We start from the raw sequence: 72,089 nt of genomic DNA, 5'->3' as shown, positions 1-72,089 counted from the left end.
TTTCACTGAGTGCAACAATGTATACAATAACAATATAGGGACACTTTATATTTGGGCGAAAGGACAAGGAAAAAAGTAAAACGGTGTCTAAAAAACAAAACTTAAATTTGAATTCAACCGCAAGTAAATTCTTCTGAAGGATAAATAGTTCAACACGTACTATTTTATCATGTGTTTTTGGTGTTTCACCTCGTCAGGAAAACATCATGACACGAAGAAATCCATATCAGAACACTGATTAGTTCTGGAAGCCGAGGACAATAAAACTGAAAAGTGAAGAAGATTAGGACAGTTGTCAATTATTTTTTTAGAACGTCTCTGCCTGGTTGGATAACCTTAGTTGCTGAGGCCATTGAATCGAAAAGAAGAAGAAGGACGTCTATGCATTTCATGAAAATTACATGTGCTTTGTTTTTGAACCCTTCACGATTGGAGAGTTTTTTTATTTATAAAAATAAATATTTCCTGTATCTATCTTCGTCCTTTATTGATAGTGAGATAGAATGAAGATAGGAAATACGTCATCTCAATCGACAGAAAACTACTAAAGTAAAGTTCCTAAGGTTAGTTTATGCTCTAACAAACAGAAGTAACTCATTGAAATATGAGTTGAATAATTTTGTGTGTAACTCCTTTGGTGAGTGACCTAATTGTTGTACCATTCAACCAAAAGTTGTACAATTTTAAGGAACTATTAGAAATTCTAAGTCGTTTTAAGTTGTTAATAACAGGTCTGTGATGAAAAAATTGTAGGATATTTAACTAGTGATTTTATCAGTATTTTGTGTGCAGATTACGGAAAAAAATAGTAACAAAATTCTATCATATATAGATAAGACACAAATTTCACCTAAAATTTTCTTATTAAATGGGTTTTTAGGTTTGGTATAGGTTCGATGTTTCTGTATTATATAGCCTATATTAGCGGTAAATTGAGTCTGAATTATGGAGCTTTTGAACAAGTTACTACACAATATGAGTGTATATCTAAGATGAAATACGGTTTTAATCTGTTATAACTTGTTATAACAGGCTTTCTTGGAAACAAAAAAGACCCAAACTACAAAACTTTGGTTGCTGAATTGATACAAAACTACAAAATGTTGGACTGCAATATGAGTGTCAAAGTCCATTTCCTTCACTCACATCTGGACAAGGTGAGGAACAAGGAGAACGGTTCCATCAAGACATAAAAGAAATGGAACGCAGATACCAAGGTCGGTGGAATGTTAACATGATGGCAGACTACTGTTGGATGTTAAAAAGGGAAAATTCACAAGAACACAGCAGAAAAAGTACCAAAAGAAGCTTTGACGGAAATAGAAAACATTTTTACAGACTTACAATCACTTTGCAAACACTTGTGTATCACTATTATACTTAGTTTAGCTATGTAGCATTTTTTTTTGCTTTTACTTCATGTTAAAATAATTAAAATAAATCCACAATTCTTCGTTTTTTTTTTCAATCATTTCTTCCTTATTTTGTATGCAAACCTTACGTGATGTATAAAAGCAAATGTCATTTTTGAAATCAAAACTACATAAATATCAGTTAACGAAGTCAAAACAATTTTTTAAAAATTTTCTTTTGCAGACCTGTGTAATCAGGCCTACACAAGTTTTAACTTACTGAGTTATTACCACGAGACAATGTCTCATGAAAATGTCTCACAGAAAATTAAACGAATTGAGCGTCAAAGTTCTGCCTGACCCACTAAACTCCCCAGACCTACCGCTAATCGACTACCATCTTTTCAAGCACTTCGTCAACTTTTTCACCGTTAGAACCTTTACCAATCAGGATCAGGCAAAAACAGCCTTCGTCGGCTTCATCAAATCCAGAGCACGCAATTTTTACGCTGACGGAACTGTTTAAAGTTGACAAAAGTGCCTGATTGAAATGGCGACAATTTCGAATAATCTGATTAGGTATTCACAGAGTATAACTTGAAGTAGATCCATAAAACACCTATTTATGAAGGAACAAAGTTTTTCATTAACTTTTTAAACGAAATTAAATATGTATAAAGAAGTCCTGAATTAGCAGTTTCAGTATTGGTGGTGCAAATAAAAATATGCTTCACTATTATTTGGCAAAACAACTAAATTTTGGATGGAATATTTTGGTTTTCACTGTTTCCCAACAATAATATTACTTGCAGACATGGAAGCATTTATAACCCGTTGTAAAATTTTCCCTGCTAACAGCAGGATATACGTGCATTTAAATTTAAAAAGCATACTGCCAAATTCTCGCTAAAACGGATGGACGGCCAGTCTCACCTCTTAAATAATTCAGTGACATGCATAAACTCAAAATAATGGTTCCCATGATCATTGAAGATAGCTACTTTATTTTTATTTATTGGGGACTATTGAAAATCAGTGAGGTGCTTATTTTTATGGAAGAAATATATTTTATTGTAATACCTATTATGAGTACAAAATTAGCCGTTACTAAATTGAGTATTTCTTCAAGCAAATACTCTTGAATTTAAAAGTATTAATGGAATAAATTATTTCATAGGAAGAAATCTGAAAAAATACACTGTAAGTGTAGTATAGGCATGTCATGAATTTAACATAAGACAGAGATAGATCTCAGCTTGGGACCACTTGATGTTATGTTGATGAGTCCAAACAGGCTCTATTATTCCCGATTTACTAGTTTGTCCTTGCTGTGTGTTTCTCTTGTGCTCGGCAATGCGGACTTTCAATGACCTCTTAATTTCACCGATATATGATTTGCCACACTTCCGGGTTTCCGGTAAATGCAATTCTTGGAGTCGCAGTCCGTGTTTGGTGGCCTGGTTTTAGTGAGGCTGCTACGAATGGTGTTTTCAGATCTGAAGCAAGTTCCAATGTTGTATCTGGACCCAATTCCTCTTATCCTTCCCAAAGTCCTCTGACGTAGGAAAGGACAAGCAATGGTTCTGACGGCTTCTCTAGCTGTCTTCTAGCCAAAGTCTGTTCCGCCATCACTTTGGAGTAACCATTTCCGTTGAAGACTTTTTCTGACGACGCCTAGTTTCTTCTCGAGACCTCTCTTCGTATTACAGAGCCCGTAAGCCCCACTAGAGTCCTGATGATTCTTCTTTTGGTGGATTGATGGTGATTGGATTCGTGACTCAGATTCTCTTCCGTGTGAGTTGTTTTTCAGTATATAAATGTTTTCCACTTAGTGTCGGTCCTGTTCATACGTCATACGTCTAAGAATAGCAATTCGTTGTGGACTTCCTTCTCCATTGTGAAGGTGATGGAAGGTTTTACGCTGCTGACGTGCTTCAGAAAGGTGTCTAGTTCTGTATTATCATGGTTCCATACCCATGAAGGTGTCATCAACGTATCTCAATCAGACTCAGGGGTTCTTGTGGGCTTCTTCAATGGCCAAACCACTCCATATATACTCGTATGTTGGCTATAACTGTTGAAAGTGGCGATCCCATTGGAGTCACTCATCTTTCGCGTAAAAAATAGCAGTTCCGCAGCATCCTAGTAACTCCGTGATTACTTCTATAGGTAAGATCGTTTTACCTTCCTGGTCCTTGTCTTCGGATAGCTTCCTCTATATGATTTGAAGTGCTTCTTCGACAGGAACGTTGGTGTCGAAACTGATTAATTAATCTTGCTCTGTGACTTCGATTCCATCACAACAGTAGCGTTTTCCTTATCTGCAGGTAGGATCTAGATAGTGGTATCTCTTCGTAGGCCGTCTGTGGTCATTACCATCTTTTATCTTCATTATTTTATTCGTAATTGATATTTTAGCTATTCATTCTAATTTTATTTATTTTTTTATATATTTCAAATCATTTTAGACAATGGAAGTCCATTCCCCGACACTGTTGTTGGTGCTAGTAAATATTAAAAATTCGACAGAAAGACACGCCGGGCTGATTGATGCTGGTGCCATCTAGAATTTAAATTAGTCGGCTCTGACAGTCAAATGAGTTGTTTCACTTGAAATATGGCAGGAGACTTACGTAGAAGGAATGTAATTATTACTGGTACCATATTATTCGTAAGTAATGTCCATTGATGAGGACGCGTTGCATAACCAATTACAATTTAGTTGTTAATATGCAGACGTTGGCCGGGAGGTTAATGGTCACGGATTTACGGTTGAAGTTTATATTCTGCAGAAATATATTTTCCAAATAATCTCAATCGAAGATGGAAATAAGGAAACACGTCGAAGATGAATAACATGAGTTTTTTGCATAGGAGGGAAAACTTCACAAAGCAGTTTTTGAAATATTTACAAAAATTTCTGTTTCTGTTCTGTCAAAGTAATAGAAACGAAATTGAATGAAATTATCAGATAACCATGAATTTTTTTAAACAAAGAAAAAGGAAACATGATTATATATATTTCACTTTATTATATCTCTGTATATCTCATTCTGAACGGCGCAAAATGTCTTAACCAACAGACAACTAACAAAAAAATGCGAACAAGTTACGGCTCAAATTTTTGCCAAAAATTATCATTACATAAGATCAACGAGCAAAATTAAAAGAACCTTTGCATTGAAATGATACAAAAAATTACATAGTAGGATACTGCGAAATATTAATAATCAAAAGTTGAGCTGAACAATCTTAACCTCAATGATCAACTGTACTTGAGAAACTTTTCATTAAACTCACAGTTTCACAATCACCGATTGTTGTTGATTTGTTTCATCACTCTCCTATCCATATTCGTGAGATCTAAATTTCGTAGAGGGACCCCAAGTGCAAAGGGATGGAAGTTATGATTTCATAAGTCAATATCTAGACCTACTAAAGTCGTGCATATTAATATCGAAATTAATATCTCAGAGTGCAGATTTCATTCAATAATCTCTTCACAACAAAATTGTCAATCAACTCTCGTACCTCCCCCGTATCAGCGACACTTCACAACCCTTACAACAGCAATGGAATTGAAACAGTTGCAGCGAGCAATTTGCCACGCTAGAATTACTCTCTATGACTTCCGTTCTGGGCATTTATCCCGATTTTTACGCCGACGAACGTTGTTCGCAGTTTGATTGACGACAAAACAATGACTTGACAGAATGACAGCGGTACAAAGGGATTTTCGAATGTCACGCGGGAGCCGTTCGGAGCACTCAATGTTGCATCGAAGATTTCTGGAACTGATTTGGAGTAATTCGGCATCACATCGGAAATGTGTTTTGGAAAGTGATAATGATAATATGATATATGATTTCCTGCTATTGACCTGTACCTAGAATGATGCTTAGAAATCGTTGATTTCATCATAAAGTTAGAAACAAATAAGTATAAAAAAAAATGGAACAATTAATGATTATAACGAAATTATTTTCTACAAATGTCTAGTTGGATTCAGTAAGAAGATACAGTCCAATGCCTATATGAATAAATTTGAGATTTGTTACGTTTTTTCGCTCTTCAATAGCCTTCTTTGAGTGCAACTCATTCCACAGATCACCAAATTAAAATTCCTGCAAAACCAGCAAAGGAAGTGAAGGCCGGATTCTACTCATTTGGTGTTTTAAATAACATAACAATTTCATTCATGTGACCCGAGTTTCGGTATAAACTAATTCAAAATTTAAACATTAGGAAAATCGTTTTTCAAGTTGGACAGATAATAAACTAATTATCAATTTCCACATCAGAAATATGATTGAGAGGTAGACTAGCCGAGTTGCAATGAAATTCCATTATTAAAAAACGAAAAGAGAAAATCCATCTTTTTGTTACCCTTATTGAATTTCATTCATGTTTTTTAGCCAACCATTCCCAAAGAGGATTCCATATATATTTACAATAAACATATCATTATCCTTTTAAAATGAATAAGGTAAAACATATGTCTTCATATAATTACTGTAATATCCGTATATTCTACAAAGAGAATGGATAATATATTTGAGTATTTTAGAGTTCAAGGAACATAAAAGCCACAACAGCAATTTAACTTGAAAGAATTCATTTATTTAGACATAACTAGAATATAGCTTTGTGAATGAAACAGCAGTGGCGTTACCAAAAGGGTTTCTCATCAGATTTGAAATGTATAATTCCCCGCAAAAAGTTCAATACTGGTTAATTTGATGTTTTCAAGAATGAAGTTGTTTGTAAAAAAACTGCAAGTTACATTTTCATCAAGTGCTGAGGTGGTGTATTTAAAACTAAACTTTTATAAACGAGGTGTTTCCCAGATCTTTACGTTCAGATAAGTAATGAAAAAACTTCTTTCTTATTTAATTGAATACTTCCAGTAGCTAATAAATGTAATGCTACAGTTACAATAAATACTGTTGATTTTGTCATAGAAAATGCTTACTTTGACAGTAAACGTTTATGAAAAACCAGAGGAAGATTCAGCAAATCATTTGGACAACAAATTTAAAGAACACAACCACAGCAGAACTCACTTCATACCGCACTGGAATATATAAATTAATATAAATATACTGTAAGTTCCACTGAAATGATACAGGAAAATGGGATCAGTTTTTTCCATAAATACTACGAACTGTACATGAAAATCAAAAAAGATTTATAAGCAAGTTCCATATTGAAAGTCTTTGTAGGCATAACATTGTCTATGACACTTTTGGAATGTTCAGATCTTGACTGGAGGTTGACTCAATTTTAAAACACCGAACAAAGTTGGCTCTGTAGCTGAAGTGACTAACAATATTTTTAAAGTATTGGATCAAAATCAGAGTGGGTAGTATTTTGATCCTCGTATTATAAGTCATAAAATTTTCTGGTGTACAGTTCAGCTGTTATTGTCTGAAGAATTTGTGTCAGGTGTTTCCAAAGCTGTTGTTTGAAGGTCGTAACTGCAGATTATTATAAATGGCACTCATATACTTCTGAAATATGAACTTGTGTGTTTGTTCAGACTTTCTTCACCAAGAATGTTATGTTTTGGGGAAAAAAGAAGCAGCTATTGTATCTAGATTTTATTTTTCCAATAATTTATTTTATTTTATGAGCTAAATTTCTAAATTCGATATCGAATATCTAATTGAACACAAGTTAATATTACGGGGTGAACATTCCAGTTGGCTCTTTCTTACACTTGAGCGATGCGTACATAAACTTCTAGCGACTTACTTTTAACTCAAGACATACCAAGTAGTCTTATGACTGGACTTTGAGGAACCCCAAAACAAAATTCCAACATTTGTTATACTCCCTGCCTCCGCCACTGAAGGGGCATGTAATAACAGCTAAGTAGTAATTGTAAACTCGCACAGACGATCAATTTGCATGAAAAATAATCTTAATGACATGGTATTACTTTATAAACACCGTTCGGAAAACACACATCTGACGGTTTTCCGGAACCCCTGGCCAACAACATTAACAATTCACCGTGTTTATCGGTTTTTACGGCGGTGATCAAAATTATATGAAGGGAATTAGATTACTGGATTTTTGAAAGCAAATAAAATGCTTTCGAACCTAAATTATTGGTATTCTCTGGTTAAATAGGTGTGAATTGGCCATGTGGTCGAAGTAAGACGGAAAAATAAGTTTTCGAAGTGAGGTTCGTTTGATGAAGTGATTATCTGCAACAGCTCAAAAACATACCAAAACTGTTTCGAGGATTGGGAAAAACGTTGGCACAAGTGTATTATATCTGAGGGGAACTACTTCAAAGGGAAATAGAAATTGGTGTGACACAGTCAGGTTGACGGGTGGACAGTCAATCATTGAGTCAGTAAGTGAGTCAGTCATTGAGTCAGTAAATCAGTGAGTCAGGCAGTCTGTCAGTCAGTCAGTCAGTGGAACAGTCAGTGATACAGTCAATCAATGAGTCAGTAAGTGAGTCATACAGTCATTCAGTTAGTCAGTCAGTCGGTGTGACAGGCAGTCAGTAGGTGGGTCATTCAGTCAATCAGTCAGTCAGTGAATCAGTGAGTCAGTATGTGAACCGGTCAGTCAGTCAGTGAGTCAGTCAGTCAACCAGTAGTGTGTCAGTCAGTGAGTTAGCCAGTGAGTCAGTCAGTGAGTTAGTTAGTGAGTCAGTCAGTGAGTTATTTAGTGAGTCAGTCAGTCAGTGAGTCAGCCAGTCAGGTGGTAACTCAATCGGTGGATCAGTCAGTGATACAGTCAATCAGTGAGATAGTCAGAGAGTCAGACAGTCATTCAGTTAGTCAGTCAATCGGTGTGACAGTCAGTCATTAGTGTGTCAGTTAGTGAGTCAGTCAGTCAGCCAGGCAGTTGGTGGATCAGTCAGTAAGTCAGTCAGTTAGTGAGTGAGGTAGTGATTACGTCAGTGAATCAGTCGTTAAGTAAGTGAGTCAGTCAGTAGTGAGTCAGTCATTGAGTCATTCAGTCAGTGAGTTAGTGAGTCAGTCAGTCAGTGAATCAGTCATTTAGTGAGTTCGGAATTGAGTCAGTGATACAGTCAGTCAGCCAATGAGTTAGTGAGTTGGCCAGTAAGTCAGCCAGTCACTAAGTCAGTAACTGGGTCAGTCAGTCAGTCAGTCGATGGGTCAGTCAATCGGTGAGTGAGTCGTTCAGTGAGCCAGTCGTTCAGTGAGTCAGTCAGTGAGTCAATCAGTCAGTCAGTGAGCCAGTCGTTCAGTAAGTCAATCAGTGAGTCAATCAGTAAGTCAGCGAGTCGTTTATCGAGTCAGTCAGTGCGTCAGTTAGTCAATGATCCAGTCGTTCAGTGAGTCAGTCGTTCAGTGAATCAGTCAGTAAGTCAATCAGTGTGTCAGTCAGTCACTGAGTGAGTCAGTATTTGTTTAACTATTTTCAGGTTACTTGAAAATGGTTCAACAAATTGAAACCGGTCCTGACAAATGAAAATCAATCTCAATAGAAATCAGACAAAAGTTATTTTTTTTTATTTCATATTCAAATCAGTATATATTGAATCAACCTCGTATACAGAAAGTCAAGTATCTTTTTTACGTAATTATAGATATATTGAAACATTATCTCATTTTTCATTAAAATTTATCATTCATAAAGTCACAGTTGTGCTATTTATAGAGATAACAGTACACTTTTATACATTTCTACAAAACTTTCAAATGAAGTTCTTGACGTTGCTCTCATTTTTCTTGATAATACTTGAGTTAAATTGTGAAGACAGTTTAGTTTTCGTTCATGTAGTAAGTAAAACTGTTTTCACTATTCTTCCACAATGTGTATCAAAAAGTTATCATCATTCAGAAGCTGTTTACTGATTTGCCATTATTTTATTATCTCGATACTCAATTTGGATTAGCATTCCAGCAATAAAAGCTCGTTTTCTTATATCTTCGATTCGATTTTTTAGATTTTTCGACATGGAAACCGAACACCAGAACAAAACAATCTGTACCAGGCCAGTCCATATATGAACGAAACTTATTTCAAACCTTATGGATTTGGACAGTTGACTAATGTGAGTATTTAATTATTTTTCTAAATCTCATTTGAACTATTTCGAATTTCTTTCTCAAGTATCCGTATAAATATTTCGCCATTAATACGAAAGAATGTAGGTTACTTCTAATTGGAAATTAGATGATAGTTTTGCGGAACGTGGTTGAAGTGGAAACGAAATTGTTTAGATCATTTAGGCAATAGAAATATTATTCAAACTAGGTATCGCACATTGAAAGGTAAGACCTTGTTGATCCTTAGCTTGCACAAGTTTACACTTTTGAGGGTTGCTGGGGGACGACAGATGCTTGATGGAAACACAGATTAGAAGATTTGCGTTCATATATTAGTGTTATACAGCGTGTAAATGAATAAGTATGCAACATTTAAGGTGATTCCTCATCGAAAAAAAAATAGGATCTTTCATATAAAGAAACTTCAAGATGCTGACTAAAATGGAGCATTCCTTGTTAAGATACATCACGTTAAAGGGGGTACATAAAATTTGTATAACAATTTTTTTACAAGCACTGAAGAAGTTACAATATTGATATTAACCTGACGTTTTGTACTACCAAAAAGACATTTAGCTAGTAATTTATTTGGTTTACCCCATGGTTGTAAGAGGTGGAAAACGCAACCCCTAAAATTTATTTCCAATGTAACTTTTTGTCTTATTATTTGTTTACCATTTAAAAATTCATTTCCGATAGCCTGTTTCATTCTCAACGAAAAATGTCTCTTGGGGTTTTTTCCCCAAAATAAACCAGTTCGCAGCAAAAAATTATTTTACGAACAACTACAGAGATAAATCGTCATAAATGCGAACTGGATATATTGGTATTTTGTAGTTAGTACCTGCATTGAACGATTAAAGGGTAATAAACAAAACTAATTTATTAATAACAAAACACACAACATGTAAAAATCATAGTAAATGTTCAATATGTCTAACTTCAGACATTACGCATGCGTCTAGACGTCGCCGCATTGAGCTACGTATTCGCTCAAATATTCCTGGAGTCTCTCTGATTACCCTGCACGCATCGGTGATGCGGTTTCTTAAGTCCTCTACATCGCGAACAGGAGTACGGTAAACCAAATTCTGTAAATGACCCCAAATAGAGAAATCGAGAGGATTGAGATCCGGGGATCGAGCGGGCCAGTTCTGTGGTCCTCCTCGACCTATCCACTGATTTGCATGTGTTTCAGTTAAATGCTTACGTGCTACTTGACTAAAATGGGCGGGAGCCCCATCATGCATAAAAAACATATCCAAAGGAACTTCCTCCAGCAGTACTGGATGCACTTCTTTCAAAAATTGAACGTATGCCTCATCATTTAACCAAGGAGGTAGAAAATGAGGTCCAATTAAATCATCCCCAGTAACTCCGAGCCACACGTTAAGAGAAAACTGTTCTTGATGGTTAGTTTTGACAATAGCGTGAGGGTTTTCATCAGCCCATATGTGGTTATTATGAAAATTATTAATCTTGTCCCGAGAAAAACTACATTCGTCTGTGAATTCTATCGTCTTCAGAAAGTCACAATTTCTTCTAATCATTTCAAAAATCAAGACGGTTCGGAAAGTCTCGCGGTAACAGTGCCTGTACTCGTTGCAGATGGTAAGGGTATAACACTTATTCCTTTAAAATTCGAAATACCGTCATATGATCAACATTTAGCTGGAAAGCAATCTTTCTAGTACTGGTAGTAGGTTGTTCTTCAATCAAATTAAGTACTGCTTCATCAAGCTGTAGTGTTCGTACTTCTCGGTGGCGACCACAATCCTGCTTCTTTTGTCGAATGAACCATATTCTCGTAATCGTTGATGAAGTCGAGCAAATATTCTATGTGAAGGATGCTGCCGTTGAGTATACATTTCAGCATATCTTCTAGAAGCTTCTAACCGATTCCCCTGCGATAGACCGTAAACGTAATGCATATCAGCCATTTCCTCATTTGTGTATGCCATTTTAATAACAAGTGAATTATTAAAGTAACTAATTAAGAACAGAACAACAACACACAATTGGTATTAATTCAATTTCGAAAATTCACAAACTGACAGCGTCATACCAATTTAATTGTCACTATCGCTAATAGTGACCTACTAGATAGATAAGTTTCCTATTTTCGTATTTATGACGATGTATCTCTGTAGTTGTTCGTAAAATAATTTTTTGCTGCGAACTGGTTTATTTTGGGCAAAAAACCCAAGAGCCATTTTTTTTAGAATGAAACAGGCCATCGGAAATAAATTTTTAAATAGTAAACAAATAATAAGACAAAAAGATACATTGGAAATAAATTTTAGGGGTTGCGTTTTCCACCCCTTACAACCGTGGGGTAAACCAAATAAATTTCTGGCTAGGTATCTTTTTGGTAGTACAAAACGTCAGGTTAATTTCAATATTGTAACCTTTTTAGTGCTTGTGAAAATAATTGTTATACAAATTTTATGTACCCCTTTAAGGGGCTGTATCTTAACAAGGGATGCTCTAATGAAATTTCTTTATATGAAAGATCCTATCTTTTTTTCAATGAGGAATCACCTCCTTGAATGTTTTACACTTATTTAGTTACACCCTGTATTAATTAGTAGAATAATAGAAAATCAGAAGGTGAATTTGGAAATTTCAGAAATAAAAAAGATATCATGACTTATTACTTTTTCAAGGTGATAATGGTTTTGTATTTCATTTCAGAAAGGAAAATTGAATGCCTATAATGTGGGAAAATCCCTGAGACAGCGATATAGCGGTTTTCTAGACGAGGAATACAACATAAAGTTGATAAATGCCAGAAGTAGCGATTTTAACAGAACCAAAGCTTCTCTTCAAGCTATGCTTGCAGGATTGTTTCCTCCCTCAAAAGACTTAATATGGCTAGAAGGGCTCAATTGGCAACCGATTCCATATACTTACGTAGATAGATCCTTAGACAAGGTATGTTAAAATCCCAACTTCTCAGATGAAGGAAAAACTTCATTCACACACTATTTGAAAACATTTTCCGGTGTCAGTTCATCGATATCGAAACTCAAATTCCTGTATGGATATTTGATTGATAGTGCTTTACTTTTCAGGAACTATTTTGCTTCGGTTGTTCAAACTGGGACAAAAATTTCGATGGTTATTTGCACGGCAGCAATGGAAAACCTTTGATCGACTCTTATAGGAAAACTTTCGATTATCTAACAGAGAAAACTGGAGAAAACTACAATGATCTCGTCAAAACTTATTATCTGTATTTTGGATTGGAGATACTTGTAAGTAATTATAGGAAACAAATAAATAGTGACTTTTATGAATAAAAGATTGAAGAATCCATAAAAAATAATAAAATGGCTGATCTTTGAGCCTTCCACTAGTCTAACCACTATAGTCCAAGGTATCAGGGTCGCCGGAATTAAGTATTTTTGGCAATGCTAAACTTGTCTTTCTAATGTGAAATGGGGACTTAATGTTTTTCTGTATATACGTCGATAATTATCTAGCAAAAGTTTCAGTGTGGCTAATGCAGCTCATAAATTAATATCGAATTTCCGAAAAAAACCATTGTGTTCATTTCTAAGAGATACTTAATGACAAATCTATCGAAAGAAGTAAAACTTGGAGAAAATAAAATGAAATATTAGTCGAAATTGACCTAATAAATGACTTCAAAAATGACCTAGCAAAACCTTTAGTGTGGCTATGCAGCTCATAAATTAATATCGAATTTCCGAAAAAAAACCATTGTGTTCATTTCTAAGAGATACTTGATGACAAATCTATCGAAAGACGTAAAACTTGGAGAAAATAAAATGAAATATTAGTCGAAATTGACCTAATAAATGACTTCAAAAATGACCTAGCGAAAGTTTTAGTGTGGCTAATGCAGCTCATAAATTGATATCGAATTTACAAAAACAATCCTTTGTGTTCATTTTTAAGAGATATTGGATGAGAAATCTATCGAAAGAATTAAAACTTGGAGAAAACAAAATGAAATAATCGTCGAAAATTACCTAGAAAATGACTTCAAAAATGACCTAGCAAAAGTTTTAGTGTGGCTAATGCAGCTCATAAATTAATATCGAATCTACAAAAACAATCCTTTGTGTTCATTTGTAAGAGATATTGGATGACAAATCTATCGAAAGAAGTAAAACTTGGAGAAAATAAAATGAAATATTCGTCGAAATTGACCTAGAAAATGATTTAAAAAATGACTTAGCAAAAGTTTTAGTGTGGCTAATGCAGCTCATAAATTAATATCGAATCTACAAAAACAATCCTTTGTGTTCATTTGTAAGAGATATTGGATGACAAATCTATCGAAAGAAGTAAAACTTGGAGAAAATAAAATGTTATATTCGTCGAAATTGACCTAGAAAATTATTTAAAAAATGACTTAGCAAAAGTTTTGGTGTGGCTAATGTAGCTCATAAATTGATATCGAATCTACATAAACAATCCTTTGTGTTCATTTCTAAGAGATATTGGACGACAAATCTATCAAAAGAAGTAAAACTTGGAGCAAATGAAATTAAATAATATACGTCGGAAATGACGTATACAAGTTCTATCCCACAATTTTTTGAATTCATTGAAAATACTTTCGATTATATCATTGCTTGGTCGGTCGGTAGCCAAGCGGTTCGGCGTGGGTGGTTTGTTCACTCACTCGAATTGACTGCCGTGTTGATCGGTGGTTCAAGCCCTAGTCTGAACGATCGATCTTCGTCCAACCCGTGTTAGGAATCACACGTTAAAAGGTAAGACCTCGTTAATCCTTAGCTTGCACAAGTTTCGACTTCTGAGGGTTGTCGTTCGTAGGGGTGCGACAGCTGGTTAACGGAAAAACATATCTTAAACATATATATTTCTTTAATTTTCACAATTCGTCAATTTGTTCAAAAGATTTGGATCACTAGTTTCATTGATAGTTCATACCAAATTCGCATTATGTAGTGTTTTTGGGGTCATTTCATTGATTTGGATCGAACAAATGCTGATAATATGATTCCTAAACATTGTAAACATTGATAGGATTTCATTCGAGAAATTGCCTTATCAATCTAGTAAGTACTCGAAATGTTGACAGTCAACCAACGTTATCTTATCACATGACCTCGAATGAGTCAAGTAGAGTACAATACCCTTCGTTTTTATGTAGTCCCACAACTAATCCAAAGGGGTTTGAATCGGGTGATCGAGAAGGCCACTCAACTATACCTTTTGGTTCAAAGTTTTTTTCATTTTTTGTGATGTCAATTTGGTTAGTGTATCGTTAGATTGTCATTTGATATTTATTCAGTCTATACTATGAACATTCCACTGCTAGAATTTTCATTCATAGGAAGAACTAAACTATGCTTTACCGGAATGGGCATCTGAGGTGTATCCGTATCCAATGAAGAATATCACGACACTGCACTACAATGTGATGGTTGCAACGAAGACATTGAGGCAGATGGCTGCAGGTAAATATACAGTGTGGGAGTGAAAAGCCGCTCCCTTTAACTTTGAATGAGACAAAATATTGAAATAGGACAAAGTTCACCCAGAATAGTATGATTTTCCGTACTTTTCAATGAAAAAAATTGTGTGGCTTTAGTCATCGCCGTTAGGTCGCTATCAACTAGTTTTTTCAAATAGTCGTCTTGTTATATACGCATTATAGGAGTTGAAATTTTCTTTTCAACACTGGGTCATTTTTCGAAATTGAATCAGCCGTTCCTGAGTAACTGAAGGCTTTGTATTCTACTAACGATAAATGAAGTTTCATTGAAAAATGTATTCGAAACTCACGATTCATCACAAAACTCACATTATAGAATGTTTCTGACTCAAGTTCATTGAAGCACCTCTTCATGAGTTCTGGAACGGACTGTAATTATGTATACTTCAGATTATGCGGATCCACACCAAAAGTCTAGAAGCGTCATATCAGGTAATCTAGCGGACCATTGAAGGAACAGATTCACCATGAAGGTGTATTTTCTTGCTAAAATATATCATCAGTTAACAAATAAATTTCAGTTTGTCTGCACTATCCTATTAATTTCATGTATGGTTCATGACTTACGACTTACGAACCCCAAAAATTAAAATGTTGAATAATAATAATGATAATAAATAAATCGGCGATGATTGTTGCTTTACTATTTGGGGGGGGGGGGCGAAGGGGGCTTTTTTTGTCCGTCCTCTTCATTTCATCATTTAAAATTTCCTGAATTATGTTTCAGGTTACTTATTGAAAAAGATACTTAGCGACACTCAAGAGAAAATAGACGGAAAGTTTCCAGACAAGAAAATGTCTGTTTGGTGTGGCCACGAGAACAACATTGCTGCCTTATTGAAGATTCTCAAGGTTTGGAACGAAGAAGAAATTGCCTCTTACGGTAGCAACATATTGATGGAGTTACATTTCATCGATCAGAAATATGGTTTCAAGGTATATTAGGTAATTAATGAAAACATTTTTCACACTCCAGAACTGAAGCACTGAGTCTCGATGCGAGTTTCGTTTACCAAGTTAACATCATCAGGAGATGTTGGCATCAGGGTGTGGGAAAGGTGTTTTCATTATAAGGGATCTTTGACAATTGATAACAGCCATCTTGTTGTAGCTACATCTGTCAAATTAGTTGTCATTTATAGTGTGATAGCATTCAACACATGTGCAAATAATAAAATTGTTTATCAAAATGGGTGTTCTGTTCGGACAACGTACCGCGCGCTTCGGACTCTGAAGTAGTTGGCAACTGATCCTAATTTTCATCGAAAAATTATCTTCAGCAATGAGATCCAAAAGCGTCCAATTCAACCCGAGAAAGTCACTCATTGGTGTGAATTTTGGGCTGGCGACGACTTCAGTCCACAGTTCTTTGAGAACTACATTGGCCAAGCCATCACTGTCAACGTCAAGCTCTATAGGCATATGATTATCAACTTCTTTTGCAATTTATTTTTATTTAGTTTTTCGTTAATAACTCAAAAAAAATTAATATTTGAGCAATTTTGAAAAAAGTTCGTTGAAGAGGAGGAAATTTCCGATAAAAAAGTGCTGGCTCCCGAAACTCTATCTCCATTATTTATAATTTCAATTTGACGTTGAAAATAGGGTTTCGCGCGGCTGTTACGGCATGCGCGGGCTGCCGCTAAAGAGAGTTTATCAAATGAAATAATTTTTATAACATAAAATGTCATTTTAAAAATTTGAAAAAAAAACTAGTATCTTCTTAACACTTGAATGAATTGAGTCCCGTAGAAAAAAAAGTTTTATCACCATTTTTCTAAAAGTTATTCAATTGTTAACTAACAAATTTTTTCCCAATCTCCATTGGCATAAATAGTGGGTAAAAGGTATAAATAATTGGTCTATGAATTTTGAACTTCGTGGAGCCCTTTTGATGTATACACTTCATACGTTCCTGCGATAAAAGTTTATAAAAATTTATTAATTTGTTAATTATGATTTTTTATAACAATTGCAAAATGAAATATCTAAAAATTGTTGATGAAATTTTTTTTTCGATTGATATTTAGCTATATCTGTTTTCAAATTAAACAATGGCAGTTATTAACATATGATATGATTTTTACGTAATTTTTTTATTAAATTGTTTCAAACAAATAGAGAAATACAATATTTCTGAAAAATTTTTTTTGCTATGTTGTTGTCTAGAGATAATAATTATGATTACATTTTTTTTTCTCAATTTCAATTTTTAATTGTTTAAATTCGATTTTTTTATATTTCGATTGTTTAAATAATTAGTTAAGAAATAATTTTGCTTTTAAAAATCATAATTCACACTTTTGAATGGTTTGGCAGAAAAAAAAATCTATTCATTATTTGATTGTTTATTAGTTTAACAATTTGTTATAAACAGATATTGACCAACGTTATATTTTTTTTCTGAAGCAGAAAAAAATTATAAAAACAGCTATATATATATCGTATCGTATGATATTAAAAAGGGGGCGTCCATAAATAACGTGAGGTGTTTTTTTTAATTTTCTGTCCCTCCCTCCCCTTCTTGTGAGATGTCGCGAGATTTAACTCAACCTCCTCCCCCATCCCCCAATCTCACATGAGATTTTTCAAAATATGGGATTCTTACATAAACACGTTGGATGATTATTGCAAAAAGAAAAAACAAATTGCTTCGTGCTTTTATTTACGACTAGTTAAGACTAGTAATCAATATTGCATAATCGAAGTATGAATGAAATTATTTTCTTCCGAACGAATTAGTGAATGATCTTAAATCTTGAGCATGTACAATCTGGATTAAATGGACCAAAATACTATAATTTTTTTTTGTTTCAATCTGAAAAAAAATTGCGTGATATTCGCCGGGACCCCCCCCTCTCTCCAGCGTAAGATTAGATGAGATTTGACTCGACCCCCTCCCTCCTTAAACACCTCATGTAATTTATGGACGCCCCCAAAGTATTATAATGAATTAAAAAAAATTATGGCACTTTTTTATATATAACTGTTTTTATAATTTTTTTCTGCTTCAGAAAAAAATATAACATTGGTCAATATTTGTTAACAAATGGTTAAACTAATAAACAATTCAATAATAAATACATTTTTTTTGCTAAATTATTCAAAAGTGTAAATTATGATTTTTAAAAGCAAAATTATTTCCTAACTAATTATTTAAACAATCAAAATATAAAAAATCGATTTAAGATTTTTTTTTAAATTAAATATTAATATTTTTTGAGTTATTTTTTGTTGTGAAGATCATCTGCGCTCGGTAATACCCTTATATTTCAATTGAGCGATTGATATGCTGTTGCTTTGAAAATAAAAACGTATTTGTACTTTTCCAGATTTACTTTAGTAATAAACAGTCTAATCCTGAGCTGTTGTCGATACCGGGCTGTGGAAATTTCTGTCCTCTGGATGAGTTCAATGTTTTGGTCAGAAATGAAATACCCACTAGTGACGAGATATGTGGAAGAGGTAATTTAGACATAATATTCTCTATTCATTTCTTTGATACAGACAATTATTTTTCATGGTGTTTTCATTGCAACACACTTGTTTACAGAATCCAACGGATTTCTCCAATAGTCATAAAATAACAGATCAGTTAATTTTGTGGTCTTTTTCAAAAAGGTAATTGAACAATTTTCGAAATCAATTAAGATTGAACGGTAATTCACCTAAATTTTAAATAATTAAAAAAATTGAGTACATTCGAACGTAATTAAAAAGATTTGCTATCGCAAGGCTGCACAACCACAAAAATAAGGATGTTTTCATTTAATTTCAATCCATCGTTAGCCAGGTGAGTTATCTATTCTACTGCATGATTATTTCTACACAGTACATTTCTTTAATGTCCCCCCCTTTTAATTTTTGAACGGATCAACTTTAAAAATTGAAATTTAAGATAGTGAAATTTAATGCATGAATACTTTATTTTGAAGTTATTCAGGAAATTATTAAATGTTCCGCCATTTTGTGGTAGGTGAAGATATTGACTGCATATTCAAGGGTTGTGAAGTATTCATCGGGAGCTTCAAAATGATTTGTCACAAAACCCCCTTTCCATTAAAACTTTTCTCCAGATGGCACCCAGTCGCCATCTTAGAAGACTCATCTGTCATTTTCACTTCAAAATAAAGTATTCATGCATTAATTTCATTATCCCAAATTTGCTAATGACAATAATGAAGTCGTTGAAATGAATAGCGGAAGCTATAGTTGGCCGTTGTTTACTTCTTTGCCAAAAGTTCGTGTCATTGTAGATTTTGCAATACTCAGGCTGGTATATTCTCAAATTACACCCTGTATATCCCACAATAAATCCGTTCATGAACTATTCTTGGAGCAAAACAATTTTCTTGAGATCGTATAAATCGACACGGTTAATTTAATCGTTTTTAGCGGACGGCGCGTAAGCTCATCTCTCATGTTCTGGATGAGCTGGTGCTACGAAGACATGATTGATCTCATTTGTAAAAACTGTCGAGAGTTATTTTTATCGGTGGGCGGTACTAGACCTCGTTAAGTTTTAACTAATTATAATTTGTCGGATACATTAATTAGAAGTTTGGTCGCTGCTCGTTGACAGGACCATTTTTTCTACCCTTTGAGTTATGATTTTTTCCAGGTCTCATGAAAACACTGCAACCTCTTTTCCCATATTTTCATCCAACCATCACAACAATATTGTTTCCTGCATATGAAGCGATACAAATCGATACAGTTTGGTGGCAGTTTATAAGGAGTTGATTTCTAAGGGGTCTGATGTTATAGCACAACTGATGAGACCGTGGTGGCAACAACATCTAGTTGTCTTGCAGTGGAAGCTGCAGTGGAAGAAGACGAATCCCTTTCAGCAGTCTATGTAGAAGCTTGACTTTGCAACTAACCACTTCGGAAAATCTTGTTTATCTTTGATATCTGAGTACTGAGTCGTCTATCGCTTCTGAAATTGGCGCCTTTGTAGCGGGAGATGCCATTACATTTACTATCATCAACTGAAGATGTATTTTCACATAGCTATACTGTCACTAGCTGTTGAGTATGACATGAAGGTACAACTTGATGTTGAGTCCGTATTCCTTGGGGTTTCGTTCGATGATATTGTCTACAAGAAACAGCCTCAATATTTCAATGATTTCCTGAATGGAAAATTGGTTAATTTTCTATTCCAGAGATCAGTAAATGATCATGTTTGTATTTTCTTGTTCCATGTTTGAATTTTCATGTTCCATGTTTGTATTTTCTTGTTCCATGTTTGAATTTTCATGTTCCATGTTTGTATTTTCATGTTTCATGTGTGTATTCCCATAAACTTCTCTTGAGAGCCCACTCAATGAGATTGTCTACTTGGATCACCTTAAGAATCGGATATTCCAAATATAAAAGAGTGTGCGCTAGTAGAAGGTCTTTCTGAACTTAGACAAAGCCCAAGAGATGTTTCGATGTTAAGTTATCTTATCGTGATAAATTTTAAACAATTCCTCCGAATTACTCAGTGTATAAGACAAAGTTTATCTATATTGAATACTCAAAATGACAATTGTAAAAGAAGTATCTAATTCAACTGTATTTATGGCTCAGTATTTTGCATATAGTGGCTACCACATAATAGGTAGATATATGCTGTCGCGGACCTTTATTGAAAACGTTTTAAAATAAACAATCTTACGGCACATTATCTGCATGTAACTCCAACGGTATAGGCAGCGAACGCCAAGATACCTCTCAGGGAGCAATCATTTTTCCTACTTACTCAATACTTATGGTTATATCATGACCGAAATTACAAAAAACCTTTGTAAAACATAGTTAAAGTTTCATCTAAATCCGTTCAGTCGTTTATAATAGAGGAGGCCAAGCGGGAATTTCGGGATTTACTGAAGCGCAACAGATTAATATACAGGGGGATACCTTGTACCCGGTTAAGTACCTCTACCAAATATGAGCCCCATATATAAGGCCGCCCGTGAAGGATAAAATTAGTAAAAAAAATTAATCATCAGAAATTCCCGAGCGCGTCAGAGGTAGGGTGAGTTAAATACATGCTAAAAAGTGTCTATTCCAGTAATCTGACAATTTGAGAGTGACGTGAAGAAAGGGGAGGACAGCAAAGTTGTAAAAAAAACGTCATCTCGACATTCTCGAGCGTAGCTAATTTTTTTATTTTGAAGAAAATAATTCAAGGATACCGAAAAATATATAATCTGACGATTTCCGCAAGCCGAAATAGCAAAAATTTGTCGATGAAGTTTAATGCGTGCAGCTGCGTGATGCCTATATTTCCCTCTCCGCGTTTCTATTCCTTTTTCACTTTTTCTCTATCTATTACTCTCTTACTCCGTCCCCACTCTGAATTCTGTTGCGATGACGCCATCACAGCTGATCACAGAGACTCTTTCTTGATGAAGGTGATGATTAATTAATCAATTAATTGATGGATGTAGCCGTTACTACGTGGTGAGAAATCATAATGAAGAAAAGAGAAATTGAACTTTATATGTTTTTTACCACTTTTATTTGTAACTAACGTTACTGCAGTTTTGTCCTATAAGGACATTTTCAAACTTTTATATTGTATAAGTAACTGCAGTAACGTTAGTTACAAATAAAAGTGGTAAAAAACATAGAAAGTTTCATTTCTCTTTTCTTCATTAATTAATCAATTGATTATAAAAAATAAAATTTTTTTGAGCATTTTTTTAAAAATATTTTTTTATAAATTCAAGTATTCTACTTAAAAAACATACACTTATTTATTTGCATGCTATTTCCTGAGCTTTTCAATTAATTAAGTTCAAAATTAAATTTTTTTTTTGTCAGATTAGGCGAATCCCTCTAGATAATCGTCAGATTATGAGACAGCACTTCTAAAACATAAAGATGAACCACATATATCTTAATCTGACGCGCTTGAGTATTTCAAAATGACGATTTTTTTCTACACATTATTATTATGGCCGCGAGTTTGCGTCAGATCGAAATCATCAGATTATTGAATGAGAGCTTTTTTTTTGGTGCACTTAATACCCCTTTAAAAATCTGACGCACTCGATTAATTTTTTTTTTCATTTTTAACCCTTACGTACAACCACCCACATCAATCAAACGATCAGATTAACATACCAACATTATTAAAAGTACGTAGGACATTGATGGTATCAATATCTGACGCGCTCGAGTATGTCCATGCAACAGTTTTTTTTACATATTTAATAATCTATAGCAGCCTCCCCCACCGATGAAAAGGTATATATTATATAACATTTTTTTCTTCTTATCATCTAAGCTTTGCAACCTAAAAGGTCTCTAAGACGCTCGAGTAAATCCCCATTTTGTATCGTGGGCTCCCCCGCTATTAGGCGTGAGACACAAACATACATACATCCATCCTCTCAACTTTCACAATTATAATATCAGCTTTGTATATAGGGTTGTTAGTCTATATACAATGATATTAGTATATTTTTAATAGTTTTATTTTATAAGGATTTTAAAGGTTTTATTGTGGATTTATCGGCTGATCTCCAGATAGAAATAAGATAATGCAGTTGTGAGACTGAAATGAATATTTTCCAAAAATTCAAGAGGAATATAGTTCCTGTTTTGAATAGAATACCAAAATAGTTTGAATTTACTCATCGAACTAAAAAGTTTGCCCTGCCCGACTATATAAAGTTGTCCATCACAATTTTTATATTCTTCAGATTGTGAAAGGCGAAAAAACCCGAGAATTTTCTTAATTTCTGGTTCTTCAACAATGATCATACATTCATTTGAAGAAAAAACTGTTTGTTAACATTATATGCTTTCTCTAGAACATCCATCTCATTCTCATTCCATGGAACTCATCCAAAACTCGTTACATTCCGGATAGTATACTCGAACCTATTTTGTTGTATTAACTGTTAGGTAATTAAAAACTCCAACTGGGCGTGCAAAAACTATCAACTTCAAAGCTAAGCAGATGTCACTTTAATACGAAGAATCAGAAGCCAAACGCCAAATGTTTCTTGGTCATGCCTAATATATTTTGTTTTTCATGAGGCGTGATAATTGTAAATTGGTCTTTTTCTCCCGACGACGGGACTAGGGACAAAAGGAATTTCAAGTAAATGTAGAAGGAGAAATATACAGGGCGTTCCTTAATAACATGCTGATTGTTTGGGTTATTTGGACGTAAGTATGTGAAAAAGAAGCAACCACCAAATAGCTACAGCAACTGTGTTTTTTTATGTTGTGCAGCGCGATGGCCATACTTTGGGAAATGATATGATTCATATCCTGACAATTGGCAACTAAAGGTTATTTAATATGCTTTATCGAATGGAAATATTGACGTTTTTCCAACACTTCTAGGTATACCGGAAATTTGTACCAAATTCTTCAATTCGAATATAATACCCTGTATATTTCTAGCCTTCACCAAAAATGAAGAGTTTCCTCAAAAAACTAGGTATTCGACTCTCGAGTGATTCCCCCATTAAATTCAAAAGCTATCATGAATGAGCTATAAACAAGCTATTATAGATTGAACAAAATACTTGATTCCATCGTCTTGTTGGAGTAACATTTTGAAAATGTACAAGGTGTTCGGATTCGATGACTAATTCTGAAGTAATAAAATAAAAATTGCATATAATGAATCACCAAATGATGTTGAACAATTTTGTTCTATTGATTCTCATAATCAAGTTTGTTTGATTTTTTTATTAATCACACGAATCTCACAACACTCATCTTCTACTATAGACTATATTTGCACAAACCTGGATGAAGAAAAATTGACGTGCAGTGTGATCCCAGCTGGTCTATCAGACCATGATGGTATAATTTTTAATTCCCTATTGAAAGTAAAAACTCAAAGAAATCATTCAAGTTTGGTAGAATATACAGCTCCAAAAATTTTAACAAATTTAAACACAATTGCGAGCAAACTGCATGGGAAGAGGTTTTGTCTTCAAGCGATTCTATGGGCGCCTTCCAAGGATTATTAACCAAACTTTTTGAAGAATGTTTTCCTTAACGGAAAATAAAGATTAAAAAGATGAATAAATCGTGGATTACATAGGGCATCAAAATTTATGCGCCAACTTGAGGTCGCTACACTCAATACGAAAATATTTTTCCGATAAATTTTTTATAACATTTGTTATATCGTCAACAAATATCGTCAAATTTACAGACGGGTCATTAAACATGCAAAAGAAATTCATTACAAGAGTAGAATAAACAAAGCTTATAATAAAATCAAAGAAAACTGGGCCATAGTGAATGGTCTAAGAAATAAATCAAATTCAATTCCAGAACACATCAATATAGATCCGGAAAAACTCAATTATTTTTACTGCACAATTGCTCAAAAACTAACTTCATCCCTTGTTCCTACTTCAAATCCTATGGATTATTTAAATAATGTAAATATGCCCAACTTTCACTTTGAAGACACAAATTTATTAGAGCTGAAAGAAATCTTGCAAGAAAATAAAAACAAAAATGCAACAGGCAATGATGAAAGTTCAGTAAAAATTTTAAATAACCTTCCCGATTCCGCTTTGAATACACTAGTGATGGCTATAAATAAATCCTTTTCCCTTGGAAATTTCCCTCCGTGTCTAAAAACAGTTCTTGTAATTCCTATTTTCAAAGGTGGTAATGCAGAAGATCCAAATAACTTTAGACCTATCTCCATGCTTTCAACACTCTCAAAAATAATAGAAAAAATGGTGAAAAAAAGGGTATTAGCTTTTCTTTATAAAACACAATATATTAACCAACTGTCAATTTGGATCAGTACTAAGTACCACAAGGATCAGTACTAAGCCCGATTCTTTTCCTCATTTATGTAAATGACCTGGTTACTCTCCTATTTTTGCGGATGACACCACGCTCCTTTGGCATGGAAAAAAATACTTCTAATATGAAAGAAACTATCTCTAGTGATTTAGAAGTTGTGAAAAAATGGTGTGATGCAAACTAATTGTGCTTTAATATTAAAAAAACAAACCTACTCATCTTCAGCTGTAATATTAACAATTTATACTTGAATGGACAAATTCTTGAGAATAAAAACCAATCCAAATTCCTGGGAATCTTCATGGATAACACATTAAAATTTGATCAACATATTTCAGCTTTGAATAAAAAATTGGCATCAGGATGTTATGCACTTCGAATAGTTTCAAATGAATTGAGTTCATCCACAACAAAAATGAGTCCCACCTGAGATATGGTGTTGCCTTCTGGGGATTTTGCAGTAAACAACTTTTTGATTCAGTGTTTGTTTTGCAAAAGCGAGCGGTTAGATACTTATGCAAGGTGGGAGTGCGTGAGTCATGCAGACCATTATTTTTGAGAGAAAAAATTCTCACTGTCACTTGTTTTTTTCACTTGTTTCACTGTTTGCCTGATTTACAAAAAACATAATATGGTTGGAACTCGGAAAATACATCTTCCTGTTCCAAAAACAAGCCAGACAAAGTATTCTTTGATTTATGAAAGTAAAAAGCTGTATAATCACATACCTTAGGAAATTAGGAAGGAAAAAAGCTATAATCTTGATGAATATTACAATGGAACATTGCTGTGATTTAATATAGGTGTTTTTTTTGTTGTTTATATTGACACCTATACTTCAAATTATATTTTATACTGGGATAGATCTTATTTTATTGCCATGACATGTGAACTTATGTTCAAACTGTGGTTATTTGTTATTTACATCTTTTGAAAGGGACTATACAAACTATTTTGTCTACATTTTGCTAAATTCTATTTTCTATTGTTACATTTTATCTATTAGATATGTGAACTTAGTTTTGCTCAAATTGTGTTTTTGTGTATTTTTTTTAATTGTATCTTTTCTTTTATTCTTTTAAGTGTTATATATACCAGATTTTTTAACAAGCTTTGTCAATAAGATTGTATTTTCTTGGACAATAAAGTATATGTCTATCTATCTATCTAATCAGACCAATTCTGAAATAGCTCCCTTTGAAGGCTGAAACAGCTGTCTATCGGTGGCGCTTAAGTTGAAATCATTTTGGGGATGATCAGAATAGTACTTATTTATACTTAAATGAAATGAATAGAAACACATTTGTCTAAATACCACTGGTAAATTTTATTTATACGACCGGTTTCGGGTTTGACCCCATTATCAAGCTATTTGGAAAGCTATTCTGGAATACCATCGGAAAACGAATCTACATGTTTCTAGAAATGATATGAAGTCGAGAAAGGTTTATGCAATCAAGCTGCTGGAAAATAATTTCATGAAAGTCAGAAGATAAATAGATAAGTACTATTCTGATCATTCCTGATCATTCCCATATTGACTAGATAAGTACTATTCTGATCATTTTCATATTGATTTCAATTCAAGAGCCACCGGTAGAAAGCTGTTTCAGCCTATTGGGCATCGCCAGTACCGGGCAGGCGGTCCTCGGTTGAAGACAAAAAGCTCTGCCTCTAAATGAGCTTTTTGTACACCAAATTAATATCACCGGTCCAACCTTCACCAATCAGGACCATGCAAAAATGGCCTTCGTCGATTTCATCGAATTCCGTGCATGAAATCGGACAAAACTTTTGAAACAACTAAATACTAGGATTTAGGCAAGAGGGATCCCGGTTGATGGAATATTTTGTCAACTCTGCATCTTTTACTTGAAATCGTTTTTGAATTTTGAAATAAATTATATGGCTGACATAATGTGTTGATACATTTCCACATCGAGAAAAAAACATTTCAAAACTAGATTTCGATACATATATTTATTATTAAATATAAATTGGTACAGGTAAAGTGTAGGGAATATATTTATCTAGTTGATCTATATCATTCAAGTCCAACTTGTTTTCTTCATCGGAATGCTCTCTCCAAAACGATGAATCTTCTCTAGACAGCTTTCGACACCAACCCTTAAAAAGTGATTAATCTCTTCAGAGGACAAACTTTTATACTTTGGAAAATATTCAAAGATCCTTACAGTACTTAAAAAATATTCAACTTCTCGTAACTTGATTTGATTTCTATTCATTAGTGGTATTAGCCAGTGGAGTAGTTGTTTTCTGATAGCCCATTCAGCCCATTCAACCTACTGTGTAGGTATATTCGAGACTGGCTTGAACGTTTAAAGTTCATTTCTTTAGATTTGTTTACTGCCAGTTTTCAAGCATAGCCCACTGACTAATAAGAAAATATTCCATGGAAAAACCAATGGTATCAAGGTCAGTATAGAAAGTAGGCTGTTCTTACCAATTCACTATGCTTCATGTACAGCAACTCTAAGTCATTGAGATACATCTCCGCATATTTTTTGCCTATTTTCAGAAGTTTCAAGCCTCCCCTGTAATCGTTGTACCTTGCAATCCTATAATAGGCTTTCATATGATAAAGTCTGCAAGAATTGTGGAATATGATTAATGTAACTGCAACATATGAATGATGAAATAAATCAATACTGAGTGAAAACTAAGTTAAAAAAACAAAATAATTTTGCAGTAACAAAAAGAAAATAACTGGACGATATTTGATTTGGGGAGCCAAGAGATAATACATGTTTCATTTGATTACTAACCTAGGAATAACAACTTGACAATATTTCGAACCCTTGTCGTAATGTTTGAAAAGCTCAATCAGTCGTTCGTTAGTTCTGGCAATTGCCTTCAAGTTTTTTTTATCCATTTTGTTTACTAAATATATAATTAGGCCCTCGATCAGATAGAGGCCAGTAATGAAGTTTTGAACAGAATCTCCTACATCCCGTATTTTGAAATCCCAAGCTACCTTCTGCCACACCATAGAAGCTTCCCAATTGTTGTTTCTTACTTCCCTAAAAAAAAGTCAAAGAAGAAATCATCTAGAAAATCATCATCAAGATTCATCACGTTCACTCATCAAGAAGATTCATCAAGAAATCACCTATCAGGCCTCGGCAATTGCTACCTTGTTTTTTTGAGACTCAAGATATTTTAACATTTGTCAGATTCATTAAATTCATCATATATCATTATCATAATATACAGGGTGTCCCTGGACTTCCTCTTTTCCTCTCGGGAATGTATAGATGGGGTCAAAATATCACCAGTACTTCATATAACTTTTTTTCCTAAAATCCTTCGTTACCAAGTAACGGGCCCTCGAAGTTACAAAATGAAAAATGTTTTTCTTTGATAACTTTTCAAGTGAATATTCAAAATCATCCAAATTTTGGTAATTGACTAAACAAATGAATTCCTTCGATGAGCTTTCATGCAGGAGTCAGTTGTTTTGCTACAAAGTCAGGAACGGATTACCCCCGATGGTCCACACCCCAAAACTTTGAAATGACAGATATTTTTCAATATTTTTCAACAAATTAAGGTTACTTGGACAATTTTATGAATAAAAGTACTCGTGTGGAAAGTCGATCGGAGCAACGAGTCTTGATAAAAATGTAGTTTCACTCGACGACATCAAACCCGCTCGTCCACCATTATTTGAAATGAATAATTATCAAAGCAGAAATAATAATGATAACGTTAATTCAACAACATTTATCCTGAGATGTCTACCATTATTCGAAAATATTAGTTTTTAAGGAAAATGGAAATGATAGGTAAAATGTTCATAACGAATTTTTATAATGCAAACACGTTTATCTAACGAAACTCAAGAGCCTCAAGAGCAAACAGAAATGAAAAATCCGCTACAGAAACTGCTCGATATGACCACCTTCTCTCTCTATACATTTTCTTAGTCTGCGAAGACACCCTCTCTGTACTTGAAATAGCATTCCAGGGTCGTTTCGTATGGCTTCACAATGTAATGTTATTCTATTCAACAATGCATCTCTTGTGTGAATAGGTGTAGCGTAAACAAGGCTTTTTAGATGCCCCCACAGAAAGAAATCCAATGGATTTAAATCCGGAGACCGCGATGGCCATGAATATGGCCCACCTCTACCAATCCATCTATTGTAGAAAATATGGTTCAGATGGTCACGCACAATCAAACTAAAATGAGGAGGAGCGCCATCATGCATGAACCACATATCTCTTCGGGTTTGCAATGGAACATGTTCCAAAAGTCCATTCAAATCGTTCTGAATGAACTCCAAATAACGTTCTCCATTCAATCGGTCCTGTAGAACGAATGGTCCTATAAGATGGTTTCCTATGATACCAGCCCAAACATTCACGTTGAATTTCCGTTGGTGTTTGGTTTGCAATATCCCATGGGGATTTTCTTCGGCCCATATATGGAGATTATGAGAGTTGATAACTCCATCTCTACTGAAACCTGCTTCATCAGTGAATAAAACTCGATTAATAAAAGTCATATCCCCTCTTTGCCTATCCATGAACCAATTGGCATATTCCAGTCGTGCTGGAAAATCTTGAGGTGTCATGGCATGTACCTTCTGGATGTGAAATGGGTGGAGCAGTTGTTCCCTAATTATTCTATGAATAGTGGACTTGGATGTATGGAACTGTTCTGATAGATTTCTGATGCTCATTGAAGGATCATCAGCGACGGCTTCCAAAATATTTTCCTCCAATACAACGGTACGTACAGTCCTAGGAGCGCCCTCACCACCTCGTTTTGGCAAAACTGTACCTACAATAATATCGAAATAAAACAACGTGCTCAAATTAATTATCAATTATTACATACCTGTCTCCCTCAAGCTACGATCGACACGCTCGAATGTTTCTCTTGACGGTACCATTCGATTGGGAAAATGCTCGGAATACAGACGACGAGCTTCTGCAGCATTACAAAATGCTCGTCCATAAAATACATGCATATCTGCATATTCATTGAATGTAAACTGTTCGGCCATATCAAAAAAATTCAAAATATCCTATAGAATATTGACAATACAATGATAGTCATATGACAACGCACCACTCAACAAAACAAAATCGCATTCCAGTTTCTCATTTTTTATCAAAACTTTCTAAAAGGTTTTTTTGTCAACATCTGTGAAAGAAATGGAACATAATTATTCCCTGGATATTTTTCACCTGATCATGTGCAGCCGTTTTTGTAGTTCATTCGTTTGCTTTTTATTAGTATAGTAAATATTTTTTCCGATGTGCGTTTTTTCAGCTAAATTTAGATTCGTGTTAAAGATTTTCTCCCATAAAATTATAATTATCAGTGAAACTCCTCAACAGTTTAGCTGTGAAGAAGAATTTGAAACATTCGAATGTTGAGTTTCATGAGATTCAGATAACTGATCAACACGAAACGTGATTATTCCACACGTATTATGTACATACAAAATATGGAATGAATTCGATATTTCATAGTAGAGTAGCTTGTTAGTTTAAAAACACCACGAATCTACAGAACTTGATATTTTTTTTGAAAAAATATCTGCTATCACAATTGTGACTTAAACTTCCATATAGGTACTGTACTTTTTGTTTACGACTTCATTTTAGCATACTTTGTATTATTCCTGTTATAAATGTTGTTGAATTAACGTTATCATTATTATTTCTGCTTTGATAATTATTCATTTCAAATAATGGTGGACGAGCGGGTTTGATGTCGTCGAGTAGAACTACATTTTTATCAAGACTCGTTGCTCCGATCGACTTTCCACACGAGTACTTTTATTCATAAAATTGTCCAAGTAACCTTATTTTGTTGAAAAATATTGAAAAATATCTGTCATTTCAAAGTTTTGGGGTGTGGACCATCGGGGGTAGTCCGTTCCTGACTTTGTAGCACAACAACTGACTCCTGCATGAAAGCTCATCGACGGAATTCATTTGTTTAGTCAATTACCAAAATTTGGATGATTTTGAATATTCACTTGAAAAGTTATCAAAGAAAAACATTTTTCATTTTGTAACTTCGACAGCCCGTAACGTGGTTACGAAGACTTTTAGGAAAAAAAGTTATATGAAGTACTGGTGATATTTTGACCCCATCTATACATTCCCGAGAGGAAAAGAGGAAGTCCAGGGACACCCTGTATATTAACTATAGATATGTTCATGAAGTTGTTGAAGTGAACAATTATTTTATCGTCCGTAAAATACACTTGAAAAACATCGTTGAATTTCTTGATATTTCATTACTTTTTCAGAAATGTCATTATTAATTGCTTTGATACTATTCGGATTGAAATACAGTTTGAATTGATTTCGTTCCACTTCATATTTTGACTAGTTATCATTATGGTTGATCTCCATTGTTTTTCCAGAAACTGAGTTATTCATCGTTTCAATGAATTTGTTGTGATCGAATCATTTTCTGATATTTTTCAGTGAAAATGGCAAAAATATTTTGAAAACGAGTCATTCTTCTATTCTAAACACTTTTAGAATATTTCATCTCATAAAAGTTCACTTACCAGCTTTAGAAGAAGCGAAAATTATTCAATTGAAAATTGCAACCCTAATGAAAACTACGGAACAAGTCATTAACATAAGTCTTATCAAATAATTACCATAACCAAATACAGATGATTAGTCGCATTTTCCCGTCTGGGTCTCTGATAGTTGGTTCCAAACCCTCGCCTTGCATGAACTTAACGCATTTTGAATATGGTTCTACTATGAGTCCTGTTTCTAAACACACTACCATACATAAGGCGTAGTACCATGCCATTTCTGCAAACAATATTTGATTGAAATGAGAAGAAAGTCCTTGAGAACGATTCAGTTTTTCATAATCTCAAGATCAGAACCAATTTGGTATGTCAGATGAAACTCTCAATTCAAGGTTGGTGAAAAAGTTGAAAACAATCCTACTTTGGAATTGAACTTACGCGAGTTATCCGTATCGTTAACGAACAAATACTGGATCTCCTGAAGCATGTTGTTATATTCTAGCAACTGCCTTCTCAAAAGCACCACGTGTGCCAAGAGAGGCAACATTCTGAAGGCAAGCATCTCATTTTGTGAAGAAGTCGAAAGTCGCCAAACCACGTAACCGATGTGCAAAAATTTTTCAATTTCAGCTCTTCTCAACCTTCAAAAGAGAAACCAAATGGGGTGTGATATGATCCTTTCACTTCGACTCAATTTTTCTGTAATGTTTTTTACCTTCCACGACTGATTGTGAAGTACAAGAATGAGACAGCTTTGAGCTCTTCTAGTTCGACATACGTTTTCTTCTTGTGGCATGTTCTCAACGCAAATACCTCCAGAGCGATGCACATTCTATTGTGACCGAGATTTGAAGTGATGAAGATCAAATTTCCGTAGGCCATGCATATTTTTTCGAAATCTGTCTCAGTTTCGATGGCCTTGCTGAGGCTCCACATGGCAGCCAATTCTGCTTCCTTCCAGCGGTGTTTGATCTGAAACATAGAACAGATGAGCGAAGTATACACAGGATGAAGTTTATTATCTAGTCTAATAAGACAGCGACAGTAAAGCCCCGGTAGATAATAACATCATCCTGAGGTGGATTTAAGGGCACGACAGGAGTAAAGATAATCGTATTACCGACTCTTTAGCCAAGGAAGCGGCTGGACTAAGAATTTTAGGACCCAGTAGCACCTACTGCGTGATGTAATCTTGCCAGGATCAGCCTTGGCGACTCTAGGAAGCTGGCGCAGAAGAAATATCTGGCAATGACCAGAAAAAATCTACGCTTAACAGTAGGATTTCTGACTGGCCACTGTCAACTAAGAAAACACCTCCACAATATGGGGCTAGTGGACACACCTCTATGCAGGATGTGTGAACAAGAAGATAAAACTGTCAGGCATGTCCAATGCGAATGCCCGGAGTTATCGTCAATGAGAGAGTGTGTGTTCGGCGAATCTTGGCCTACACCTGCCGATATAAAGGGTATGTCTCCCAGAGACCTGTCCACCTTCCTGGAAAGGACAGGATGGACGATGACCTAGAAGGACAACTCCTTTGGAGTTTATGCTTGAGGAAGCTATTGTATAGCGAAACACGTGTCGTGGTTTTTGTAAAACCCTTTATAGTGAAAATCATACAATGAACTGTATTAATTCGTTTTTTTTCCTTGGGAGGATGTACAATGGGTCACATGTGGCTTAAGTACTGTGGGCCTCCCTACTCTACAGATACAGAAGACAGTAATGATGGATAGTTATGATTTCTAAAACTGACATGAACAATAATTTTGTATATATCATGATAGGTATTGCTCAGAATTGAGGAGATGAATATTCTACAATAAAATGGGCAATATCCATCTTTTTCCTCATTCCCATCCAGTAGGATTCGGCAAACGTCCAACAGAAAACAACTACGTCCTAGAGTAATACCTCCTCCCAGAGGAACTCTTGCCTATGCTTATCGTTCCTCCAGCAGCCGGATCCTCGCTGAAATCAATCGAATGATCATTTGAAGACTGGTTTCGAAGTGGTACCACTCGTTATGAAAAAATTCTTTGTGGAAATTACTTTGAATTTACGCAGTGACTTCACGGATCGAACTGAAAAGTTTATCCTTCCTACACCTGTATTCTATTACAATTATTACTTTTGATGTGTAACATCCATAACCATATGTAAAAACGTGACGGAGCATGCCGTGGCGACGGGTCGCCATGCGCAAGCAAGTGTGCGATTCTTTTCCCACTGATTCGGGGTTACCGATTGTGTATACAGTTGTGTTTACTATAGTATACATCACCTGTGTTTTATTAAATGAATAATTTTTGAAAATAATGAAAAATGAGCAAGACAAAAAGATGAATCAAAACTAAAACTTGAAGAAAATGTAAATATACATACCCATACATATATTCACATATATACACACATATATGTTGAATATGATTATCAACATGAACATACATGCACTCATCAAATAATATATCTATACAAACAATAAATATTTTTCCTAATTGATCCGGAATTTTTTTTTATTAAATTTTTGCAAAGCATTCGGTAGCTCATTGTAAAATTTTATACCTTTATATATGAATGTTTGAGCTTATTTTTGGCCAAAAAAATGAGGTACATAATTTGAATTTATGTAAGGATGACAAATCTATTAGTTTTTTTGATTTATACAAGTTGACTGTAGGCTCCTTTTTGTTCAACTTGAATATTCACCTTATAATTGTGTTCTGAAGTTTTTTAATTGGTTTCAATAAGAAATTTGTTGGCAGTCCCCATACTCATATCAAGATATTGCATTTTGGAATATACTAATGAAAAATAAAACAATTTAAGGTATTTCAGGGGTACAGAATTTATTTTGAATAAAATTCCAATTATGGGAGATATTTTTGTCTTGTCTCCATGATACATTTTTATCTAGAATAAAACCAAGAAATTCAGCAATAGGAGAGTATTTAATATTTTCATTATTGAATTTAATTTGATCTTTTGGATCAATTGATCTAGACCGTTTTTATATGACAAACTTTGACAAACTTCAGGAGGTGATTCCTCACAATATTCTAATATGAATTGTCCAAATAAATAAATGTCCGGAAACGCTTCGTTTCCAAGATACAGAATGTTGAAGTTTTATTTTTATTTTCGTTTTTTTCAAATAACTTTTGAAATACTGAACTTAATTAATCGAAACTTGGTAATAGGAGGTTTTTGAGGTATCGAATTCGAACCTGCTCTTACTCGTAGGGGGCGCCACCTACACATCTTTTTCTTTTTTAAAGATTCATAACTTTTTTGAACGTACTTCTAGCACATTTTTCAATAAAAAAATCTATTCCTCTATTATATCTACGTAAATAAGCTACTCTTGTTACTAGTCGCTATAAGCAACCGTTTTCTGAATATTTGGACTTGAAAACTTTAAGTCGATTATTTGATAATCGATGCATGTTGAAGTTATTACGAATATTTTGCATTTTTCACAAGAATGCTTTGGAAATAAATTTGAAAGTAGTTTTGGTAATTACATATTTTGTGACAGTTAGACGTTTTGTTGAAGTTTCCATAAGTAGAAGTAGAAAACACTTATTTTGAAAAAATGGATTATTTAAACAATAATGCTCATTTAGCCGATATGCATTTCGTTTATGGCTTTGCGGATGGCAATGCGCGCGAAGCAAGACGTATTTACCAGGAGCGATTTCCTAAGCGAGCACTGCCTTCAGCTCCAACATTTGCTAGTCTTCATCGTGTCGTTTGGCAGAAACAGGTAGCTTTAAGAGGGCAGCTGATATTATTGGAAGACCACGAGCAGTCCGAACCCCAGAATTGGAAGAAGCTGTTTTGAACGCTCTCGAGGAGAATCCAGAAACAAGCACAAGAGTAATTGCTGAAGCTGTCAATTCTACTCATCCACAGTTTGGAGAATTATCCACGATCAACAGTTTTATCCATACCATATTCGAAGGGTACAAGCTCTTTTGCCACGAGACTTTCCCCAACGCATTACTATGTGTCAATGGTTTTTGAGAAAATTGGCTGGAAATCCTCAGTATTTAAGATATGTACTCTACACGGACGGGGCAAACTTTTCCCGAAATGCTATCACAAACTTTCATAACAACCATGTTTGGGCTCTCGAAAATCCGCACGCTGTTAGTGAAAGGCATTATCAGTATCAATTTTCTGTAAATGTATGGGCGGCAATAATTGATAATTACTTGATAGGCCCTTTCTTTCTTTCGCTTCGACTGAATGGCGCAACTTACAGACACTTTTTAGAAAATGAATTGCCGGGACTACTTCAGAATGTACCATTAGAAATTCGAATCCACATGTGGTTTATGCATGATAGGGCTCCGCCCCTTTTTAGCGTTGTAGCCAGGGAATTCCTTAATACAGTCTACCCAAATCGATGGATCGGTAGGGGTCTTTTGAAATATTAATTTTGATTTATTGTACACTGTTTCCATTGTTAATTAAAGTGGTGTCATCAGCAAACATTTTAATTTACCAAATAAATTAATTGTTGCCAAAGAATTGAAATATATAAGAAACAAAACAGATCCAAGTACTGATCCTTGCTAAAATTCTTGAGTTTGCTAGTATACTAGAGCCACATTAATTTTTTTTTACGGATATTTCAATTTCATATTTTTTATGAATATTTCAGTACCCAACAATCATCACAGAGGTCACAAAACTGATGTTTCACATCTGCCAGGCGTCCTGTGACGATTCACATATTTTTAAGATGGTAAAAGGTGAAAATCCCCAGAAAAATTAGGGGAGAACTTTAATTTTCTTCACAAAAAATGAATTTTGTTCAATATTTTCTACTTGACAAGAATGAAAATCGCCAATTTCACTCATTTTTCGAGCGTAAAGTAGTTGTTCTCCGTCTTGCTGCGTGAATGAATTGGATTGTAGAGTACCTCAGCATCAATAACCAAAAACGACTTTTCACAATTAGAATAAAAGTTTTTATAGTTTTTTCATGATAACAATAGGAATATATCCCCAACAGATGTTTTTTTCTAAAGACTACTCACTATGAAAAACTTGCAGAGGAACGCCAAACATTCCGAAACGTTGTTGCAGTACTCGGATACGTCGTCGTCGGTCCTCCTCGAAAATACGCTTCTCGTCATGAAGAATCGTAGCATGTGCTTCAGTTTCATTTGAGCTTTCTTGAGTGCCTTGAAGAAGCGCGTCGTCGGAAAGTTAACGCCGTAGCATTTGAGCGCCTTCATCAGGTACGTGTAGGTTTCGTCATCGTTCATTTCCATATGAGCACTCCCCAGCAACGTGAAAAGCTTGCCCCTCTTCAGTTCTATCATCCAGTCGAGCTCCACCTGCTCTTTCATCGGTCCCTGCGAAATACTGTATTCAGAAAATGGAACCTCTCGGATGAAAAACAGAACAAACTCACTAAAAATAATTATGTAATATTTTTGTGGAAAGAATCCATCATATAACAGGGTTTCGAATATTTTTTCATGTTGGTATAGTCGAAGTAACTGGTATAGTGCATAGTTAAAGCTGTCGGCGATCTCAAGGTCAAAAAAAAAACAATACAGAGAAATAAAGCCGCTGCCAACTAGTCCACGTGGACTGTAGACTTGGCGGTTCGTATTGGATGAGTTTTACTAACCGAGTTTTATAATTGGCTGAAGAGTCATAAAATTAAATTTGTAGTCATGTTACGGTGACGAATAGAATATTTATAAGAGTAGTGTTTTTAATGTTCAGATCAGGAAATGATCGCTATTTGAGTGTTGAAATTCGATATTGGTGCAGTTATAATTACTTGAAATTTTTGTTATCTGTTCAAAGTATGGCGTCCTTGGACAAGTACTAATAGTAATAACGAGTGTGATAACAACGCATACTTTTTTCTGTGTAGTGATTATAATAGCGATGGTGAACAATGCGAAAAAGAGATACCAGTGAATAATATTCGGATGCATTTGAATATTGAAACACAGAGAGTATGTTTCAATGTATATATGAATGTACATCTCAAGTTTGGTTTCGAGGGAAACAAATTCCTTTCTTAACTGTACGTAAAATAGTCAAAAACAAACCTAATGAACGCAAGACGAGATGTGATATGGGATTACCAAATACTTCAGATGTTCATCTAATAAAATCATTGAAACGAACAATATACAACTGTTACAAAAACACAAAAACAATGAGATACCTACAATGAACTTTTTCCTGAAGTACGAAAAATCACTCACTAGCAGCGCTAGTAGTTCGGTAGGGGCAAACTCTGCCTAATCCTCATAAAAACATATGGTAAAGTACAATTAAAAAACAATGTTTTTAACAGAAAAAGATGTTCCTGGAGCAAAACTAACATTTGCAACTTTAAAGGATAACAATGTTGTAACATTAAAATGTTGCGTTGGCTTGCATGCCGTAATTTGAAAGTAACTGAAAAAAAAGTAAATGAATAGACAGGTTAGTATACATACTCTAGTAAAAGAGTAGCGGTAGATTCAAACTGCAATAAATGATATTGAAAATAATTATGAATTTCAGATTTATTTCCGAGTGAAATATGAATCAAATATAGATAGTAATGAAATAAATTTAATTAAATATAATAAATGAATATGATTCAATGAAGGATTGAGGTTATATCTCATTCTAATCAATGGTAATTAACGATGAAAAATTTACTATTCATTTTATGTTTACATACATATGAATATTTATTTATTTTTGGCACTGTTAAATTCACTCTCCTCGAAGCATGTATCCATTTTTACATCTAACACCATTAATATGAGGTTTTATAAATGGTATCAAAAAACACGTTTTCTTCCGGATATCAATTATCCGACGTACAATTCGCAAAACAGCAACGCTTTGTTGGCATTATACAAGCACAAAATAATTTTTTATATCAGATATATATTTTTAAATAATAAATTAATATTTCGTAAGTAACTCTGTTGTACATGCGAATAGTTATCTTATAAATATTAAATCTATAACTAGAATAAGGTGAAATATTTTTTGTGTAATCTCTCACATCAAGAAGTTGCAGCGCTTCTTCCAAGACCTTTATAGTTTGTGGGATATTTCTATTTTCAATACACACGTACGAATATTCAATGGTGGCGTTCATGATTTTCTCAACGAGACCTGTAACAGTAATAAATATACATTCGAAATTGAATCGATCATTAGGCACTAATGATACATTTGATATAGCTTTTTTGGCAGATTTCTCAGAAATCATTTACTATCCATTGAAAGTTTCTTCAGTTCTATCTGTGAATCATTAGTCATCAATTCAATTGGTATGCTTCTTTTGGCAGATATCTGATTTGCCCATTTTGGTAAGTACCATCGATTGATGTAATGTTTTTGAGAGATACAATCATCATTTGTTGCATCTATCTTCAGAGGTGCCTATGCTATTTCCATAACAAAGCTTTCATTTGATTAGCCTATTTTGCCAATTTGTTTTGCTTATTTTAACATTGGGTTTGCCTATTTTACCATTTGGCACACCCAATTTGGTAAATAACTGGTCAATTGATGTAAATCTTTTGATATATATCAAACATCAGTCGATGAAAATATATTTGTTGCAACTATTGTCAGAGGTACAAGGTGTTATATCTATGCTATTGAACATTTTCATAACAAAACTGCCATTTGGTTTGCCCATTTTTCTATTTGGTTCGCCTATTTTACCATTTGTTTCACCTATTTTGATAAATAACTGTTCAATTGATGTACCTCTTTTGATAGATGTCAAAAAATCAGTCGATGGAAACTCATTTGTTGTACATATTTTCAAAGGTAGAAGATATTACATTTATACTATTAAATATTTTCATAACAGAACTGCTACTTGGTTTGCCTATTTTGCCCTTTGGAATGCTTATTTCAGTTTATGAAAAACCATTTGTTGTACATATTCCCAGAGGTAAAAGGTATCACATTTAGGCTATCGAATATTTTCATAAATAACTGCCATTTGGTTTGCCTATTTTGGTAAATAACTGGTCAAATGATGTAAGTCTTTTGACAAAAAATGAAAGTTATATATCTACCGAGCAACGTCTGAATTGGTAGCAAATTGCCAAAAACTAAGTTGCAGACTCCATTGCAAAAAAAAGGTGCTGCAAGCAGCTTCATCGGACCAGAACCTGTCATTGGCATCGCTTTTGGCTTTGCCAAACAAACATTGAACACCTGGATGGCAAGAAGATTCATGAACTTCTAACAGGCCTTCTTACAAGTCACTGTCACTTGAATCAGCATATGCAGAGACTTAGACTATAGGAAGACAGTGTGTGTCACCTCCGTTTGAAAAATGATGAAACAGCAGAGCATATACTTTGTGCCTGCCCCGCTGGGAACCGAATCAGGTTTTTAGAGTTCGGCAGAGCCGTAGTCTTATCATCTGACCTGAAAGACCACTCATCATACAAACTAATCGGTTTCGTTAAGAAGCTCGGTTTCTTTGGCCGAGTGTGAATAGGTATGAGCCTCAATAAACCCTTGCGGGTTGCGGTGGAGGGTCGAATAGACCCACTCACTTTGGACCTAACCTAACCTATATACCAAAAATCAGTCAATGAAAATTCATTTGTTGCACTCATTCTCAGAGACCTTTGAAGATACTATTACATTTATGCTACAAAATCTTCGCAAAATAAAACTGCCATTTTGAAAATCATACTTACCAGCTCCCTTACAGTGCTCGATTAGCTGTGAATACATAGTATTCAAAACCAGTGGACAAGTACATTGAGTGTAGTCGGTAGTAGAAAATGTTCTTATGAGGTTGTAATTGTCTTTGAGCTTTCGTATCGTTGTAAATCCGATATCGTTAGACATGGAAAAGTAGTGATCTAGAATAGAGAAGTAACTTGAAGTACACTTGGGTCAACAATCATCATACTAGCTAACACAATTGAACAATAGTTTTATGTAACACCCGTTTCTCCTACGAGTGAAAAAACGAAACCATTGGCGTAACTAGGATTGAAGAAGGGGAGGGGCTACAGTCCCCAGTAGTCGAGAGAGAATAGAATACCCCTTGGTGAGCTGTGAGGGGAAATAAAATTGTTTTGATTTTCTGATGGTCCCAAATCGCATTTTCGATATCATTTTTGTCAAATAATCATTCAAGGGCTGTCCAAAAACCAACGAAAAATTTGTTGAAATAGCAGCAACTCATGAAAAAACCATAAACAAATTCCCAGTATAGAAAATAACATCCTGTCAATGTATTTATCAATGGAATTTTCAATTACGACGTAGGATTTTTTTATTTAATGGTACTATCGAACATGAAAAGAGTAACAAACAGATTTAATTAAAGTAAAAATTTGTTATATTTCGTTATAGCTTCTAGGGAGTCCTAACAGTTGCTCTGGGGGCTTAACCCACCCTAGACTCTCCTAGTTCCGCCAATAGACGAAATAGTTAACTTTTTCGTTCAATTACAGAAACATGAAAGAGAGATAGCTATACATAAGTGAGTCGATGTCCAAATTTGGCAATTGATGACAATTTGATGTTGTTGAATGTGAAGTTTCTACGGTTTGAAATCTTTTTTACCACATAGACACCCGTGGGTTGGGCTACCTATCGGACGCGTCCCCAGGTGGCGTATAGGCGAATGGCCAGGGGACTGGAGGCCCTATCCGGGAAGCCAATGTGGCCTTACGGACGGGGTTACCAGACTCTTGGTTAGTGGCAGAAATAAGTAGGGTGAGGGAACTGAAACCCTCCAAATGCCTTTGCAAAACATGCCACCGTGGACCGGTGTACCCAAGCTAAGGTGTGAGGAATCGTGCCGACAGCTGAAAGGCCGCAGGGTGATATGCGGTCATGAACGATCCCTTTGGAGAACTGGGCGAAAGCTCATTGTAATCTCTGTAAACCTCTGGTAATGCGGGGCTCTGCCAGAGGTGACCAACTCTTCCATTTTTACTCGTGGGAACACACATGAATGGAACATCAGAAACAACAAAAACAAATACCAATCCCGAAGCTAGACAGAAGTGCTCACCTCAATATAAGGCGGTGGCTGGGGATGAACAGAAATGTCCACCCCAATCTACTGATAGGAGTGAGGCTGGACATAGCAGATCACCTCCAACAGCAAGGGCACTTCCTGCGGCGGGCGCCAAGAGCTCCGCCTTGAATAAAGTCAAGGAACCGGCTGTTCGTGCAGAAAAGCTCCCTCACTTGTGCACCTCTACGGAGGGAACCCCAAGAAGGTTGAAGAAGCCGCGCAACGACAGTAATGTCGCTGCACCTTCCAAAACCTTCGCGGAGGCCACTGTGAGACACCTCAAGGTTGCCAAAGAGAGTGTGTGTTCGGCGAGTCTTGGCCTACACCTGCCGATATAAAGGAGATGTCTCCCAGAGACCTATCCAACTTCCTGGGAAGGACAGGATGGACGATGACCTAGGAGGACAACTCCTTGGGAAGATGTACACCCTCCCTACTCTACAGATGCAGATACCACATAGACACTTTTTTATTTGAAGGAGTGACGTTGAAGTAACATTTACGTTTGATTTTTACCATAATACAGTATATACAAGTTGTTCTAGAAATCACAATTTGTATATGATTGATTCGCAAGTTTCATCTTCCAAAACTTATTTGAGATGTGGGGGAGTTGAGTACTTCGTAAGGAAGAAGTATGAGTTTCATCCCTGATGTGAGGAAGGAAAGTATGCCTATACTTTCTATATGGAAAGGAGGAAAAAGTATTTTCTTTATATAACTTACGTGAGTCAGGCAAGCTCATTGAATCGGCTCCTGATCCGCTCGAATAGAGAGACAACGTATTCGTTCCACGTGAGTATTCTCTGGACTTTCCGGATTGATAGCTCTCGAAGCTGACGAATGAAGCTCTTTGGAGCAACTTGTTGGCTCCGAAGTTTTCTGCGATGCTTGAAGTTTCTGTGGAAACCGATTTTTTTTTATCTTTTCTCCTGAGGATCCTGAGGGTGTTGTCTAGACGACCGCCTCCCATCTGGGTGAAGTGAAAATGATAATAATAATAATGTCAGTGACCTCCTAGTCAATTTCTCACAACCACAAAATAATGATAATTTCAATATCCCCAAATAAAATATATGTCATAACATAGTGTCACCATTAAAATGCACACCATATGGGAAACTTTTTTTTCGAAAAGTTTCAATGAAGTTTAACTTCGGCACTTGTTTGTGCTTTGAATTTAACTTGAGAAGATGCGGCCAACTGTGACCCACTGACGTTCAGTGTTTGTCAAATTCATCTTTTTTTTTGAAAAAAATTGAAAAAGTGTATTTCTATATCGAATTTAACAAAAAGTTACTTGAAAAAGTTGTGTCTATCCACATGCCAAATTTTATGCAACTAGGACAAAGTTAACGTTTTGCTTATTTTTGACAGATATCCCCTTCATTTTAAAAAACAAGTTCGGTTAATTGTCATTAATTCATGTATACATAACAAACTCATCATGGAGTTTAACTTTTCTGATACATTTTTACTTATACGGACATTTTTAGAGAGAAATTAAAAATGTGCTATAAAAATTTTAACATGACTGGTGCAAAGTTTCAATCACTTAGCTATTTTCTTAAACAAACCTTTGATTTCGATAAAGCAGAGGCAACAAAAAAAAATGCAAATAATTTCGATAGAACTATTATTATTATAAATTTCAAACAACAATAATATTATAAAAAATACAAATGGGTACAAAAAATTACTTATTGATCTAAATGAGGTTGTCAAACACTTATAGCCTACATTTCAGTATGGCGTCCTCCACGTTCAATACAAATTATGGTCCTTCTACTGACATCTGTAACTGCATTTTTAATAAATCGGGGATTTATATTTGCACAGCACTCGCGAATGGTATTTTCCAGATGTTGTATGTCAGTAAATGGTCTACTTCGGTACACTTTTTGTTTCAGGTAACCCCACAAGAAAAAGTCTAAAGGCGTCAAGTCGGGTGATCTAAGTGGCCAATAATGTTCCCAGTTACGTCCAATAACTTTGCCTCTGAACATTTGTTGGAGGGACTGTTTTACAGCAACCGTGTGATGTATTGGCGTGCCATCAAGCTGATACCATAGGTCGTATTTAATATTTAAAGGCATATTATCTAAAACTTCACAAACCTCATTATTTAAGAGGTTGAGATAACCGACGGATGATAAATTTTCCCTAAAGAAAAATGGCCTAATTATTTGGTCGTTAAGTATCCCACACCATACATTAGTTTTAAAGGAATACTGATCACCAACCACATTCAACTGTGAAATTGGGATTTTCTTGGGCCCACCATCGGCAATTTTGAGAACTTACCATTCCATTTGAAGAGAACGTTGCCTCATCTGTCCATAAAATTGTATAAGAAAACTTTACATTTTCTTCTCTCTCTCCTTGAAACCAGAATGAAAACCCCAAACGGACATCAAAATCTCGTCCTTTCAATGTGTTAATAAATTTTGGCTTGTAAGGCCAAAATTTATTCTTTAATAAAATTATTTCTTTCTTTCTTACTTGTAATCGGTATTTTTTATAATATCGGTTATGCTCGTTTGCCCGTGTTCAATAACTTTCAAACAAATGTTAAGTTGGGCCTTCTCATCATATTTTACTTGGAGTGTGCTTTTTCTTAAATTTATTTGCTACGGATCCTGTTTCTCTGAATTTTGACATTATCCTTGACACAGTAGTATGTTGAACATTTTTTTATGTATGGTGTATTCTCACCACAAATTAAAACTATTTCTATTCTTTCCTGAAGAGACAACATTATTGAAACAATAATTGTTGAAAATTTGACAAGTAAATCAACAACTTGACACTACCATAGCTTGCATTTTATTTGTCAAGACCTACTTAAAAATTTTATTCAACGTGGTTAAGCTTCCTTACCGCCCTAGTTAGTGTTTATAAATAATCTGTAAATACTGAATATTGAAATATTAATGTAATTTCAACTCTAGTAATTTTATTAATACTTATTGCAGTTGTGTCTGCTTTTTCAAAATTGAAGGTACTGTCGTTTGTTTAAAAAAATAGCCAAGTGATTGAAACTTTGCACCAGTCATGTTAAAATTTTTATAGCACATTTTTAATTTCTTTCTAGAAATGTCCGTATAAGTGAAAATGTATCAGAAAAGTTAAACTCCATGATGAGTTTGTTATGTATACATGAATTGATGACAATTAACCGAACTTGTTTTCTAAAATAAAGGGGATATCTGTCAAAAATAAGCAAAACGGTTACTTTATCATAGTTGCATAAAATTTGGCATATGGATAGACACAACTTTTTCAAGTAACTTTTTGTTTAATTCGATCTAGAAATGCACTTTTTTAATTTTTTTCAAAAAAAAGTTGAATTTGACAAACACTGAACGTCAGTGGGTCGCAGTTGGCCGCATCATTATAAGTTAAACTTCATTGAGACTTTTCGAAAAAAAAGTTTCTTATATGGTGCACACTTTAATGGTGACACTGTATATGTCATAACATATACGTCATAACATATATGTCACAACATATAGGTCAGGATATAACAAATAACACGATAGCAATGAAAAATAAATTGTGGGTTGAACTAGACGACATGTAGACGTTTTTATTAGATTCTTCTTTTTGTTAGATGGATATAATAGCTATTCATCAATGAGTGTTAAAAGTGAAGTTTTATTTTGTGGGTGAAAAAATTTCCAAATACAAAAAGAAAATGGGTCGTTCTTATTGCATTGTTGGAAAACCATTGACTATTTTAATAATTACATTGCATTACGCCCTTCTGTTATAAATCATCAGAGTTTTTTTTCTGAAATACTCAAATTATAAATGCAGTGCTAACCCAGTTGGTATAAACACGTTTGGGAAAATGCCTTCTACCATTGCTTAGTTTCGAAACCTCCCGGTACCAAATGAATTTACAGGTCACTGTTTCAGAAGGTCTTCTGCTTCTTTGCTAGCAGAATCAGGAGCAAATATAACGGATATTAAGAAACACGGAGGTGGAGGTCTACAGCAGCAGCTGAAGGTAACATCGATCAATTTATTTCTTATAAAAAGGCAATTGCTGAAAGAATAATTCCAAAAGCTAGCTCCAGCGTCACAATATCGTCCTCTTCACTTCAATAATAAAATGTTAATGCCCATAAAATTGTCAACTCAGCTCGTTCAAATTTATCACAAGGCTCTTCAACATCGCAAGGTATTAATATCAGCAGTTGTTCTAATTGTACTTTACACAATAATATTCATAAATGATAATGTAATTGATGTATATAATACATTTGTATCCATATCTATTGTTCATAATAAAACTTCCTTGAAAATTGCTACTTGGTTGAAAAAAATCGTGTTAAAAATACTTTATTTTCATTCTTCTAGTACTAGTTTTAGACTATATTCCATAAACTTGATATCTTACCTGTCTCACAAAGTACCCGTTACCACAAGCTCTGCACCTTCTAGTCTCTTTCTCTAAGTACCTAATTGCTCTCTCATGGAATTCTCTCTTCTGATTGTCTGTCAGGAGATTGTACGTTGTTTCTCTGAATTCAGATGAACGAAAACGCATGTAGCCGCAAGACGCATATTTCGGCAAGTCTGTACACGTTTCTGAAACATCAAGAAGAAACATTTCATAACCATATCCATAACGAATTAATCTGGAACCACTTCTCTTCCTCAGTTATATCAATTCTACAGCTCAAAGAAAAACATTATTGTGTCAATTTGATTCATTTAGTTTTGTTATTGCTGTTGTTAATTGGTCTCTGTTTTACTAAACACTAAGTTTCATGAACTTCGTTTTTTTTTGCAAATGAACCCGACTTGATCGATAGAATGTATTTATTCCCAACAGTACGTTGCCAAGTTTGCTACTCTCATGCACTGTGTGTATGTATTCCCCAAGAATCTGCCTTGAGGCCCTTCCCAAGAGTTTGCTGAAATTGTATCACCAAGAAACCATTTTTGACTCACCATCAATGATCAATCCTTTACAGTCACATTTGACGGACATGTCTTCGTTTGGATTGACCAATCTCTCCTTGAAACTCAAACCCCCTTCTATGAAATTTCCTTTTGCGCAACTCAAAACATTGATCTCGAAGAGTTTTTGCACAGCTGTAGAAGATAAACAAAATATTTCAATGGTGATTTTGATAAAACACTGGCTTGTTAACATTTCTGTGATTTTTTGAACAATACCGTTGGAACGTCAAAAAGTTCGGAAGCTCTGTTAGAAGACCCTATATTAGTAGTACCCTGAGGTACGCCATTATTGACCATTCGATTCCAAAGTGACAACTGTTTCATTTACCCTGACAAATTGTATTTGGGTGAAGAGATAGTCTTTGAGCCAGTCTGAAATTCGATCATTAAACCCATAATAATGGAGTTTGGTGATTAGGCAGTTAAGGTTAACACCATCAAAAGTCTTCGACATATCCAATAGAATAAAAGTAAAGTAAGGGAAGTACCTGGGAAAGTAAGGTTCCTTTGGCAATTTTCAGGAGTACATATGTCATATGGGACGAAGATCACTGATGCTATTCACTTTTGTTGATGGCTCTTAGGTATAGGCCAGTCATTTTAGGGGGTTTGCCTAGGAAAGTGGACATACCCAGCTGTAAATTTGTATAAACTTTGTATTTTGGCATCATAAAAGTATTCTCAAAATTCACATATGATTCGACGGCCGCAACTTAAAAAATTGGGAGTCAAAAGTAAAAAAAAACGAATTTTTGCACGTTTTTTGCCAATATCTCGTTTCCAATGGGTTTTATGCTAATTGTATGCATTATCAATATTGTAGAAAATTGAATTTTCTACAACTTTTCTTTCAAAAATTTGTTCATACTTCGAATCGTTTTTAAGATAGAGGGCAGCGCGAGCGCAGATTGAATATTATTTGAAATCAACTGGTTGTCCCGATCGGAATCAGCTCATTTGAAATTTATTAATTATTACTTAATAAATAATTGTAAATAATTTTTAATTTTTATAAACAAATACATTATATTTAAATATTTTTTTCCTTAATTATTTATTTTCAATTAAGTATCAATTTATTTAATAACACCTGCCCGTGTAGTTATAAATTTGTAGGGGTATTAATATATATTACATTATAATTCAAATCAAATCTACAGTAATTATTCTTTAATAAATAAAAATAATAATAATAATAATAATAATGATGTAGTCTTTCTCGACCACCAGACCAAAACGATATTTGTCGTGGAGTTTTCAGCTCCTGGCGAGACGAATATCGTCAGAAAAGAGGAGGAAAAACGGATTAAATATCGAGATTTTCTCTTCGAACTCCGCAGACTCTATCCAGATCACTCTGTCAAGATGGTTGTTCTGATTATTGGAGTCCTTGGTGGAATGATGTCTTCTCTACTCTCGAATCTCAAAATCATACCGGCTTGCCGCACTAAGGCAGAAATTTTAGCCGCACAGATGCAGAAGGCTGTCATTCTTGGCTCACTGCGTTTGCTCAGGGCACATGATTCTCGGACCCAATGATCACTTACCCCACGGTGTGGGGAGTGGTCATTGGTTGATTATGCTGGCGCGCCCTCCCGAATGTATCGGGGCTTCGGGGGATAGGGCCTGACCAGCGCACACTACGGTGAAAAAAAATTCATTTATTTCGCTTGTTAAAAAGTACATAACAGTCGATAATTCTATCAGTACAATAACAAGGAAAACGTCATAAGAATCTGTGCTTTTCATATAAATATGTTCAAACTCAAGTATTTATGTAAATATTTTAAAAGAATTGAGATAAAAAGATGACAAATATATGTATACACATAAAAGTAGGGAAATACTACAACAGTAAAATTGATGGTAATGGTTATAATTAAAAAGTTTAAAATAATGGTAATGTCAAATAGTGACAAGAACGTTGAAGAAGACAAAAAAAACACCTAACCTAAAATTCTTCAAGGGTGTAGCAATTTTTTTCTATGAGAGCAGCTTTCAGTCTTGATTTAAAAATATTGACATTTGGCGCATTCTTTATCGAATCATCAAGCTTAAATGCAATGCCCGTAATGCAATTACCGTAAAATGTAATTAAAGTATATTCCTTAATGACTTTTTGAAATACAGGAATAAATTGCATTATTGAATTCATAGATCGGTTCATTAATGAAAAAAAAAATAAATATAATGTATTCGTTAATAAAAACTGAAAATTATTCATAATTATTTATCAAGTAATAATTTATAAACCTTAAATGAGCTGATTTAGATCGGGACAACCAGTTGATTTCAAATAATATTCAATCTGTGCTCGCGCTGCCCTCTATCTCAAAAACGATTCGACGTATGAAAAAATGTTTGAAACAAAGGTTGTAGAGAATTTAATTCTCTACAATATTGATGAAGAATACAATTAGCATAAAACCCATTGGAAACGAGATATTGGCAAAAAACATGCAAAAAGTCGTTTTTTTTTTACTTTTGACCCCCAATTTTTGAAGTTGCGGCCGTCGAATCATATGTGAATTTTGAGTATACTTTTATGATGCCATACAAAGTTTATACAAATTTACAGATGGGTATGTCAACTTTCTGAAATACAGGCCTAAATCGACCTAAAATGACTGGACAATGACAGCTGATGTCTTCCACTGCTGTGGAGACAGCCTGTTTTAAATGATGAATTGTATATATTTTTGAGGGACAGAAGGCTTATTTCAATTGACAGAGATTTTGTCAGGCTCTTCAGTATGGGGCTTCTGCTTGGCAATAAGTTGTTTTACCAAATCTGGACTAATTGGGATGAACTCTAAAGATGCTGAAGAAAAAGAGTTTTGGTAGAAGCTTCCAAAGTGGTTGTATTGGCCAGGTACTGAGTCAACAATATTGGCATCTTTTATGTCAAGGTCAGAGATCAGAAATGTGGATTTATCCTTATTGCCATCATTCCAGGATTTGAGTTGGTCCCACATGGCTTTAGTATTCTGACGGTGGACGTTTAGCATATAACGGAATTAGGACCAATACTCTAACAGAAACTGGAATAGAGATGAGATACATACGTTTGAGATAATTAATATTTTGGTATGGAATTTCAAAACATTTATCTCTTCCAACGTACCTACATACCATGATGGATATTGGACCACGCTGGACCACCGAGAAACGTGGAAGAAGGTGAATATTTTCTCAGTGAAATAATACTGAATACATTACCTAGCGCAGTAAGCCTTATAGCCGAAGAAGACATTATGTATAGCAGCATATCTCTCGGAAAAGTATCTCCAAGGATAGCACTACATTTGAGTAGCAACTGCTCATAAGAAGTCAAGGCGTCGAATGTTTTCAAGATGATTACGTCTATGGCTAGCTCGGGATCGACGTCCTCCAGATTGAAACTTTCGTTCAGGGTACAGATATTGATCAACTGGTTCTTTTTTATCTTGTCGTTGAACGTTTGAGCCACAGTGAGATCAGGATAGCTCTCCTGAAAGGACGTGAAATGAAAAACTCGCTACAGAGAAGAATTAGGTGGAAAATACCCTGCAACTGTCGATGAACATTTTCCATCTGATGGTCATCTTGTTTTCTTTGGAGCTCAAGTTCCTTTCTTCCATGATTTCCACCCACAGCTTCATTTCTTCTTTGGACATTCTTGAAAAATAGTGGAATGAGCAAGGTATAGGTGGTTGATTAGGAAATGATGTGTTGTTACTCTGTGTTTTGTTTAATAATTGGAGTTGTACCTTACTGTCATATATAAAGGTGGAATGACTATTCCAGTGTCGTAGGCATTTTGTCTTGTCATTTCATATACAAAAAGGCCGCCAGACTGCATCAAGCTCACCAGAAAACTTTCGATCCATCCTGGGTTTCCATTACTCTTTGTTTGTATAGTCCTGCAGGGAAAAACAATTAGCAATCGATGAAAATGATGAAAAAAATCGAATCATGACATTCTTTGTAGCAAGGTTATGTATTGTAGGTCATGATAAGATCATGTTAATAGTTCAAATGTGCCTCAGTGATTCATTTCAGATCTACAGATACTTGTACCAGTTAGAAATTCATAACCATTCAAAATCCTTGGAAGCCCCAACTGAAGATTGATAAAGATTGATTCAAGATGGCAAACTCTCATTAAATACTTTTCCCGTTGAAGCATACTAGATTTACTTACTTCTCCAATTCTGGAGGAATGCCATCGACATTCAACATCTGACAGGCTAATCCAACGTGGTACCACTTATCTATACCTTTCAGCTCTATAGACTTTATCCTACTCTTCTTCAGCACGTTTATGGCTAGAACCGATATTTCTTTTTCGGTACCCATAGTGACCACAATGAACACCAGATTTAGATCCAACAGAATATCGATTAGCAGCCAGGATTCGTCGTCTATGTACTCAGCGTCGTCAATGGCAATCAACCAAAATATTTTGAAAACCTGAAAAACAACTTTCTATGCACTACAAATCATTTTATGTAGGATTTTTGTTTCTGAATCTGAATTTCGTTCAGAATCTCAGGTACGGTGTATATTTGAAATGGAAATGTATCATCATGTTTTTCAAACAATGAATAGGTGAATCAATTTTTTTTAATACCAAAAACCACTCTTCTCTGACTAATACCCTGACGGATATTGAATTATATACGACATGCATTTATGCAAACGGGTAAGATTGTTTTATTTTATGAAAAACTTTGATTTTCTGTGAAGCATTCTTACTTGCTGGCAAAATATTTTGAAAGTGTTTCGGAGCATTTTGTATTTCCCCTTTTTGTCTTGTCGTTTGTACTCTTCGGTTATCGGAAAGTTAACGTTGAAAACAATATTCAGATAGCATAAAAAAGGCTCCACATCCGGCCTCATCCTGAGACGAGCTTTTATTTTCTGTTGTTTTTCATGTTCAGGCATTTCAGGGGTGATTTCGGTGAACCTTTGGAAAAGTAGCTGAATTGTCCTATAGGGCATCTGAAAAAATTATAAAAACAAGAAAGTTCTGATTTTATTTATATTTATATGAAATATATGCGCGGTTCAACCAATTACCACTGATGAGATCTTTGATGAGTAGAGGCACAAGGCTGTTTCTGGCACATTTCAAGGTCGCGCGTCCACGATTTGAGTTGGTAACGCTTTCAGAGGCATTAGTGAGTGGGAAAGAGACATGTGCGACATGTGCCTCATCTTGTAACGTTATCCAGACTGGTGCTGATGAGGCAAGTATCTTATTTCGAAACATCGATGTCCGCCAGTGAGGATGACTGTTGCATGTAAGTGAAATTCAACCTCTTTTATATACTATATTGTGTAGCAATCCTGTAAATGCTGTCTGATCCAATTCTATAACGAATGCTTGGAGTACAAACTGATTAGGAAAAAGTGTTTTTGTGTAATTCGATGTTTACATAGAAGTAGTTCTTTGAAGAAAACTCTTTCTTTCAGTTTGTGTCTGAAAGTAACTTCTAGATAGATGAATAGATACATATTTTTGACAATTTTGTAATTGCTTTTGTCTTTTCTTTGGAATTTTAACACTTTTTTGGTAAAAGTATGAAGAAGTGGAAGGCAAAAACCTTCCCCCTCCCCCCAAAAATTCCTGTTGTGTTGTTGTGTAAATTATCTTTTTTCTCCCACTATCAAGCATTGCAGTTGGTTGTAGTCCCTACTTATGAGTAATTATTGTTTTGTGAGGCATTGAGCTGAATTCAATATTAAAATCACAAATTAACATGTTCTGAAAGGAAAAATCTCATAAGGAGCTCTGACTTTTTACACGTGATACTGTAACGATTGAAGTTATTATACACTACCTCATAGTCAAATGCATTAACCGCAAATCTGTTAACAGGAATATTTGGGTCTGTGACAAATATCAGTTCCTCTAACAACCTAGATTTGCCCTGCCTGTAAACCCCTTGCAAAATCAACATATTGTTGAACTGTTTTTGGGACTTCTCAACTGATAGCCTCTCTGCTCTCTCCAGAAGGGTAATGAACAAATCTATTTCTTGCTCCCTGCCCAATATCGGAAGGGGGTTGAAGAACAGTGTGGTCTCCTGGAACCTGAAATATTGATAAGTTTGCATGTTGGCAACACCTGGACATTTCCTGAAACACGATTCAAAGAACACGCGTATTCTGGGACAATTTTTCTCACTTCTCTACGCCTTTGAACTCGTATATGGGTCCGGGATTGATAATGCCCTTCAAAGTTTTGTACTCTTGTAAGATGAAATTCCTGGATTCGAGTTTGCTATGCAGGAACGTCGAGCGATCGCAAGTTACTCTATCCGGATAGGCAACCATCAGTCTGGCTGCTTTGTTCACCACAAGACCGATGACGGTGTATTCCCTCCTAAGGGTATGGCCAAATGCTCCACAATAACACTTGCCTGTAACAGAAATATATTAAAAGTTTATATGGGTTTGAAGCCAAAACAAATAGTGTTGCCGAATACCAGAACTGTAACACCCTTTTCGAGGCGAGTTCCACCAACCTAGTTGGCCACTCACTTTGGGCTTAACCTTCCAGTAACCTACCAAGCAATTCAGTTTTCAAAGTCAACTTGGAATAACTATAACTATATGGTTATTGGAATTCTTCAAAGCTTATTCTTCAAGTTTGCTTATTAACGATCCAAATTTTAACAGGGATCCATATTGTCTCCAACCCTCTTTTTATTGTATATGAAAAACTTAATAAAAAAAAAACAAAAATTCAAAAAAAAATATTTCCAAACTGGATATAACAATGACAGGACAGACAATTCCGCTTTCTATTTCTATAAGTTTGTTGGGGGTTAAAATGGACCCCAATATATCAAAATTATGTCGCTGGAATTGCAAAGGCTGCTTCTCAAAAGCTTGGAACACTGTATTGAACTAGAAAACTGTACACACCTCAGCCAAGACATATTGTGCCCATTTTCAATCAATCAATCAATCAATATACTTTATTGTCCAAGAAAAGATATTCTTATTGACAAAGCTTTCTATAATCTAAAGTCAGTACATGACTAAATTTGACAAATAGTATTCTATATACCACAAGTCAACAAATACAAACATTTTCACAACACAAAAAGTGAGCAATAACCTCAAAATGCAATATCATATCGCAGGTGGTAGAGAAAAATATGTCACCTTACTCATTGGCAGACCTAGTTCCTCAGACACAACTCTCACTGCAAAGCAGCCTGATGCAGGTGATTGACAATGTTTCATGATGAATTTCACTAGTTCGGACTTCCATTGTCTACTATATAAAATGACTCTATTATGACTCTATTAGACCGTGCTTTTGGACTTTGTAATACGAAAGAAGGTCACGAGAAGGAACTAGACATCATCAAAAATGATCTTCAACGGAATGGCTACTCCAAAGCGATAGTAGAAAAGACTTTGGCTAGAAGACAGCAGGAGCCGCGCAAGGAAGAGAAGCCGTCACAACCAGTGCTTGCACTTCCCTACATCAGAGGAGTATCGGAGAGGATAAGAAGAATTGGTTCCAAGTACAACATCAGAACCTGCTTCAAATCCGGAAACACTATCCGTAGCAGCCTCACGAAAACCAGGCTACCAAACGCGGACTGCGATTCCAAGAATTGCATTTACCTACCGGATATCCTGTGCGGAAAATCCTATATCGGTGAAACTAAGAGGCCTTTGAATGTTTGCATCGTCGAGCACATGAAACATACACAGCGAGGGGAAACCAGCAAATTAGGAATAGCAGAGCATGTTTGCACCTATTAACATAACATCGAGTGGTCCCAAACTGAGATCATACACAGGGAGTAACATTGGTTTAGGAGGAACTTCAAAGAAGCGGCATACATGTTGTCCAACAACGTATTCAGCCAAGCTAGCGTAGAAATACGCAACATATGGAAACCCATTATCAAGCGAAAAATGGCCAACTCCCGCCAAAACGGTCATCTCCCACGGAACCAGTGAAGCGGAAAATGGAAAGCGGGGATAAGTGAAAGTACTCGAACGACCTATAAATAGTCATTTCTCGGAGGAATCAGTCCAGTCATCACATGAAGACGATTGTAGATACTAACAATCGAAACGTCGTGAACTAACGTGACTTGGAATCTCTCCACTTTTTATTTTTATTTCATTTTCTTTATTTTTATTTATTCAATTATTTTATTTGTACTTGTATTTTATTTCACTATTATTTCATTTCAGGTTTATTTTGGTTAATATCATTCTTATTTTCAGCTATTCATTTTTAATTATTCTTTTTCAGTTGTATCAGTGATTTCAAATCATTTTATATAGTAGAAAATGGAAGTCCGAACTCGTGAAATTCAGCCTGATGCAGTTTCCATTTGAGACTTTGGATGTGGATATGAAATTTTAGGTTACTATCAATTTCAATGCCAGGGAATTTGGTACAGAGTTTTTTTTCAATGGTTGTAGCGTCAGAAATAAGTGGTTCTTGAATATATTTGAAAGTTGGAAGGCTAATTTTTTTGCATTGAAGCAGATATGGCTTCAGTCGCACCTGTGTTTTACCTTCTTCAAATCATCTTTCCTGGCCCTGTATATTAATACTGGCTAAGTCATTTATATCAAATAGGAATACTATCGGCCCAAGGACTGAACCTTGTTGAATGCCACTCAAGATATTTCGTAATTTGGAGTTGTTTTCTTTCATTCTCACAAGTTGCTTTCTGTCAGAGAGGTATGACACGAACCAATTGTAGCTTGCATCTCTAAATCCATAACACTGAAGCTTTTGGAATAGTACTCCATGATTGACGCAGTCAAAGGCTGTCGACAAATCGCAAGAACACTGCCACAAATGCTGCGCCCTCATTCATCCCTAGATATACCTTTTCCAAAAAGTGGAAAATGGAATCATTTGTGTTTTTTCCGGCCTGGAATCCAAATTGGGCCTTATTCAAGATGTTTTGGTCATGCTAAAACTGCAGCATCCTTATTGTCTTTATATGTCTCCCAACTTACTTATTGAAGCAGAAAACGGAATTGTCTAATCTGACATTACTATATCCGGTGCGGAGACAGTTATCATTTGGAGAAAACCGATTCCTGGATTTTCGTGGCATTGGATTCAATCTGGTTACTTTTACCCCAATTTGAAATCACCTCTAGATCTTCATTAAGATATGCAACATCCTGCTGCCGGTGAAGATGTGCCTACTTAGCCGATGTTATAGAATCCAAATGGAATGACGACTCAAGTGTGCTCTCGTCAGCAAAGCAATATATTGGATTCTTGTTTTTTTCAATAAGTCGTTGATATATAATAAAAAGAGGGTTGGAGACAATATGGATCCCTGGGGATCACCAGCGTTGATGGTGAAGGTATTCGAGAGATAGTCATCGACGACCACTTGCAGGAAACTTTCCTGCAGCTGGAGAGCCATACCCTAAAATGATTCGACAAGCCATAGCATCGAAGTTTGGCCATCGAACCCTCCATGCCACACACGGTCGAAGACTCTAGAAATATCAAGTGCAACAACTCTTGACTCTCCATGTTTCTCGATTGCGTTATTCCAAATATGGGTGGTATATGATAGAAGGTCGCCTGTTGATCTTTGTTTCCGAAAGCCACATTGATGATCGCTCATGATTTTTGAAGCCTTCCAAATATTCAGGGATATGGTGGTTTACGGCTTTCTCTATGATTTTTGATATCACTGATAGTCAATGTTTTACGCAAGTAATCTGCCAACAAGAAGAAACAAACCTTTTTCTTGTCATGTAGCTTGTATCTGCCCGACGCAGGTTAAATTAAGTTCCTCACTTGTTCTCATTCAAACTAATCTGAACTTTCTGGGAGAGAAAGTTTTTGGCTTTCTACTACTCCATCTTGATACAAAAAAAGGATGAGGGAATCTTCCAAAGGAAGTAATCAATTTGATAATAAGTAACTCTATACATGGATATGTAGATCATGCAAAGGAGTAACTTTCAGACACAAACTGAAAGAAAGTCCTCCTGAAACAGCTACTTTCATATAAACATTGAATCGAAACTTATATTGTGAAGAGAAAAAAGTTACTAGTTATGGATTTATTACTTTGCTAGCGACTCTTCTGGTCTTCACCTGCTACTCAAATTTAACATTATTACCTTTCGATATATTTTGAAAGTTTATTTTTTGAAACATTTATTTATACCTGTTGTCACTCCTGCAGCAATTCCGTGAACATGGTCCATCGCTGCTATTTTTTCTCTGCATTCAGTGGCACACTTGAGGGCGATTTGACTCTCCAATTCATGTTTGAAGCCTCTCAGGCCAAAAATTACGAGGAGCATTAGGTCTTTGTCGAAATTGCTAATTTTATTGACACAGCCGTATTTATCCTTCACAACGCTGAAAAAAAAACATATTTTTTTCATATTTCGTCGTTAACATCCTGCTTTGGAAGACAAAGAAAAAGAAGTGAAATCACCTTTGCATATATTTGAATAGGCCAAGCGAAATTTCTCATTAAAAGTAGTTGAGATAGCTATTTATGATGTGAGTGTTAAAAGTAAGGTTTTTTTTGTGAGTGAAAAAGTTTGCGAAACGAGCGTGGTGAGTTGAGCAATTTCACTAACAAAATAAAACTTTCTTTTAACACACAAGAAAAACAGACAAACAAAAAAACTACTAGTTAAATCATATCGTTCAAAATTTGGGGAGAAATCAATATTTCATTTAGGAGTTAAACTATATAATAATCTTTCAAAGAAACTGAAAATGAATCAAAAAATAAAATTCAAATCGGAATTCAAAAAGTTTCTGCATTTTCCCTCTAATTGAAATTCTGATCTCAATATTATATTTTTTGTTTTTAATTACCATTATAATTTAAAAACGGGTATATTTATATATGTATATATGTATGTATATGTTATAATTTAAAAATGTATATATTTATATATGTATATATGTGTTTGTATTTATGTATTTATATGCTGAACATTCACCTGATATGTTAATATTGAAATAATGTATTTTGAATGTTATCCCTGTTATAAACATTCTTGTTTCTTGGGGTTAATAAAGATTATTATTATTATATAAAAGTTCGTCTTGAAATGCATCTTGTTAATAAACAAGAATACAGTATGTAACTTGATCTTGATATAAGTGTAATGAATTGATAGGTTTGATTTAGTTCAAAGTACATTCAATTCTTTCCAGACCATGTATTTGGAAACTTGTTTTTAAAAATGTGCCTTCTCTATCAATTTATTCAACTGACTTGGTGGCTTCACGAAAGACTCAAACCTGCACACTGTGATGTACACTTTGTTGGCCACATCAATTCCTTTGACAGCACTCACGGTATTGGATACTTTGCAGTTGATGAAGAGTATGCAGACTTGTCTTATTTCCGTTAGATACTCCAAAGGTTCATCCGCGTCGATGCCCCTCACCACGGGTGCTATGATGAACTTCCTGAGCTCTTTACACATTCTCACCCTTGCAGCATAATTCACCGCTGGTCTTACTGTAAACAATAGATAATTATTAGGTACAATCTAGTATCTATCAAAACACAAAATGTCATAGTGTCAAATTTCTGTATCCGGTATAGGCCCATAAGGAAACAAAATGACGTCTATACACACTTTCTAGCTTGCTATCTAGCAACACCAGATACATCAGTCCTTCCTATGAAGGCTCTGACTGATTGCAAATTTTTATTATATGTCAATTGATCTCCAGATCTAAGGGTTTGCCGACACTCATGTTTGTATAGCTATCTTTTTTCTATGTAACAGCCTACTGCAAACTATCAATACCTCTAGAATTCTAAGCGAAATGTTTACGGGGAAGCAGCTGCAAACTTAGAATACATGAAATCAAAGAGTTTCATATTCAGAGAATTAGGGATGAACTACTTGCCAATCCCAACAGGTCTAGATCCTTCTGGTCGGTAGCTGAAGCTGTTTATCGAAACTTTACAAATTCCACAATTCCACCACTAACACAAGCGGATGGTTCAATTGCAACAACAGCCATAGAAAAAGTAAATTTACTAGCTGAACAATTTGCGTCTCACTCCACACTAGAATCCACAATGCCAGAAATTACTTTTCGGAAACGTCTGGTTGGGGCGAGTTTTGAAACAGCTCAATATAAACAAGGCATCTGGTCCTAATGAAGTGCCCGTCGTCGTACTTGAAAAGAGTGCAAATGAACTCTCACCAGTATTTTGTAGCAGAAGTTTTTTTACTCTTTTTCGAAACTGTTTGTAGCATGTTAACTTTCTGATTGAAAGGGGAAGATGATTGAAGTATTTTTTGCTATTATAAAGAATCGAATTTTTAATTTGTGTTGTTGACGGAATAGAAAGAGGAATATTGAATGTGAGACGAGTGGCATAATTATGAGTTGAGTTCGAGATGTCATCTTTGTGCTTTTTGTGCATTAGGCAGACTGTTTCTAAAATAAAGAGGCAGTAGACTGTTAAGATGTGATGTGCTAAAAAGAGAGGCTTACAGGAATCTTGCACTCTAGCTCCGGTAATGAATCTCACTGCTCTTTTTTGTATTGTGAAAACTTGACTCAATAAGTTTTGACAGTTGCTCCCCCAGAAACAAATTCCGTACCGCAAGTGGGATTCGAAAAGTGCAAAGTATGCTTCTCTAGCAGAGTGATAGTCCAAAGAGTTAGAGATAGACCTTATCGCATAACAACTTGAGGATAATTTTTTGCATAGTATACTAATATGCGTTCCAAATTTTAATTTGTTGTCTATGTTGGGGCCTAAAAATTTGTTCTCTAGTTTATAATCAATGATGTGTTCTTCAAGAATTATATGGTCCAGGTTACATTTAAAGGACATCACACCATTGTTTAACTTTGCCATATCATGCTCTACCCTAATTTTTAGTGCATCAGTACTTCTTCCATGCCAAAGTATAGACGTGTCATCAGCAATACTTGTGAATTTGTCTTCAATCGATATATGTATATATATATATATATATATATATATATATATATATATATATATATATATATATATATATATATATATATAAATGCCAGATCATTTATATATAATAAAAACAGCAAAGGCCCGAGGACAGATCCTTGAGGTGCTCCGCATTTAATGCTCATTTTATCTGATGATTAACTTTTGAAATTCACTACTTGAACACGATCTGGTAGATATGACTCAAACCACAACGAGATGTTTCCTCTAAATCCGTAGATTTCAAGTTTTTGAAGCAATATTTTGTGATCAACACAGTCGAATGCTTTTGTTAGATCACAAAATACTGCCACTGCAGCCCCACCAACAATCAGTCGAAGATAAAGTTCTTCTAAAAAAGCAAACATTGGATCATTTGTGCTCTTAGAGACTTGAAAGCCATATTGATTGGAGTGAAGAATATGATTTTTGTTAAGAAAATTTAGGATTCTCTTTTACATTAACTTTTCCACGATTTTAGATAGAGTTGGCAGTAAAGAAATAGACTTGAAGTTCGCAGGTATATTAGAATCGCCTCCTTTAAGTAATGGAACAACTTCAACAGTTTTTAGGTAATCTGGAAAAATACCATTTATGAAAGATTTATTTATAGCTTCTTATATCTAATACAGTGTTTGGTAGTTTAAGGAAAATTTCAAGTGGGAGATCATCCCATCCTGAAGAGTTTTTATTTTTTATGGTAGAATAGTTGAATGAGTTCGATTTGGCTACATGCCTAAGGTAACTCATTGGGTTCTCATTGGTTGATATTTTTTTTGCTATTTTTTTAGCACTGGAACAGTAGTAAGTGTTTAATTCGTTTGAACTCAGTTCACTATCAACAAAAATTTTTTTGTTTTTTCCTCTTAATTCGTTAACGAATTTCCCATGTTTCCTGCTGTTTATTATTTGCATTTGATATTCGATTGCTGTAATAAGTTGTTTTCGCATTTTTTATGATTTTTCTATAAATGTTCCGATAATTGTTATAGTAGGTGATGAAGAAAACATGATCTCTAAAATATTTGCGAATATAGTGGAGCACCTTAAATTTTTAGCTGAAACTTTCATGCCCTTTGTCATCCAAGCCTTCTTTTTCTTAAGTTAAATGTTTTGAAGTGGAAAAGCTTCATTGAAAATGCTAAGCAATTTTTTGTGAAAGTCACGTAGAGTATCCTCAGTTGTCCCCAAGTAGAATTATTACACAGTTCTGTAAATTTTTCAAAATTTGTTTTGCTGTAAACCCTATCTTGTTTGTGTTGTACTGAAGATTTGTCAATGTTATCAAAAGAACACTTACACAAAATTGCATCATGATCATTCCAAATAACTATAGATCAGTCGTTTTGCTTTCAGTGATATCAAAAATAATGGAGAGAGCCGTAAACTATCATATCATTGAATATTTGGAAGGCTTCAACATCTTGAGCGATCATCAATATAGGCTTTCAGAAACTGGCGACTGGCGAATAACTGGCGAATAACTGGCGAATAACTGGCGACTTTCTATCGTATGTCATCCATATTTGGAATACCGCAATCGAGAAACATGGAGAGTCAAGATCTGTTGCACTTGATATTTCTAAGTCTTTTGATCGAATGTGGCATAGGGTTTGCTGCCAAAACTTCGATGCTATAGCTTGTCGGATTAATTTTGTGTATGGCCCTCCAGCTTCCTGAAAGAGCGTTCCCTGCAAGCGAAAGAGCGTTCCCGTCGATGGGTATCTTTCGAATACCTTCACCATCAACGTTGGTGTTCCCCAGGGATCCATACTGTCTCCAAGCCTCCAGGATATTGTCCGCGGATGCATATTTTCACCGGATGCAGAATGTTGCATATCTCAATGAGGATCTAAAATTGATATCAAATTGGTGTGAAAATAACCAGATTCAATTCAATTCTACAAAAACCCAGGCATCGATTTTCGCCAAGAAGATAAATGTCTTCGAACGGGATATAATAATGTCAAGACAGACATTTCCGCTTTCTGCTTCGATAACTTTGTTGGGGGTTAAAATGGACCAACCACCTATATGTCTTGGCACAATCATGTCGCTGGAATTGCGGAGGCTGCTTCTCAAAAGCTTAGAACACTGTTCCGAATCAGTAAGTTCATATAATATAATGGTTACGGTTCAGAAGTATACATAACAACTAGCTGTGTACCACAGGGATATAATTTGGGCCCACTATAGTTTTTAATGTACATAGAGTCAGGAAGACTTATGTTTGCTGATGATTTGAAATTTAATACTTCCATCATTTTTTCAAATGAATGCGGGAATTCGCAGACCCAATTGATTGAAATTTTGATGAGTGGTGTATAAAAAATAGTCAACAATGTAGAACCGCTTCGTACTGATGAAATGAGTGATCTGGAAATCGTTTTTGGTGTGCAGCTCACCTTTATCGGCTATACTGTAAAGAGTTGTAGAAATTTTACAAGTTTGTCTGCTCTGAAGACAAAGTATTATTGTTAGGTCTGATCTAAATTGGAATATAGATCTCTCATATAGTGCTCCATATATGGTCAATATTTTTCTACCGTTGAGAAGGTACAGAATAAATTTTCACAAGTTTCTTAGCTTCGAGGGAACAATTATTGTTAGATCATACATACTTACATGCATATTGATCGGTTGTAACCCGAGCAGATGTTATTTTAGAATCGTCATCAGCGGTGCTAAGTTTCTCATAAGAGCTTTCGAATCCTCCACCATCGAAATCTTCTATCAAACTGGCGCTAGCCGTCAAAATACTGTATGTTTCTGAAATTCAGTTCATTTTTTGGTATCAATACAGACTATTTTCATATAATTATGTGTGCAGGCCCGAGCAATTTCATCTGGAAGCCGAGAGAATGAGAACGAAATCTTCCATTTCTCACCTATATCATCTTTATTCTCGTAGTGCCTCTGAATGTTACGCCAATTTGGGCCAACTCCCAAAACCTGAAGAAAATAATGTTTATACTCCATAATTGATAATTCATGTGAATCTTCTTTTGAAGTTCACTTCGGAAAAAGAAATAGGTTATTACTAGTTTCAATAATTTTCATCAACTTTCAATTAAATTCAACTCATCAATTTACTTTCATTTTTATTAAAATAGAACAACGTTGTGTCACCATTCACCATCATAATTTAATTTTGATATAGAATTTATATAAATATGAAACCCTCCTCCTCTGAAAATTGATTCGCTCATCCTCCCAAGTTATTTTTTAGGCAAATAACTTTGATACCGGCTGAAAACTTTATCTCTGATGCCAATTTGTTGAAGCTTACTTGTATTCCTAATAGTTCTTACCTTAGCAAGAGTTCCACCTGATACCATATCAATGAGATACTCATTGGCACTGATGTGATGTGTCACCCTAGCTGAGATGACAATTTCTCCGGCTGAACTTTTAGATTCGGCTGCCTTTATATCGATGATAGGTTGGCCAATCATGAGGTAGTGGGAATTTTCGTTATCTCCAACCAAGGAGAAGGTCAGATGTCCAGAAGCAACAGCCAGCTTGACTGCGGATTGAATAATAAGTTTTCTAAGTGAAGCTGAATTCGGAGTTCCCCAAGGATCGATTCTAGGATCATCAAACAGGAAATTCAGTTTCAAAAGGTTAAAAACAAAAATGTTCAGGTTGAATAGTTGATGTAGCTTTGTTGGAATTTTCAAAATCACTGCGGGTTCCGGAAAATGTTTGAAAAAACACTTCATTGCTTTATTGTGCACCTATTGTTTCTGAAGATCTACAAATATCATTTCTTCTATATCTGATACTGCACTAATTGTGAAAGAGGGGTAAGTTTATGTCATAAGTTATGATATTATAAATGTATGTCATATAACATAATTCTCACAAATTTAAATTTGAAAACTCAGCCCCAATGTAGATGGGAAAATAGGTAGGCCCAAGAATAGATCCTTGAGAAACGACAAATCTGGGATTGAGTTTACTCATGTAAACAAATTCTTTCTTTTCAGATGAACACATTTCAAAATCAGGCAAAACCTCTGATGCTAATTTAATAAAATTTTTACAGTAAAATTCCCAACCTTTCATACAAATTCGTTTACCTCTGACGACTACATCCACATCCGTCTGATACGTTCCATAGGTCTTTTGTATAACGAGAGCGCAGTCTATGGCTTCGTGCACGGCGTCCCTCAGGGAAAGGTGATCGGTCTCCTTCCAAAGAGCGATAAACGCATCTCCAGAGAACTTCAAAACGTCCCCGCTGTGAGACAAAATCTCCTGCACCATGGCCCCTATGTAGGAGTTGAGGACCTGAGTAAGTCTTGAAGGTCCTCCTTTGCCTGATTTGTTGTACTTCTCGCAGAGATCGGTGAAACCTACGGAAGTGAACAGGAACATTATCAACATGATTGAGAACTAATCGACTAAAAAACTTGATGCATATGAACTAGAAGAAACCTTGACCACTTCCCTTTTAGAGAAAGCCATTTATGATAAACCAGACTTCCAGAGGCGTTCGGTTGCAAAGCCATGCTGTTGTTTTTTCTGCAGCTTCTACTGTGGAGCAACCAGTTGAAACCTCAGCTCAAAAGCAAATGATTCGTTATCTGTTACCAGACAGCGATCAACTGTCTTCAAAAAACAAACCAAGTATCACTAAGTACAGACATAACCACTGACTTGTTTTGGCTTTGCAACATACTGCCATGGATGACGTCATTATGAGAGGAGACGTCTTTGCCTATTTGTTCGTAGGTTAGATTAGATTAGATTGATATGGGGCTTCTGTGCTGAACAGCCACTGCACTGCGACCTTTGCAGGTCTATTGTGTGTGCCCTCATGTATGCTAGAGTTCCTTGTCTAGGCGCGTCCTTGTAACTAGACTCCATAGGCCAGACCTCAAGTTCCCCATATATTGAGAGGGTTGTGGTTTTTCCTCCCCTAATGTTGCAAACCATATCCTTGACAGGATCCTTGATAGCATATTATGTGTACGAAGGTTTCCTCATCCTCTTGGCAAAGCCTGCATAGGGCTGTGTCTGCCAGTCCGATGTTGTTCATGTGTTTGTTGAGTCTACAGTGTCCCGTCAATAGCCCGACCAGAACTCTAGTTGATCGCCTATTCAGACTTAGTAAGTACTCCGTGAATTTTGGCGATGGCTCTTTAATGAACTCTTTGGCCTGTCTCATACCTGGCGCCTTATTCCACCATTTTTTAGATTGTTTTTCCTTCCAGTTGCTGTTACAAGTTTTTCGCAGCGCTTTTGCTGTACCACAAAAGGGTTCTGGGCCAATAGGGGAGCATCGTGTTCCTTCTCGTGCTAGTAAATCAGCCTCTTCGTTGCCCTTGTATTCTGTGTGGCCTGGTACCCAGGCTAATGACAGTCTGTTTTAGCTACCTAGTTCTTGTAGCTTTTCTAGGCAGTTCCAGACCAGTGTGGAATTGACCTGCATCGAGCTAATTGCTTTCATAGCTGCTTGGCTATCAGAGTATATTGCAATAGTCTTTTCCTTAAACTCTCGCCTTAGTAACTCTTCTGCGCAGTGACGTATTGCTGCCGTTTCTGTCTGGAATATCGTCACTTTTTTACCTAAGCTTAATGAGACTTTTGTCTTTGGTTTAGTTATATAGATTCCTGCTCCTACACCTTCTTCAGTTTTTGAGCCGTCTGTGTAACAGGCAATCTCTGCATTTAATGGAGGTCCTCCCTTCCATGCCTCTCTGCCTGTTATAATTGTTTTGACGTTTTTTCCGAAGCTATATTGGGGAAGCATCTCATCCGATGGCATTCCCATTATGGGGTCGTTTTCCAACTCTTTGTTCGTAGGTTTAGGGACATATGAGTTAAGCAATGATTATTTATGGGTTCAGCCCCTACACAAGAGGTCTATGGTGGATCAATGAAGCTCTCTCTGACATTGAAGGTATTCTAACACCATCCAGCAATGAATTTTTGGCAAGCCATTTTCCACTCTATTCACCTGAAACGTCTCCGAATAACAAACAGGCTTCGAACTCTCTCTTGGAGTAATCGCTGATGTTGTAAATGATCTCGTCCGGTACCAAGGACGCCATTATCCTGGTGTAACTGTCGTCGAAACCTGATGAGCTCTGCTGGAGGGCGGCTCTGCGAGTTTGCAAATTCAGCGTCGCCAAAGGGGTGGCACGCCTCTTCTTCCAGTCATCGTTGTCATCTTCAATACCAACGAGAGTTTTCCTGAGAGCCCAGAAGTATTCTCTTTCGTCCGTTTTACTCGCTGAAAATGTACACAAAATGATTTGAAATGCCGAAAGAAAAGTTTTTCCAAACATTATCAAATATTGTTTCCGCGTACTTACTCTTTTCCATCATTTTGAGGCTGGTACTTGGAAGATTTTCCAGACAAATTTGAAGTGTTTAAGACTGAATACAGTCTGTCGATTTCGACAAGTCAACTGTCGTTTTGACAAGAAAAAGTATTCAAGTCAAGTCAGCATTTTAGGAGTTCCCAATTATATAGGGTGTTTTAACAGGAACTTCCAAATTTTGACAATTGATAACAGGCATCTTGTTGAAGCAGCATCTGTAAAACTAGCTGTCATTAATTCAGTCTGCTTTGAAAAATCACCATGGATGGATAAAACATTGAACAACACGTGCAAATAATGAAATTCTTCCATCAAATTGGGTGTTCTGTTCGGGCAACGTACCGCGCGCTTCTTCCATTTTATGGGCGCCATAATCGTACGACCGAGACGACTATTCACAATATGGTGGACGAATGTGAGTCCACTGATTCAGTAAACGATCAACCAACACCCTTACGTCTATGAGAGTGTGCAGAAGAATTTGAGGCCGTCAACTCCGCATCGCAACTCGGCCTTTCGCAGACCACAAATTGGCGAATTTTGGCTCGTGACTTGGACCTGCATCCGTACAAAACTCAACTGACCCAGGAGCTGAAGGTAAGCGACTATAGACAATGAGGCCCATTTCTGGATGAATGCGAGATTGTCGTGCGAGATTGTCGAACTTGGGACGATACCAATCCACATGAGATCCAAGATGATCCAATTCATCAAGAAAAAATTATTGCTTGGTGTGGGTTTTGAGTTGGCAGCCTCATCTGCCATATTTCTTTGAGAAAGACGTTGGCCAGGCCATTACTGTCGACTATAGGTCAACTTATTTTTGGTTTGAATTGGATAATCTGGACACCAACGACATGTGGTTCTATTAGGACAGCGCTAGGTACCACACAGTGATTTGAGCCCGTTATAAGTTTTCTTCTGGGGTCTTAGTTATATGCGAATATGCTACAAACCACAGCGATTGTCAAAGCCAACATAACCTATGCCGTAGGACAAATTTAGCCTGATTTATGAGTCATAGTAATGGAAAATAGGACGTTCAATGAGTTTTTCAAACAAATAAAAAATGTCGTTGACATCTCACACGCCATTTGTTTTATTAAAATTCACAAAGATTAGAAGCGCCTAATGAAAGACCTCACATTATCAATACCTAAAATCAAGAGCAGGTTTTTGAGAGGAATATAACTCTTTAATGCGTTTAGCGTTCATGTTTTATCAGCTACATGTGGCTTCAGTGATGCTCGATACAATTTGAATTGGGATGATAAGGAAGCAGTCTTACTACTGTGTTTGCATGCTTTTGATATCCTAGGATATCAACTGATCCTGAGCATATCATCTGTGAACTGTATGTTGCACCTTTTTATCCACTCTTTCATTTATTTATTTTTCTAATAATGTGTTGGGACATTTTTCAGCTTGTACATTGTGGTACGGAGCATCTATAATCAGAAAACTGTCCTTTTGAAATTAGGACATGCAATCCTCCGGGTTATCGTCCCAAATTTCTGAATGTGTGGGACAAATGGGACAAATCATCCATATGGATTATTTGTCGACCTCCTCTATATATTTTTTCAGTTTATTCGTTCTTTAGATTACGTCTAGCATAATATAGAAATAATATAGAATAAGTCAGTGTAGTACAGTATCAGTATAAGATAAATTAATAAAAACAGCTTACACAAATTGTAGTCAATATAATTAATATAGTTATTGATGTAACTGGGTGCATGAAATAATATTGGTGATCAATTATTTGTAATTGGTTCTTATTACTATTTCATCCATAATACAGAACAACTCAGGTGTCAGGAACAGTTTGTCCACGCGAGTTTTCGATTATACAAATAAGAGACTTACTTAACTTATAAACTTACAAAGAGATTACAGATTACAGATCATACAAAAAAACATCTAAAAGCAATAAAAAACAAGTAGTTTGATAAAATATAAAATATGAAAATATGCATGCATACATAAAATATAAAAATCAGTTAAAATCTGTGTCTCCCAAATACTCAATTATAGAGTAGTAGTACGCTTTTTTCATAAGGTATTTTTGACTAATATTTTGAATTTATTCAAAGGAAGATTTTTGTAGCAGATTGGTAGACGATTAAACAAGGTTATTGCCATGCATTTTGGGCAACGTTCTGTTTTTTGGAGACGGTGATTCGGCACTTCCAGGATTGCTACATTTCTTGTGCGATATCGACTGTTTCCCAGCGGTCTAAATGAGGCCAACTCTGTTTTAGCATATATCAATATATGTATGACATACAAATAATGGAAAGTCAGGATTTTCAGCTGTACAAATATATTCTTACAGGTTACTATCCTGTCCACTCCAACGATATTTCTAACTGCTCTTTTCTGGAGTTTAAGTACCCTATCGGCCTCCTGTGATACTCCCTATACTATCATTCCATATGTCATTACTGACTGAAAGTGTGCAAAATATATTATAATCAATACAGATTTATCGACGGTCTTCCTGAGTTGAAACACTTTGGAGCTACTTTTTGCACACTTCATTTATATGGGTAGTCCATATACAGCGTTCATTCACGCATGCAGCCCAAGGAACTTCGAAGAAGGTGCTTGAGTGATAGATCTGCCCTTAGATTTTAGCAACAAGCTGTGGTTTATTATTTGAGTGACTAAATCTTATGAACGTTGTCTTCTCCATGTTCAAAACTAATCCATTTGCAGAGAACCATTCCTCAGATATTTTGATTTCTTCATTGGACTTCAAGACTGTATGCTCTACATTGCTCCCTTTAGCTATGAGGGAGGTGTCGTCTGCATACATTATACAACTTTCATTAGAAATGTCATTTACGTATATTAGATATAACAGAGGACCTAAAACAGAACCCTGGAAAACCCCTACATCATTTATTGTTTTCAACGAAGTGTGATTGTTTGCTTGAACATACTGCATCCTGTTTGTCAGATAACTTTTTAGCCAATCATGTACTACTTCTCTGAAACCGTACAATTCTAGTTTTGTTGAAAAAACGTCATGGTTGACAAGATCTAATGCCTTGATTAGATTCAAAAAGTTGCAAACCTCTTTGTTACCTTTGTTTAACTCCTCCGAAAGTCTATTTGAAAGCGTCACCATTGCATTTTGAGGTTGATTTGCCCTTTTGGAACCCATATTGATTCATGTTCATTAAATCAAACCTATCCATGGATTCTGTAATTCTATTGGCAACATATTTTTCAAAAACCTTAGCAATATATTTCCAACATCTTTCCAAAATTTTCTCCTCGAGTGCTGGTTTCCCCTAGCTGTGTGTATTTCTTGTGTTTGGCAATACAGGGTATCCGCTAAATGCAATTCTTGGAATCGCAGTCCGCGTTGGTGGCCTAGTTTTCGTGAAGCTGCTACGGATAGTGTTTCCGGATCTGAAGCAGGTTCTGTTGTTGTACTTGGTCCCAATTCTTTTTATCCTTTCCAACAATCCTCTGATGTAGGGAAGTGCAAGCACTGGTTGCGACGGCTCCTCTTCCACGTGAGGCCCTTGCTGTCTTCTAGCCAAAGTCTATTCCACCATCACTTCGGACTAACCATTCCGTTGAAGATCATTTTTGATGATGTCTAGTTCCTTCTCGAGACCTTCCTTCGTATTACAGAGCCCGAAAGCACGGTCTACCAGAGTCTTGATGATTCCTCTCTTAGTCGATTGATGGTGGTTGGATTCGTGGTTCAAATACTGCCCTGTGTGAGTGGGTCGGTCCTCTACACCAATATGTCTAAGAATGGCAATTCGTTGTGGACTTCCTTCTCCATATCTCTCGATAGGTGCATCTGGCAAGCTACCCCAACCTTTCCCCCAACTCTTTCTAGATGTTTGTTTCAGATCAACTTCTATTTCTCCACATTGAAGGGTTTTAGGGTCTCTGTCTTGGTCCTCTTGTGCATGCTACTATGGTCGATTTTGTTAGGCGCACAACCAGCTTTTCAGTTCTACATATAATATAAAATATTCAATAAATGTCAACATCAAGCTCAACTCAAGCACACAATTCGACCCCACTAGCCCCTCGTTCATTTTATCAACGGTTTATTAACTATTTGTTCTATAAACGATCCTTCAATTAATGAAATAATTAGGAGAGTTTGTTTTATACGGAAATAATGAAGTAGCTGCTTCCGTTTCCACATCTATTATTCATCGTAATTATTGTTTCTTCGGAAAATTGTCAGCCGCAGGCAGTAAAACTGTAATTTGCAGGTAATTGCTAATGTAGTTATAGGGACTCGTTGATGTCAAAATAAATTGTACTGATGTCGTTAGTTAATGGGGTAATCTAATTTGATTCCTTGATTTCTTCTGGTTGTTTTTTTCAGGAGTTCGAGAACGGGACATTTTATGGTTTCGTGTTGTTTTTTTTTGTTTTTCGATTCTCCATAACGTCAACGTCCTTCAGTATGGGTGAAGGTCATATAAAACATCAGCATAGTTGAATCCCAATAAGACCAACTCTCACACCAACCGAAAAAATGTTTATCGTTAAACTCAGAGTCAGAGTCAGAAATGCTCTATTGTCATAAAAGTTTAGGTTTTGTTGACAAAGCAGGCTTAAGAACTAAAATAATCTGAAACATTAAAATAAAGGTCAAGAATTAAAACAAGATATTAATATGGCTCAAGCACACTTCAAAAAGTCCATGGTAAAAGTCTGTGAAAAAAAATTTAATGAGTTGCAATTATAAGTTGTGAAGTTATCCGAAAGAAATTTCTCAGTACTATAATAAGCTTTAATCTTCTTTAATCTCTTTCGAAACCATTTGTAGCAGGTTAACTTTCTGATTGAAAGGGGGAAGGGAGATGATTGAAATATTTTTTGCTATTATAAAAAATCGAGTTTTTATTTTGTGCTGTTGGCGGGATAAGAAGAGGGATATGGAATGTGAGAAGAGTAGCATAACTTTAGTTGAGTTCGAGATGTTATCTTTGTGATTTTTGTGCATTAGACAGACTGTTTCTGAAATAAAGAGGCGTAATATGTATGTTTGAGAAATGTATTGATATATCTGCCAAATCTGAGATCACCATCCAAAAGCAAGCCTTATAGCTGTTCGTACCACCACCAATGAATCATCATTAATTCTAATATCAACAGAATTACAACACTACTTCTTGAGTTCTTACGACTGTAAATAATGACATCATATGCACTACAGTTTATCATCAAATAATGCTGGAAAGATGTTTTGACGATAATTTACAACTGCAGTTGTGATGTACAAATTGTAAATGAAAGAGGACTAAGAGTTGAACTTTGTGGCACAACACATCGTGGACTAATTCTCACATGTGAGTTGTTTTTTTTCTAACGATCATTTAGACATGATTTCTTCATCAACAGCAAATTGAACTAAAATCAAGGATCACTGTAATTCTGTTCGCATTGGAAACACAACTGCCTAACAACAACTTGTTGTATAGCAGTTGTGTGAAACCTCTATGAAATGTAGGAAATGCAGAAGAATGACCAGTACTTGTTCTTTTGATAAATATTGAGTAGCTTCAGTAGCGATGCGACTAGACGGGATTAGACTTTTAACAATAGTTTTTATTCCACACAGAAAAGACTACATTTCTCTTCATAGAAAATCAACTTTGTGAATTACAAATGACAGTATTTATCTAAGGACGACACAATTTAATCAATTCCACTTTGATTCAATTCATTGGTTTTGATATGAAGATGTATCAAATACAAGCATATCATTTCAGGAAAAGTGAAATCACAGCAATAATTGAACCTTTCCCATGAATGTATTTTTTTGAATTTTCTGTTGCCACCCGTACCAATTCGATACAACTAGTGACACCTTTTTGGAATCAACTCAAAAAAATCGGTATTCATAATAATAACAGCGTTCACTGTCCAACAGGTTCCCACTTATATAATAGAGCAAGTTCAACTAAATGGATTTTTACACTGATATTGGGATAACGGCATAGGTGAAAACTACATGAACAATGGTGCATCATTTTATAATATTCACAATGTTTTTTGTCAGTTGTTTTTTAAAATCGATAAAAACGATAGACGTGACGACACTAATATTTGATATAAACTTTGCGAAACCGTGAAATTCATTCATAATTGCATAATTCAATTTTCCTGCTTTACTAAAATCATATACATCTTGGAACGATATTTACAAAACCTTGTGGGTATTACTCTCTCCGAAATTTCAGAATAGTTGAAAAAAACGGACTGTATATTATCATGTTTTCTGCGAACAGATCATAAACGTTCATGGAAATTCGTGTACTGAAAAAAAATTATTATACCCCACATTGGTAACTTTTAATCAATTCAAGCTACCTTGTAGGTCTTATCTTTTCCAGAAAATCAAAATATGAATCAGTTAAAAAACGGATTGTGAACTATCATGTTTCAAGCGAACAGCTATGAGCTGTTCGTGATCTGAAAAAGAAGTATTGTCGAATTGGTAACTTTAATTCAGTTTGAGCTACTTTATAGGTCTCATCCTTTTCGAGATATCA

At 35.4% G+C, this 72,089-nt stretch overlaps 2 protein-coding genes across 2 annotated transcripts; one reads left to right on the top strand and one right to left on the bottom strand.

The window, feature by feature from the left end:
• Window positions 1-8,995: 8,995 nt before the first annotated feature.
• Window positions 8,996-19,755, top strand: LOC111505853 (venom acid phosphatase Acph-1). The gene is made up of 8 exons (XM_074176314.1): window positions 8,996-9,121; window positions 9,289-9,396; window positions 12,086-12,325; window positions 12,466-12,648; window positions 14,724-14,847; window positions 15,613-15,821; window positions 18,218-18,408; window positions 19,653-19,755. Exons 1-8 carry the CDS (start codon window positions 9,041-9,043, stop codon window positions 19,753-19,755), a joined length of 1,239 nt encoding a protein of 412 aa, XP_074032415.1. The 5' UTR covers window positions 8,996-9,040.
• Window positions 19,756-26,635: 6,880 nt separating this feature from the next.
• On the bottom strand, window positions 26,636-65,631 carry LOC111505863 (adenylate cyclase type 10). Its single transcript, XM_074176415.1, has 27 exons — window positions 65,536-65,631; window positions 65,178-65,453; window positions 63,295-63,570; window positions 62,524-62,738; window positions 62,101-62,164; window positions 61,838-61,981; window positions 57,517-57,739; window positions 56,417-56,613; window positions 52,414-52,648; window positions 52,067-52,319; window positions 50,979-51,224; window positions 50,425-50,693; window positions 49,991-50,143; window positions 49,787-49,898; window positions 49,461-49,731; window positions 46,230-46,373; window positions 45,673-45,863; window positions 41,994-42,240; window positions 39,928-40,095; window positions 38,259-38,371; window positions 36,265-36,585; window positions 31,929-32,185; window positions 31,652-31,854; window positions 31,331-31,493; window positions 27,461-27,715; window positions 27,139-27,280; window positions 26,636-26,801 (listed from the first exon to the last, which is right to left on the bottom strand). The coding sequence occupies exons 1-27, from the start codon at window positions 65,546-65,548 to the stop codon at window positions 26,661-26,663; spliced, it is 5,292 nt and encodes a 1,763-aa protein (XP_074032516.1). The 5' UTR covers window positions 65,549-65,631; the 3' UTR covers window positions 26,636-26,660.
• Between the last annotated feature and the right edge of the window lie 6,458 nt (window positions 65,632-72,089).

This window comes from Leptinotarsa decemlineata, unplaced genomic scaffold (assembly GCF_025532065.1).
Source record: "Leptinotarsa decemlineata unplaced genomic scaffold, Ldec_3_MD MMD2_tig00001719_RagTag_RagTag, whole genome shotgun sequence".
NCBI classification, from domain to species: domain Eukaryota; kingdom Metazoa; phylum Arthropoda; class Insecta; order Coleoptera; family Chrysomelidae; genus Leptinotarsa; species Leptinotarsa decemlineata.
This window is presented reverse-complemented; position numbering and strand designations above follow the sequence as displayed.

Bases quoted from the DNA above. Each gene is read 5' to 3' on its own strand.
- LOC111505863 (XM_074176415.1), bottom strand. The intron at 49,899-49,990 runs GTACAACTCCAA...CTATTTTTCAAG, and splicing joins CCTTTATATATGACAGTAAG to AATGTCCAAAGAAGAAATGA. The intron at 46,374-49,460 runs GTAATGTATTCA...TATCTTCTACAG, and splicing joins TATAAGGCTTACTGCGCTAG to CTGTGCAAAAACTCTTCGAG.
- LOC111505853 (XM_074176314.1), top strand. From the start codon at position 9,041: ATGAAGTTCTTGACGTTGCTCTCATTTTTCTTGATAATACTTGAGTTA. The intron at 12,326-12,465 runs GTATGTTAAAAT...TTTACTTTTCAG, and splicing joins TAGATAGATCCTTAGACAAG to GAACTATTTTGCTTCGGTTG. The intron at 18,409-19,652 runs GTGTTTTCATTG...CTGATGTTATAG, and splicing joins ACAGACAATTATTTTTCATG to CACAACTGATGAGACCGTGG.